General features: G+C 37.2%; 1 protein-coding gene, 4 long non-coding RNA genes and 1 other non-coding gene across 8 annotated transcripts; 3 read left to right on the top strand and 3 right to left on the bottom strand.

Moving 5' to 3' along the window:
- Positions 1-1,972: 1,972 nt before the first annotated feature.
- On the bottom strand, positions 1,973-2,080 carry LOC121253781. The gene has a single exon (XR_005938499.1). It is a non-coding gene; the product is annotated as a small nucleolar RNA R71 (small nucleolar RNA).
- A 7,134-nt stretch (positions 2,081-9,214) lies between these two features.
- Positions 9,215-24,188, bottom strand: LOC121252844. The gene is made up of 4 exons (XR_005938287.1): positions 24,179-24,188; positions 22,587-22,589; positions 20,925-20,931; positions 9,215-9,446 (listed from the first exon to the last, which is right to left on the bottom strand). It is a non-coding gene; the product is annotated as an uncharacterized LOC121252844 (long non-coding RNA).
- LOC121252848 lies at positions 12,011-34,713 on the top strand. Its single transcript, XR_005938290.1, has 3 exons — positions 12,011-12,142; positions 31,592-31,594; positions 34,702-34,713. It is a non-coding gene; the product is annotated as an uncharacterized LOC121252848 (long non-coding RNA).
- LOC121252845 lies at positions 31,248-51,529 on the bottom strand. The gene is made up of 3 exons (XR_005938288.1): positions 51,380-51,529; positions 47,644-47,667; positions 31,248-31,257 (listed from the first exon to the last, which is right to left on the bottom strand). It is a non-coding gene; the product is annotated as an uncharacterized LOC121252845 (long non-coding RNA).
- Positions 35,543-59,549, top strand: LOC121252843 (ribose-phosphate pyrophosphokinase 4-like). 3 transcript variants are annotated; one of them, XM_041152673.1, is made up of 7 exons: positions 35,543-35,879; positions 38,649-38,964; positions 57,778-57,873; positions 57,982-58,050; positions 58,140-58,268; positions 58,985-59,118; positions 59,153-59,549. In XM_041152673.1, exons 1-7 carry the CDS (start codon positions 35,752-35,754, stop codon positions 59,328-59,330), a joined length of 1,050 nt encoding a protein of 349 aa, XP_041008607.1. In that variant the 5' UTR covers positions 35,543-35,751; the 3' UTR covers positions 59,331-59,549. The 3 variants fall into 3 exon arrangements, with proteins under 3 accessions (XP_041008607.1, XP_041008608.1, XP_041008609.1); XM_041152674.1 differs by having other exon boundaries at positions 58,985-59,081; positions 59,197-59,549; XM_041152675.1 differs by having other exon boundaries at positions 58,985-59,081; positions 59,200-59,549.
- Positions 53,402-57,771, top strand: LOC121252847. The gene is made up of 3 exons (XR_005938289.1): positions 53,402-55,105; positions 55,214-55,216; positions 56,789-57,771. It is a non-coding gene; the product is annotated as an uncharacterized LOC121252847 (long non-coding RNA).
- Positions 59,550-72,089: the final 12,540 nt, after the last annotated feature.

The following is a 72,089-nucleotide window of genomic DNA, read 5'->3' on the forward strand; positions in this document are numbered from 1 at the left end:
AATGTTGATGAATGTACAAAAGTGCACTCTAAATATCCTATTATTGGACTAAAATGCTACAATGTGAATAGAAATCATAGGAATTCATGTGTATTCTTGAATTGAGTTTCTATTTACTTTGGGATACTCCTGAGTAAAATTTTATGTTTAATTTCAGAGTCTATAAAAGAGCAAGTTAAAACCTAGTCAAATTCAAAAGACTTTCAAGTGGATAAGACATTGGAACAACCTAAGAACATTCAACGGTGTAGGACTCTTCAAATAAGGATAATGATGGGTTTTGAGAGTAATTCGAATTAAGAGAAAAAGTCAGTCCGAAATTTGCTAGAAGATAGTTTGTACATACTTTAGTATTTTAATCATAACATTCCACTCAAATATCAGATTGATGCGATTCTTGATGCATTAGAAAGCTATCTTAAAGGGCTACAAAGTTGTCTCTAGTAAGGATTTCAAAATTTGAACGCTTGAAGTGCGTACGTAGCTACCAAGATGAGTCCTAAAATTTAGGCTATTTTGTATACGGGAATATGAAAGATATTAAGGTTTCTATATAAGCATTTCATTAGCATGAAATTGGGAGTTTTTAGAGAGGAGGCACAGTTCTAGAGAAGAAAAAAATTCCATTTTTATTATTTAGTTCTTCTATGGAGAACTAAATCTTCGGTAAAGCCTAGGGTGGGAATTGATTGGGGAAAATACTTTGATTTTATTTCAATTCATATGTTAAGCTTTATTGTTTAAGATTCTAAGATTCAATTCTCCATTTGTTTTGGATATTATAAGTTTGAGACAATTATATTAAATTTTGCTATGGTTTGATTTTGTTGAGTTATAGGATTTTGAATATATGGTTGTGACTTAAACAAGCTTTTCATACCATTGATGTGATCTTCTGTGACACTATTGTTTATGAACACAGCATCGTCTTTAGATCGGATATTCATTTTTATATATGAAAACCATGGTTTGTAAAGGGAGAATAGTTTCTAGAACTAAATTTAAGAAAGTAGATGAATATAATGTCATATCTTTCGATTAGGAATTTGGTGCTATAATTCTTAATTGTGTATATCGTTTGAATTGAAAATGTCATAGTATTGGATCCGGTTGGTAGAAGCCCAAAGCTTTACTTGCCTTTTTATTCATGCCCTAATCTCATTTTAATTACGTGTTTTAGGTAGAATTTGCATATTCTTGTCATATTATAATTTGATATTTTCTTTTAAGCTTGCGTCTTGTTGTCCTTCTTCCAACTCCCTGTGGTTCGACATCCTGAACTATACTATAACACCGCGTACTAGTTTGAGCATAGTCAAATTTTGGCGTCATTGCCAGGGAGATGGTGGAAGAATTGCTAGATAGTTTTTCTTTTCAGCAGTTTGTAAAGGTGGTAACTTCGTTCATTCTTTTAGCTTGCTGCATTATTTTTTTTCTTCTTTCTCTTTATAGTATTTTTATTTTTTTAGTATTTTGTTACCTTGCATGCACAGATATAGAGACACTTTAAGTAGATTTGCTTGTAAGTCTGTGCTAGAGTCAGAATCAAAATTTTTAAATCCTTTTTTGACAATTCATCTAGTCCCAAAGAAATGAGTAAACACAAAGATCAACCCACTAGAACTCTTCAAGATTACCTCCACCCTACATGCATAGCCACACCATCATGCATCATGTTTCCAGCTAATACTCACCAACTAGATTTTAAAACAGGGATGATACAGTTACTTCCTACTTTTCATGGCGTAGAAAATGAAAATCCATATATGCACATTAGGGAGTTTGAGGAAGCAGTTGCAACTTTTCATAGTCAAAATGCAATTGATGACGTTGTGAGACTTAAGTTCTTTCATTTTTCTTTGAAGGATAGAGCTAAGAGTTGGCTATACTCGCTGACACCACGACCTATTAGGTCATGGAATGAGATGACTCAGGTCTTCTTCAATAAATACTTTCCCCAACATAAGACCAGCGCTTTGAAAAGGTAAATCTCTACCTTTGCACAAAAGGACAATGAGACTTTGTATTAGTCTTGGGAGAGGTTTAAGGAGTTGTTGAGTATGTGTCCTCACCATGGGTATGAGAATTGGCACTTAGTGAGCTATTTTTATGAGGGACTTACACCTAGAGAGCTCCAATTTGTGGAGATGATGTGTAATGGTGAGTTCTTACAGAAAAATCCTAATGAGGCCATAGAATACCTCAATGAGCTTGCTGAAAAATCTCACACTTGGACTAGACCTAGTACTACTAAGAGCAAAAATAGGTCATGACTAGCAGGAAACACAAATGGTGGTAGAATTTACCATCTCAGGGAAGAGGATAACCTAAAAGCTAAGAACTTAAAGCCAACACACGTGGCTAATCATGCAGAGTCTTTTGGACCATGTTTTGTGTGTGGCAAGGTAGATCACCTCGCCCAAGAGTGTCCCACACTTGCTGAGATGAAAGAGATGTATGAGGAACAATGTAATGCCTTAGATATGTACAAGAAGCCTTTTACACCTTACTTTGATATCTATAATCCGAGGTGGCGCAATCACCCCAATTTTAGCTAGAGGTCTGAAAACCAACCACCTGCACAACCACCTAGAGCTTATCATACACCGTATCATGCATCATCTTCTTCTAGGAACCTCTTAGAAGATAATTTACATGCTGTTATTGAGGCACAGAGTAAAACTATTCAAAATTTTGAATATTTGATTATGCAAGTTATTGAAGAAAATAAGGAGATAAAAAGTCATTTATCCAAGTTAATGAGCTCTTTGAGTGTGAATGAGCGTGGCAAGTTCCCTTCCCAAACTCAATCCACACCCCAAGGTCAACATATGGCTCAAGGAAATTTGAAGGAGGTCAATGCCATTGTGACATGAAGTTGTAAGTCCTTATACATCCCAACAACTGATAAGCCAAAGGATGTTGAAGAGGAACAAAGCAATGATAGTGTCGAGTTGCCCAAGAAAGTTGAGGTAACAAAGAGTCCTGTTAAGGTACCATTCCTTCAAGTTTTAAAATCAAGCAAGTGAACTCTGGATCCTAACAATGAAATCTTGGAGAACCTCAAGCAAGTAAAGATCAATTTTCCTCTTTTGCATGTTATTAAACAAGTTCCTACTTATGCAAAAGTTCTCAAAGATTTGTGTATAGTTAAGAGGAAGCACCATGTTAAGAAGACAACATTCCTGACAGAGCAAGTTAGTACTCTAATTGAGCAGCGAATTCCTCCTAAGTACAAGGATCCTAGTTATCCAACCATTGCATGTAATATTGAGAATCATGAATTTGAGCAAGCGTTGCTAGATTTAGGAGCTAGTGTAAATTTGATGCCTTATTCCATTTATTTGCAGCTTGGTTTAGGTGAAATTAAGCCCACTTCTGTTGTGCTTCAATTGGCTAACCATTCAGTTAAGAAACCGAGAGGAATAGTTGAGGATGTTTTGATCCAAATTGACAAGTTATACTACCCTATTGATTTCTTAATCCATGATACTCTATAGTTTTGTTGTTGAATCTAATTCTAAAATCCCCTTAATTTTAGGTAGACCTTTCCTCGCCACTGCTAATGCTCTTATTAATTACAGGAATGGTCTAATGAAGCTCTCTTTTGGGAATATGACTCTTGAGGTGAATATTTTCCATATTGAAAAATAGCCAATAGAGGATGATGAGTGTCACCAAACGTACATGATTGACACACTCATAAACAAGGGAGTTCACACGACTCATGATTCTGATTCTATTAAATATTTTCTTGTTAATTCTGAGTTTGATACTATGAATGATTCATTCGATGTTGTTTATGTTTGTGCTATTTTTTATGAACCTCAGGATTATGACCCACATATTTGGGAACCGAAATTTGAGGAGCTGTTTAAGAAAAGTGAAAAGCAGATTCCTTCAAGCATGGAAAGTCCCAAATTAGAATTGAAACCACTTCCCTCATGTCTTAAGCATGCATTTCTCGACCAAGGTGACACTTTTCATATCTTTGAAATTGAATGCTAGTAAGCTTAAGAAATCTCAGTTGACCAAGTCTGAGGAGTTGAGAAATGATGCTTATGAGAACTCTAAAATCTATAAGGTTAAAACAAAAGCATTTCATGATAAAAATAATAGTAGGAAGAAGTTTAAGCCTAATGACCTAGTGTACTTATATGATTCTAGACTTCACAAGCACCCAGGAAAATTTCGGTCTAGGTAGACCGGCCCTTTTATAGTGAAGAATGTTTTTGCAAATGGGGCGGTAGAAATAGAGGATCTTAAGGATGGCCGGATTTTTAAAATAAATGGTCAATGCCTTAAAGTATTAATTGATAGGCAAGTTCCGCAAGTGGAAGACATTTCACTTGTGGATTCTGTTTATCAACCTTGACCACACCACGCAGGTATATTTTTCTTTATTTGTTTTGTTTGTTTTGTTTTATTTTTGTTTTCTCTTATTTTCTTTCTTTTCCTTTTTGTTTGAAGTTGTTTTCTTTGTTTTTGTTTACAGTTTAGTTTCATTTTTTCATTTCAAGTTACCATTTTTGGTGCTTAGTGAGCTACCCATGTCACTCATCAGGTGTATTCTACCCTTCTTGGTTACTCCCCATTCAAATTTGATTCTTAAACATTGAGGACAATGTTTCATTTAAGTTGGGGGTGGTGGAGTAAATCCAGTATTTAAAATACTTGTTGGAACTCTATGGCATATTTTCATGTATCAAATTTTTTTTAATTTGCATCACACGTGCATCTTTTTCACATGTGTACTCATTCTCATTCATAGCCATCTTCGTGAATTCACCAAACCCACCATAATCATTTTTTGCTGAAGTATTCACAGAACCCCTAATACACTCATCCATGCTTTGTGGTAAGATGGTGGTTTGATACATGTAGCTAGAGAACTCTTTTGCTTAAGTATTCATGTGAGTTTTGGAGAGGACTGAGAGCCTACAAATGCAGTAAATTGTGATAAACGTTCATTGATCTGTTGAATTGGGCATTTCTTTTAAGAATATCATTACATGGTTTGTGGTAAGATGGTGGATATACTTGTGATATGACAAAAGTCAACTTAGGATCAACATTTGAGCCTTTCAAGCTAGCCCTTTTCATCAAAGGCTCCTAGTAGCTAACTTTGAGCTAATAAATACATGCAACTTTTTCTTCATATACCTACATTATCCATACCTCTTCACATTGGAGTATAATATATACACTGACTTTCCCTACCCTTGTTATTTCCAAGTGTCTACTAGATGTGGAATTCTTCTTTTTTTGTAAGGAATAAAAAAATAAAAAAAAAGTAAAAAAGAGAAAAAAATGGAGGAACATAAGTTACAAGGTGCTCAAGTGAGTGAGCTTCAAAGGTAAAAATATCAAGACTGGGTAGAAATAGCAAAATACCAAGGTGACATATAATTGTTCACCAAATTATAAAAAAAATGATGAAAAAAAAGAAAAAGACAAAAGAAAAAGAGGCATTATTCGATAATTTGAAAGGCTGAAGAATACATCAAGTGATAGATTAGGTTTATTGAGATGTTCAATAAGATTCTTAAGGTATGTACTTGAAAGTTTTTTAATCCTTTTTCTTTTGTTATCATATAGCCTAACATAAGCCACATTACAACATTTTGTTTTGATCCCAAGTGGGCTTGTGGAAAGAATGGTTTAATTCTCATTTGATAGTGTTCCTATCATAAGATCAATGTTTGTTTGTTGCTTGTTCATAATTACCTAAATCCCCATGAGAGTGTGTGTACACCTATTGTTAACTCCATAGAGATAATTCTCACACGAAACACTTTTATACCCTTGAGTTATGGAGTTGAACCTTTCGCTTGAGATGTACTTGATGTTGCATGTGTCAGGGCATTTGGTTAGATAGATATAGTTTGGAACACACACTCTGTGGATTGCTATAGGTGGATTTCTTGTGATAGAGTTATTGAATTCTTAAGATTGCTTTGATATGTGAATTTGGAAAGTGTGACTTGGTGGCCATTGTGTGTGATTTTCTTTGGTCTCTTTTATTGTTTTGGCATGAAAATTGCTAGGGACTAGCAATAAGCAAGTCGGGGATGTGATAAGTGTACGAAAGTGCACTCTAAATACTCTATTATTGGACTAAAATGCTAAAATATGAATAGAAATCATTAGAATTAATGTGTATTCTTGAATTGAGTTTCTATTTACTTTGAAATACTCCTGAGCATAATTTTATGTTTAATTTTAGAGTCTATAAAAGAGTAAGTTCAAACCCAATCAAATTCAAATGAATTTTAAGTGGGCAAGATATTGAAACAACTTAAAAACTTTCAACGAGTGTAGGACTCTTCAAATAAGGATAATGATGTGGTTTGAGAGTAATTCGAATCAAGAAAAAAAGTCAATCCGAAATTTGCTAGAAGATAGTCTATACATACTTTAGTATTTAGATCATAACATTTCGCTCAAATATCAGATTGATGAGATTCTTGATGTGTTGTGAATCTATCTTAAAGGGCTACAACGTTGTCTCTAATAAGAATTTCTAAATTCAAATGCCTGAAGTGCGTACCTGGCTGCCAAAATGAGTCTTAAAATTTAGGTGATTTTGTATACGGGAATATGAAAGACATTATAGTTTCTTTCTTACCCTATATAAGCATTTCATTAGCACGAAATTTGAAGTTTTTACTGAGGAGGCACAGTTCTGGAAAAGAGAAAGTTTTCATTTTTATTATTTAGTTCTTCTATGGAGAACTAAATCTTGGGTAAAACCTAGGGTGGAAATTGATTGGTGAAAATATTTTGATTTTATTTCAATTCATATGTTAAGCTTTATTATTTAAGATTCTAGGATTCAATTCTCCATTTATTTTGGATTTTATAAGTTTGAGACAATTATATTAAATCTTGCTATGGTTTGATTTTGTTGAGCTATAGGATTATGAATATATGATTGTAATTTAAACAAGATTTTCATACCATTGATGTGATCTTTTGATGCACCATTGTTTATGAACATAAGGTGGTCATCTTTAGATCTGATATTCATTTTTATATATGAAAACCATGGTTTGTAAAGGGAGAATAGATTCTAGAATTAAATTTGAGAAAGTAGATGAATATAATGTCATATATTCCAATAAGGAATTTGGTGCTATAATTCTTAATTGTATATATCGTTTGCATTGAAAAAGTTATAGTATTGGATCCGGTTGATAGAAGCCAAAAGTTTTACTTGCCTTCTTATCCGTGCCCTAATCTTATTTTAATTACGTGCTTTTGGTAGAATTTTCAGATTCTTGTCATATTATAATTTGATTTTTTCTTTTAACCTTGCGTCTTGTTGTCATTCTTCCGACTCCCTGTGGATCGACACCATGAACTATACTATAACACCGCGTACTAGTTTGGGCGTCATCAAATGTCATAAAAATCATTTCCTTAAAATATACAAAATCAAAAACCTCAATTTTTGTGAGACACATTCCATAGGTCTACAAGTGCTAAAACCTTACGTATCATAAAAAATCGCAGGAAATACCATGCATAAAACCACTTTGCTTCCAAAGTGGGTGCACCAGAAACTAAAAAGTTGGTACCAACGCAAACAGAGGCCACAATTTTACACTCATGGTAAGGTAAAAAAGGAAAAGAAACAAAAACAGAATGTCATGCCAAAGGTTTTCAGAAATTACATCATATCATATCAAAGTATAGAACATCTTCAGAACAGAACGAAATCAGATCACAAAAATATAATTTTATGCACAAAATTTCATATTCGCTCTCATTTGCACAATTCAAAAATAAAATGCAAAAATAGCTCATGTCTGCATCGGTCATGCCGAAAAATACTTTATTCTTATATAGAATTTCATGAGTAATACAGAACAAATAACTTAGCTTATTTCAAATTTCTTTTCATAACAAAGCATACATGTTTTTCATAAAATCAACTGCAAATCATTTTATTTTATGTGAAGTCTAGCATAAGAACTCTACTTACCCAAACTTCTTAGCTTATTAAAATTTCTCCACAGCAATAATAAACGAAAACCAATTGTCAACTATAAAATTGTCAATGAACTCCCATAAATTTCAATCGAACACTTACTTCGATTCTTAAACCTAAAATACTAAGTAACTTATTTTTGTGTAAATCTAAATTCCTCTAAACCCTAAAATATCATCAAATCTCTAATACATCAATTTTCACTCAATTTTTCCCGACCAAGACATAAACTCTAAATTCTATAGACCTTAATACCAACAGTAATTTAAAAGCCTTAACTATTTTCTGTCAAACCACTTCTTAGACTAATTTAAAAATGAGCCAAAGTACACATAAAAAAATCCAAGAGAGGGCTAGATGGCTCAGACAACGTATGAGACTGGCTCTCTCAGTAGGTTTAGACCAGCCATAGTCGAGCAGGACAGTAGAGCAGCGACAGTACGAGCAGGAGTCACTCATTCCTGACCCTACTCCCCTTGACACATCATATACATCTGACTCTTCTTCTAGTCGCACTCGCTTTCGAGAGGAGGGAGACCCCTGGCATGAGGACGAGGTGTTTAGGCAGTGGAGACAACACCAACAAAGGGTTAATGCCTTTTATGATACAGGGGAAGATGAATACTACTACTACACCCAGGACGAGATGTCTGAGGATAGCGATGGGAGACCCCCATCGAGCCCCAAGCTATAGTGCGATTGGTGAGTCAACACTCAAACCCTTACCCATTGCATGTTTTATTTGACCCCGATTTCGAGGATGAAATCTTGATTTAAGGGGGGAGGATGTAACACCCCGCTTAATTAACTCTTGATTAACCCATAAGTACTCTAGATTAGACTTTTATTTTTGGGTTAATCACTTTCATTAAGGTTGATAGTGGGATTAGCATTAATGTTGGTACTTAGTGTTAATGAGCTAAGGATTACAGAGGCAAGCTCATTAGTAATTTTGGTGAGGCTTTTTAGGACCCAAGCGCATTCATGGGCTTAGCCCAAGAAAATCTTGAACCAAACCCTTAGGAAATCAAGGCTAGTCTTGGCCCAAGTATAGGAAGGCATAAGGCTTTTGGTGTAGATTGCACCATTGGCCCTTTTCAAGCCCATATTGTCACAACCCCGTCCCAAGAAGGTCGAGATCGTGACTTACATGCCTGTTCTTTTCTTTCTTTCTTTTTCATCATTTTCTTTTCTTTCTTTTTCTAATAACATGCGATCGGCATGGACATGACACACGTGCACTCTAAATTTTTCATTTAAAAAAAGGGAACACCTGATGGACATTCTATTCAAACATTCATCCATAAAAGACTCTCAGAGTCCATCCAAAATAAAATATCTATACATAACATAACCCATCATTCGTAACATAACTCTCCTCGTTAGGGAATGTCCTATGCGTCTGCCTCTCCCTCTACAGTAATGCCTTACTCCCCAGCCTTTTCATCATTACCTGGACGTTTAAAATATTTAACACAAAATGAGTCGAATACTCAGTAAGTAGTACACCATGCAGTGAACATATTAGGCATCTATTTTTTTCTTTTGAAACATGCATACATAAACATTTTTGCTAATTCTTGACAATGCTTTCGTGTATAACAGTTTAAGAAATAAGTCATACTTTCATGCATAAACATTTCTTAGCCTTCATGCATAAACATTTCTCTGCTTTCATGCATAAACATTTCTTAGAAATAACTTTACTTTACGTTTCACTTTCTTTGGCCGGTACACACTATTATGCCCCGTGTGTTGGGGTTAGCGGTCTTCCTTTAGACCTGGATTCCGCCGATGGCCACAGGTTGGGAATCCCTTTTCAGTTAGGGGGCAGCACTGGGTGCACTACCAATACTACTTACCCAGCATTATAATCTACCCATTCCTTTGGTACCCTTTTCATTCATATGGCCGTTACATAGTTTCATACATTAAAGCATTCATTCATTCAGTTCTTTCTTTTATTCATTCATGTCAATCCTTTCAGTCCTTTCTTTTAAACAATTCATTCATGGAAAACGTCATTTAAAAGCATGAACTTAACATCATCTTTTCATTTAACGGTGCATTCATGAAGAAACATCATTTTTAAAGCATGAGCTTAAACATCATTTTTCATGGCATCCATAAAGCGTCAGTTCATAGGGACAATTTAACATCAGTTCATAGGGACATCTTAAAACGCTTTTTCCGCATTATTTAAAACATGAGTTCATAGGGGCATTTTAAAACGTTTTCTTTGCGTCATTTAGAGCATCTCATAAAGCATAAGGCATGAGACGTTCATCTCCTTCCCTTTTTGAAATCAAAACTTTTTCATTATCTTTCTTACTCCAATGCACATTCATTTTTATGAAAAAGATACATTTTCATACTATATACATATAGGAATAATCAATAAGTTTATTGAGAGCATGTATGGAAATCCCATGACTTAGAACTTACGTGCATGCATTACCTTATACATACACATAATTATAATCGATAGGGTGCTTAACAGGGGCTTATCAAGGAAGGGCTTGTACATACTATATTCATTTACTCTTTTCTTTAGAAGAACATTTGCAATAAGAGAGAGAGACATTCTTTCATAAACAGAACTTGGTGTAAGAAACATGGTCATAGCTACTTACCTCTATACTCCTCGATACTTCTATCATCAATATAGGTCCTATTCCAATAAATACCATAAACGTGTTAATACTCATACAATATTCTTTAGTCCTCCATTTAAAAAGAGAAAGCCACGATATTACAATCTAACGTCCCTCCTATGCTTAACATTAACTCAAATGACTACTCCTCACCTCGACTTACAAAAGAAATAACTTAAATATTAAGACATGCTAGTTGTCCATGGAAAGACTATTTAAAAGGCTTACATGAAGAGTAGTTAAGAATTCATGGGCTTCAAGTAAGGTTTCTTTGGTTCAAGCTCACTTGGGGTATAGACATTTGGAGATAAAAATCTGGAATTCTCGACAATGGTCTTTAAAATAGATTTAGGCATCTCAAGTAGGCTAAACAAGCTTAGGGAACATGCCCTTTAATCAACTTGTAGTCCCTCACTATGAGAAGGTTAGCTTAATAATATTTTGGATTCTTGGGTTAGCTTAATAACAGTAGGCTATTTTTACATCAAGACATGGCATGACATGGGCTTAGGGATACTTGGACAGCTTTGCATATCATAATATACCAAGCACAATAAATCTCTTATATCTAAACTAACTAAGCTATAACTTATTCACATAAGCAATATATTAATTAGTTTAGATAAAACCTCCAATTAAAATTAAAGTAGCATAAAGTATGGCAAGTCACCCATTAAGAAACTTTAAAACCTTTAAATACTTAAACTTATAATTTACTCACTTAATACCTTTCAAAAGCAAGATATAAAATTATAGGACCAAGTAAAACCTTTAAACCCTCTAGCGTCCTAAAAATAGATTACCAACCAATTTCAATACAAGGCACATAATACCAACACGTATAATTTAAAATCACTTTAATCATCACCCATGATTAAACCAAGTTTAATAATAACATAGTAATTTCGAATATAGGAAAATATATAGTAAAACAACTATAATACCATTCGGTTTGGGCCAAAAACAGGACATACATATTTTTTTGCAATATAGAAAATTAACTACATCAAAACACAAGCTAAAACAACATAGTAAGCTTCCAAAATCACACTAAAATCAAATGAATCAAATTAGGATTTTTAACTTAAGTTCTTAGCTCCTTTCAAAACACAAGTGGAAGACCAAATAGAGGTATAGCCGTGTGGATGAAAAGCAACATGATATCACTATTTTAAACCCCAAAACCGAAACATCAATGGGTAAGGAAATGGTGAAATTCGAAATCCATATGAAAATCATGCTAGGAAGTGAACCAAGAGTTTATTACCTTCAATATTTCATCTTTTGGAAGATAAAATCAAGCTTTGGTTCCAAGCTTTGAAGAAAATATTTTTCTTCTTCCATTGCTATAGAGTCACAAGCTTGAGGAAGATAAAAGAGCTTGTTTTCTTGAAGATGAAAAGAAAAGAGAAGAAGAAAAGAGAAAGGTGTGCATCGGTTAGCTCTTGGAAAGGAAGATGAAATTTTATTTATTTTTCTTGGGTGAGGGTCGATGGTTTAAGGGAACTAAGGGGAAATTTGTTTTAATTCTTACCTTTTGTGTTGCTTTGGACAATGGGTGGAAGGAAGTAAAGTCAATGGCTTCCTTAGGAAGCTTGTGGGTCAAATGGCTTGATGGCTTGCTTTAGAAGCCTATGGATGCAAAGCTCATTTGCTTGTCTTCGGAATCCTACGGGTGAAAGAAATAAAAGTGTTTTAGTTGACTTGGTCAAGACTTTTCACATAAGATTGGGAGGAGAAGATGAAGACTTTTCTTTTGTCTTTCTTGGTTGCTTCCTACGAGTGAAATGGGATAAATAATCTAGTTTTGTCTTTTTCTTCTCCTTTCTATAGCTTTCACCGTAAGTTTAAGGAGGGACAAGGACTTTTGGTCTTGTTTCCTCCTTCCATCACAAGGAAACAAGTGGATGGTAGAGATCTATCCGCCTCAAGGATCATCTCAATGATGCTTTTCACTTACCAATCCAATGGTAGAGAATAATTGGGTCATTTCTTAAAATAAAATAAAGGACTTAAGGGAAAATATTTCAGAGTCTTAAAAATAATATCCTTGATTTATTTTAATAAACCATATTTTAAAATAAAACATACTCATCTTAAAATAAAATAATTGGAAGTAATAAAAATATCTTTATCTCAAAATATTTAATTTAAAAACTTAATAAAAATGATGTAAGGACATAGTAGGACTCAGGTATTACACATATGGCCCAAAGCCATGTTTGGACTCATTTTACCATTCAAATAATAAAGGCCCAATACACCATACCATTGGTTTCCTTAAGCCCAAATCACACTCAAACTACCCAAATTAAGTTTTGAAAATTGGCTAAAGCCATTAACCATCATACTTGAGGTTAGTGCACTTTAAGCTATGCTTTGAAGCTTAATCATTCTTAATCTCTTCTTAAACTTTTTAATTCAAATTTTCTTGAATTAATACTCCCTTAAACCATGATTAGACCATGTTAATACCCTAGCTAAACCATTCCGTATGTCATTAAGAAAAATAACATAACAAGCCCAAACCATGCTTCAATCGGTTTTGTGCAATGCCCTTTATAATGCTTGGACTGTGTTGCCCTTGGACCCAACATTTTTGTGGTTTATTCTCAAGGGTAATATGGTCCTTAAACACCTTATGAGACCCTCTCAAACTCATTTTGAGCCTTGGATGAAATTGGTTGAATCAACCAACTCAAACAACCAAACCGGGTGCTACTTGGTCTAGTTTGTGTAGGAACCATTTGGATTGAATTTGAACCAGCCTCCTGCCATGGTTTGCACCACCACCCCATGCCACGTCCTTCTCCACCCAATCACCAAGAAGTCTCATGACCATCATAAAGGATTTTGACTCATTTTTCCTGCCCAAAAAGTTCCAAAACTGAACTGATTTTCTGCCACCACAAAACCACCTTCATCCACCTGTTTTCAAGGATGGTTTGAGGGATCTTCTGCCATCCAAATGATTCCTCATGACCTGGAGTCATCTACAGGACCCATGCAGCTACTATGCAGAGAAAATGATGGTAGTTTAGGGTACTATTTCATTCTGCACAAGTGACCTAAGCTCATGCATGCAAATCTAGAAATTTTCCAGATTTGAGCACTTCCCACTTCACACAATCACCAAGCACCCAAGCCAACGTTCCTCACCCATTGGCCACCTATAAATACTTCCCTCCCCTTCTAATTTCACCCACAACACAGCTCCAAGCATCATCTTGAGTCTTGAGAGCATTTTCACCCTTTTAGAGATCAAAAGAGTGCAAACTGAGTGAGTTTTGGTAATTTTTTAGTGTTCTTATGTAAAGCAGTCTAGAGTGCTTGGCGGGCCACGAGATTTGTAAATTTTCTTCCTTTTGATCTTAGCTAGCATTTCAACCTTTGTTTCCAAGTGTTGGTACGAAATTTGATTGAGTTTTGAGAATGTTATGATGCTTAATGCAAAACCGGGTCAATTAAAGGAAGGTTTGAATGATTGAATGTTTTTAATTGGAAATTTAGCTATGGCATGTCCTAAGCATTATTTGATATGATCTATCATTATCCTAACATGATTAAGGTTGGTTAAAGTTGTGATTAGAAGCATGTCATGATAGGTTTTAAATCAATCTTGTTTTGATCATCAAGCACGAATCAGTTTTAAGCATATTGGTGATTAATGATTTCTTAGCTTTGATTAAGTGTTGGGATGAAATTGATTACTCGAGGATTAGACGTCATAATGTCCCTAAATATGCTAGTGATCATTAATGATTAAATAAAATCTCATATGCATGTATTCATAGGGATCAATAGTTGAAATACACATAGGCATCAACTAGGATGCATGCCACGGGTTGGAACTAATTGGACAAGTTCCACTTTGAATTTTGAAAATCTAAGGTCATAGATGGTTTTATAATACCAAAAATATTAAGTCCATGAAATTTGGTTAAATTTGTAATTCGTTTGCAATTAGTGAAAATTTAGGGCCTCAATGGTAATTTTTGAAAGTTTAGGGGTATTTTTGTAAATACCCTTTTTTCTGAAGCCTTTGATTTTGAGCCTATCCATAAGAGTATTAGTCCTAACTTGGTATACACATTATTTACGCAGCTACAATGCTAATTTCAAATTTTTCCGAAAGTTTGTAAGTTAGCATCTAACTTACACCTTGATAAATTTCTTATGAATTATTGATAAATGCTTCATTTATTCTTCAATTATCATTTTGGGCATAATTTATCATGTTATATGACACATTGAGCACATACTTATATAACATATGACATTTTTACCATTTTTGCATATTACATTTATAAAAGTCATTTTTTTTGCATGAAATTTACTACATTTGCACATGTCATGAAAAATATTTTCTAAAATATTGCATGAAAATCATTTTATCACAACCCCAAAGGCTAAGATGGGGAGTTATCCTAGTGGAACTCCTATGTCCAATCTAGAGTGTTTAATAATGGAGTGGTAACTCTCCTAGGTTGATAAAGAATAGTCAACAGACTTCGAATGGGTTTTCTTTAAAGAACACCAGAGCGAAGTCAACATGTTATGACACCTAACGCTAGTGGGTGTACATGTTATGATTTTTATGATGTTATATTATTTACCAATGCATTGAGAACGAGTCTATAGACAACGTAGTTTCAACGTAAGTTATACTACAGTCACTGGCCGGTACTCTCAGTGCATATGGGGAACTGTGACATTACCACACATTATGTTATTAATTAAGATAATGATGTAAGTCTATGATGAAGAAAATCGATGATGAAACTTTTATGAAGAAGTTATGTCTTTTCAAAAATGATGACGAAATTATTTACCGAGTAAAAATCCGTCTTCAATTTTTTTAAAAGATATTGCATCTCATGCATTGCATATTTATCATTTTTCATGATTGATTTATCTTTATGTCAGTTAGTTGTTTAACTTACTGAGATTTAGAGTAAATCTCACCTTTTAACAATAGAAGTTGTATCAGGAATCGACCAGGACGAGATTGATGGAGCATTGGATTCGCATGATTAAGGAGAAGTCGGATTTGGAGAGGAAGCTGGACTTAATTTTGATGGTCATAGCCCAAGTCCTTTAAACTTTAGATCGCATTAAGAGAATGATATGACTTTGTATATAAGTCTATGCTACTTTAGTATTTCGAACATGATGATTATCTAATGAAGTTGGAACGTTTTAGTTATTTTGACATATTTTTTCACCTTAACCTTTTATTTTCTCTGCGATTATTGCATACTGCTAGTTGCATACTAGGATGTATTACATATTAACTATCATGAACGGGGGTATGTAACCTTGTATTGCATGTCCCGATGCTCTAAGTCTCTGTTTCATCCCAAGTGGAGATTGGGGGCGTCACAGCAGTGGTATCAGAGCAGCTCGTCTCTGGGTAAACCCACATGTCCTTAGGAACCTTATGCCAAAATATAGGTTTGAATCATTAGTCTTGCATAGGCTTGAATCCTATAGTTAGAGCTTGGTCTGATACGCATATATCACAGGAGTCAGAAGGATTAAGACGAGATGACACGTGGTAGACAAGATAGGAACACTGATGGATCTAGCATCCACAGAGATCAAGATAGTTGTTTCGATGGAGGGCGTGATTTGGCGGACGTGATTCATCAAATGACGGAGACCATGAAGCAGTAGCAGGAAGTAATCATGAGGCAGAACCAGCAAAGCCCGCTGATTGAGAACCAAAGGTGCTCCTACAAGAAGTTCCTAATATATAGATACCCCAGTTTCATGGGAACTGAGGGACCCATGAAAGCTAACAAGTGGCTATTAGATTTCGACATGACCTTCGAGATCAGCTGTTGTACTGAGGAACATAAGGTACAGTACACGGGGCACCTACCGTAAGGTGAAGCTGGAATTTGGTGTGGGACACCGAGAGGCAACTTTTGATTAGAGAATTAATATCACCATTTTGACCTGGGAGAGGTCTAAGGAGGAATTTGACAATTGTTTCTTCTCAGAATCAATGAAGACCTAAAAGGCCCAGGAGTTTGCCACGTTGGTACAAGGCAATCTCACTGTTGAGCAGTACGCTGTGAAGTTTATGGAGCTAGGAAGGTTTGCCCCACACTTGATTGCTACTGAGAAAATGCAAGCCCAAAAGTTTCAAGCAGGACTGAATCCTAGAATTCACAGTTATATGGCTGGATTCCACATCCACAACTTCCAAGAGTTGGTTAATGTGGCTGATATAACGGAGGCAGAACAGCGAAATGTGACAGCTCAGATCAATCTCAAGAGAAAGAGGGTTTCTACCTTCACTGCTGGCGGGAATAATGGTAAGAGGAGGATTATTCAAGGAGCTAACAAGGGAAAAGGCATTATAATAGCTCCACCTATCACCTACAAGAAATGTGGAAAGAACCACAGTGGTGAATGTCGTGTGGGTCTAGTGTGCTACCGATGCGGACAGTCGGGGCATATGATCCGGGACCACAGAATGTTCAAGGAGGAAAGATCATTCCTAACAAACGACCCAATCAGAGGCCACCTGCTCAAGCCCACGTTTATGCCATCACCCCTGGTGATATCAGTGAGGAAATCCCCGAGGACAAGGAAACAGATGTTATCACTGGTATTTTCCTTCAATACCCTTCTTTAGAAATTAGCTTTTTAAATAGTTGCTTAGTACTCAGTAGTCGATTACACCTTAGGAAAAATCGCATTATACAAATATACGGCTTGCGCTTTATTTGACTCTGGCACCACGAAATCGTTTGTATCCGCGACGTTTGCACGTAAGTGTAACCTACCGACTCAGACACTACCTCAAGTAGTAGTAGTGTCGATTCCTGACGGAAGCACAATCACCTACACCCGTGTGTTTAAGAAATGTCCTCTGACCCTAAAAGGAAGATTGATGGAAGCTGACCTGATCGTCTTTGATCAACTAGGGTTCAACGTTATACTTGGGATGGAATGATTGTCCAAACACTGTGCTAGGATAGATTTTCAAAATAAGGAAATAGTCTTCGATTTGCCAAAGGGTAGACACTAGACATATTCATCATTCATGAGGGATGGTGAAGGCTGCCTCGTCTCTGATTTCAGCTTTGCAGGTAAGGAAGTGCATCGCTAATGGTGCCACGGCCTACTTAACCCTCATAACGGAAAGTTATGGTGATGATAAGGAGATAGGAGGAATACCTATAGTTGAGGAATACACTGAGGTTTTCACTGACGATCTACCCAGACTCGATAGAGAAATCGAGTTCACCATAGAACTAGAACCTACAGAGACCCTTGTCCATAAAACCCCTTACCGTATGGCCCCTCTAGAATTGAAGTAGCTAAAAGAACAAATAGAAGAGCTACTGAAGAAGGGCTTCATTCGACCTAGTTCATCACCTTGGGGAGCGCTAGTTCTATTTGTTAAGAAGAAGGATTGATCGTTGAGGATGTGCATTAACTATAGGGAATTGAACAAAGTAACGGTGAAGAACAAGTACCCGTTACCACGTATCGATGACCTACTAGATCAATTGCAAAGAGCATCGGTGTTCTCTAAGATAGACTTAAGGTCTGGTTATCATCAGCTTAAGATTAGGGAGAAGGATATCCCCAAGACGACGTTTCGAACCAGATACGGACATTACGAATTCTTAGTAATGTCCTTTGGTCTAACCAATGCCCCTGCCGCCTTCATGGATATGATGAACAGAGCATTCAGACCCTATTTAGATAGCCTTGTTATTGTATTCATCGATGAAATATTGATTTATTCAAGCAGCGAAGAAGATCACAAGCAGCATCTCCGTTTAGCATTGGAAAAGTTGAAGGAAAACCATCTGTATGCCAAATTCAGTAAGTGCGAGTTTTGGCTTAAGGAGGTAAAATTTTTAGCGCATGTGATTTCAAGTCAAGGAGTATCAGTCGAATCCAGCAAAATTGAAGCTATAGTAAGCTGGAAGCGATTGACGAATGTGCACGAAATTTGAAGTTTTTTGGGATCAGCTGGTTACTATCGGTGATTCGTGGAGGGATTCTCTAAGTTGTCAGGGCCCCTCACTACCCTAACTAAGAAGAATGCTAGGTATGTCTGGACAGAGAAGTGTGAGCAGAGTTTTGTGGAACTTAAGGAAAGGCTCACATTTGCACCGGTACTAGCCCTACCTGAACCTCATAAACCCTATGCAGTATTTAGTGACGCATCCAAATTGGGACTTGTATGTGTGCTCATGCAAGAAGAACGAGTTGTCACCTACGCTTCGCGACAACTGAAGAACCATGAGCAGAACTACCCCGCCCATGACCTGGAGTTAGCTGCCGTAGTTTTCGTCTTAAAGATATGGAGGCATTATTTATATGGCGCAAGGTGTAAAATCTACACCAATCACCAAAGCCTCAAGTACTTGTTTAGTCAGCAGAATTTGAATATGAGGTAGAGAAGGTGATTAGAAACTATTAGCGACTACTAGTGTGAGATTAAGTATCACCCTGGCAAGGCTAATATAGTGGCAGATGCTCTAAGTCGAAAGACGTGAAGGGATAATTCCATAGGTCTTGCCTAGGAAGTAGAGTCATTTCTGCATAGTATGAGAAGGTTGTTGATCAAGGATCTTCCTGTCGAAGTATCGCTAACCGCAGTACAAGAAATTGTACCAATGGAATGGGAAGAAGTGAAGAAGCGTAAGATGGAGGATCCCAAATGGGTAGAAATTCGATGGAAGATAGAGAAGAAGGAAGGACCCGAAGGTGTCACCCTAAAAAATGATGGGTTGTTATACTACAAAGATCGGAAAGCTATCCCAGTTGATCAAGAGATCAGGGATAAGATATTGAGGGAAGCACATCAGACTCCATACACAACCCACCTAGGGAGCACCAAAATGTATCAAGATTTAAAGCAACACTTTTGGTGGGAAGGATTAAAAAAGGACATAGCGGATTATGTTAATATATGCTCGATTTGTAGAATGGTCAAGGTAAAGCATCAAAGACCCGCTGGAGATTTACAGCCACTCCCAATCCCAGAATGGAAATGGGAGGACATATCCATGGATTTTGTAATTGGATTACCAAGGACCTCAAAGGGAAACAACTCTATTTGGGTCGTGGTCGATAGTTTGACAAAACGTGCCCACTTTTTGGCAGTTAAGAATACCGACCCCATGGAGAAGTTGACTCGGCTGTTTGTTACTGAAATAGTGCGGTTACATGGAGTCCCAAGGATGATTGTATCTGATAGGGATACACGTTTCACTTCTCATTTTTGGCAAAGTGTTCAAGATGCTCTAGGCACAAAGTTGAAGTTTAATAGTGCCTATCACCCTCAAATTGATAGACAGACTGAACGGACTATTCAAACCCTAGAGGACATGCTAAGAGCTTGTGTTTTGCAAGAGAAGGACAAATGGGAGAAGCTCTTACCATTAATAGAATTTGCCTACAATAATAGCTTCCAAGCCACCATCCAAATGGCACCCTACGAAGCGTTTTATGGAAGGAAGTCTTGATCTCCCTTATACTAGGACAAAGTTGGAGGAGGAAGGATCTATGGTATGGAGATTCTTCAAGAGATGAACGATTAGATCCGCCAAATAAGGCAAAGGATGAAGGCTGCCCAGGATAAGCAAAAGAGCTATGCTGATCGTCGATGAAGGGCCCTCGAGTTTGAAGTTGGCGACTGGGTCTATCCTAAAGTATCGCCCATGAAAGGAGTCTTTCGGTTTGGAAAGAAATGGGAGAGTTAAGTCCAAGATACGTGGAACCATATAAGATTCTAGAGAAAGTAGGAGCAGTCGCTTATAGGCTGGATCTTCCCACTGAATTGCAAGGAATCCATAATATTTTCCATGTATCTTCTCTCAAGAAGAGTTTTGAAAAGCAAATTCCAACCGTTGTTGACACAAGGGATATTTCACTTCAGCCCAACATAACTTAAGAGGAAGTTCCAATTCAGATCACTAATTGGAAGGATAAGGAACTACGGAATCGTAAAATCCAAGGTTTTGTGGTGAAATCATGATGTTGAAGAGGCCACATGGGAAAAAGAAGCTGACATGAGAAGCAAATACCCTTATTTGTTTGGCATGTGAGTTGTTTAGCATCGCATCATGGCATTCGCATTCATGCATGGCATCCTCTGGCATTTCACCTATATGATCCACATTCTTTCAAGTCATTTTTAGTTTGGACATGGCCGATGATGACAGGACCACCCGTCAGATGTATATGACTCGCAGCCGACTTCTGAGGCTAAGAGTGGAGCAAAGAGACGGAGACGCTTAGACCGCATGGCTGACACATTCTGGGCTCAGCATGAGAGGTTAAAGCATCACAGGACTCATATCCTTGACTATGATAGGCGAGGATGCATACATCTGAGGAGAGCACGGCTACACGAGGAGCGTCAGCCTTATGACCCCATTCGTTGGATGGGAGGGACTAGGGCTAGATGGCTTAGACGATGCATGAGATTGGCTCTCTCAGTAGGTTTAGACCAACCAGAGTCAAGCAGGGCGGCATAGCAGCGACAGTACAAGTAGGAGTCACTCATTCCTGACCCTACTCCCCTTGACACATCAAATACATCTGACTCTTCTCCGAGTCGCACTCACTTCCGAAAGGGAGGAGACCCCTGGCTTGAGGACGAGGAGTTTAGGCCGTGGAGACAACACCAACAGAGGGTTAACGCCTTTTATGATTCAGGGGAGGATGAATACTACTACCACAACCAGGACAAGGTGTCCGAGGATAGCGATGAGAGACCCTTATCGAGCCCCGAGCAATAGCGCAATTGGTGAGTCAACACTCAAACCCTTACCCATTGCATGTTTTATTTGACCTCGATTTCGAGGACGAAATCTTGATTTAAGGAGGGGAGGATGTAACACCCCGCTTAATTAACTCTTGATTAACTCTTAAGTACTCTAGATTAGGCTTTTATTTTTGGGTTAATCACATTCATTAAGGTTGATAGTGGGATTAGCATTAATGTTTGTATTAGTGTTACTGAGCTAATGATTAGAGAGGCAAACCCATTAGTAATTGTGGTGAGGCTTTTTAGGACTCAAGTGTATTCATGGGCCTAGCCTAAGAAAACCTTGAACCAAGCCCTTAGGAAATCAAGGCTAGTCTTGGCCCAAGTATGGGAAGGCATAAGGCTTTTGGTGTAAATTGCACCCTTGGCCATTTTCAAGCCCATATGGCCTAAAATCATGTTTGAACTCATTTTACCATTCAAAGACCAAAGGAACAATACACCATACCATTGGATTCCTTAAGCCCAAATCACACTCAAACAACCCAAATTAAGTTTTGAAAATTGGCTAAGGCCATTAACCATTATACTTGAGGTTAGTGCACTTTAAGCTATGCTTTGAAGCTTAATCATGCTTAATCTCTTCTTAAACTTTTGAATTCAAATTTTTTTGAATTAATACTCCCTTAAACTATGATTAGACCATGTTAATATCCTAGCTAAACCATTCCATATGTCATTAAGAAAAATGACATAACAAGCCCAAACCATGCTTCAATCTGTTTTGTGGATTGCCCTTTGTAATGCTTGGACTGTCTTGCCCTTGGGCCCATCATTTTTGTGGTATATCGTCAAAGTTAATATGGTCCTTAAACACCTTATGAGACCCTCCCAAACTCAGTTTGAGCCTTGGATGAAATTGGTTGCATCAACCAACTCAATGAACCAAACCGGGTGCACCTTGGTCTAGTTTGTGTAGGAACCATTTGGATTGAATTTGAACCAGCCTCCTACCAAGGTATGTACCACCACCCAGGCCATCTCCTTCTCCACCCAATCACCAAGAAGTCCCATGAATATCATGAAGGATTTTGACTCATTTTTGTTGCCCAAAAAGATCCAAAACCGAACTGATTTTTTGCCACCACAAAACCACCTTCATCTACTTGTTTTCAAGGGTGGTTTGAGGGACCTTCTGCCATCCAAATGATGCCCCACGACTGGGAGTCATCTACTAGACCCCTGCAGCTACTGTGGAGGGAAAATGATGGTGGTTTAGTGTACTATTTCATTCTACACAAGTGACCTAAGCTCATGCAAGCAAATCTGGAAATTTTCCAGATTTGAGCATCTCCCACTTCACCCAATCACCAAGCACTCAAGCCAACGTCCCTCACCCCTTGGCCACCTATAAATACTTCTCTCCCCTTCTCATTTCACCCGCACCATAGCTCCAATGTAACACCCCGATCCTTCCTTCTTACGCACGCTCCTTCTTTCTTACGTAAGCAAATTCCAAGGACGGAAATTATGCAATAACCTGCCCTTCCCTCTAGCGACTTTGAGCCTCGTTATGTATGCCGAACCCCAATAGTGTGTTTTCAAAGATATTTTGTGACTTCTAAGGCACGGCCAGTGTTTTAAATGTACTGAAAATATTTAAAAGAAGTATTTCCAGTGTTATTGAATTAAGCTTGATTTTAAATAAGACAATTATAATATTTTTGAAGAGCTCCAAAAATATTATAATTGTTGAAAATCATTTTCATATCATTTATTAAAATGATTCCAGTTATTTAAAATATTATGTGATTTAAAATTATGTTTAAAACTCCAATTAAATTAAATGATTTTATTTTTTAAAGATATTAAATAAGACTTTATCATTTTATTAATGATGAAGGAATATTATTTTATAAACTAAAGTTTAGTTTAAATAATATTCTACCTTAATTCCTCTTAGTGCTTTTAATTAAGTTAATGTTTACGCATTTTCAAATCAGTATTTAAAGCCCATCGTTAGATCCTGTTGTAGATCCCAAGACGAATGGATCAGGATTAAAACCCAAACCCTCTCTCTTTCTCCCTCACTTTTCGCTCCCCTTTCTCTCTCTTCCCTCTCCCTCACGCGTACGACGTACGCCTCTCCCCTTCTCACCGATTTTTCCATAGTCCAGCCCAGCGTCGCCGTGCACCACCCAATCTCACCTCCACCACCGGCAACTTCCCCTCATGCCGGAAACCTCCCACTGTCGAAGCCAGCCTCCACCGCACAGCCACTCTCTCCCACGCACGCACACAACCTCTCATGCACAGTTTCACCGTGCACAGCCCGTTCCACCGCCGTACCACCACCAACGGCCTCCCCTCCCACCAGTGAACCTCTTCCATGGAACCCAAGCCACAACAACCTTCCTCTCCCCCTCCGTCGCATGCACGCACGAAATCCATAAATGGGTTTCGCACAGCTTCAAGGCCACTGACAGCCTAGTGCTGCAGTGCGTCGGTTCTAGCCCACCAAGCACCACTACGAGCTTCCCCTTCCCTTCCCCTTCCTCCTCCCCTTGGCCTAAGCCCATAGCCCCTTCCTCAGCCGCACAGAACTCCTTCAACGCACGGGTTCTCCATACCCAGGCGGAGCTCTGCCTCCCACGGCCATTGCACCACTACCAAGAGTTTCCCCTTCCATCGGGGACCTCCCCTAGCCACCCCAGGTCCACTTCACGGCTTAGATCAGCCACCATAGACCACTGTGGCGCCACCCCAGCGCCACCCCAGTGCCACTACAAGTTCCACCGCACCTCCCTCAACTCCTCCATGGCCTGTCATGACCAGCCAAGCTTCCCTTCGAATTCCCATGTCGAGACCCACGGCCTTAGCTCCTCCACGAGCTGTCGTGTCTCCGACGTGTGCCACCTCGGCACCACCACTCCAGAACCACGACCCGACCCTCGTACACTTAGACCCACACCTCTAGCCACCTCCAATGGCCAAGACAGCCACTGTACGTGGCTAACTGCCATTGTACACGGCTAGACACGCTATGTACCGCCCCCTCACCACCACCACGAGGCCACCATGAGCCCTTCCAAGACCACACTTAGCTATCCAAATGCCCAAATAGCCACCGTATATAGTCGCCATGTACGACACTTCGGACGTCATCAACTGTGATGATCAGCGAGCAACGCACAAGTTATCCCGTTGATGGTATAACCCTTTATCCCTTGTTATTTATGTTATTAGTTGATTGATTAGGTTGTGGACTGTGTTGTTAGTATTGTAGAGTTGCTGTGTAGTATGGAGATGTGATGTTCTATGTAATGAAGTGTTGGGCATTCTATATAGTGAAGTGTTGGGCGTAGTTGGGAAGTGTGCTGTGTAGTGTGGTTATGGAGTATGTGTTGTAATGGTGATGTAGCATTGTGTGGATTGGGAGAAGTACACACGGAGTGTACTCTGTGTGGCATAGCGTGTATGAAAGGAGTAACGCCGAGTGTACTCCATGTGATGGAGTAATGCACCATATGGCTTGTACGCCATAGTGGTGATGTGGCGTAACGTGTGAAAAGGAATACATGTGGAGTGTACTCCAAGAGGTGCAGCGAGACACCGTGTGGCGTGTCGTAGAGAAAAGGATGATTGTGTGGTTGATAGGCATAAAGCGTGATGAGTAGTGTCGAGAATTGTGGAACACTATCCCAAAGTAGTTATGGTGTAGCCTGTAGTCTGAGGTGACAGGTGTCACCATGTAGTTGACTTATGGCTAGAAGGATGGGTGAAGTAGCAGAACAAGTGTAAGAGTGCGCAACGGAAGCATGATTGGGGAATGTCATGAATTGACTTGGTTACCAGCAGTCGTGCTTATGATAAATGAGGAGTTAGCATAAGAATAACGCAGTGGGATCATGACGAGATGTCACGATGTGATAGGAGTACGTGAGAAACCGTACTCATAATGAGTTAGGAGTTGTGGTAGAAATGGCGTAGCAAGATGTCAGGTGACTTGACAAGGTCACGGTGTAGCTTGAGAGTAATCTCGAGCTATATGACGTGACGTAAGGCATGGTTGTGAACGGAATCTTATCATGTTAAATGTTGGGATGAACTGTCAAAAGGGATGGGTAGCATGAAGAGTCATGCTAGCCGGGTTAAGAGAATTTTGGTATCGGAGTATGGTGCTTGTTTACACAAGCAGGTGATCAACGTGTTATATGTTGGTCTTAAGTGATATGGGGGTAAGGTACGTGTGTAATCTAGTTAGACACACATGCCAGACGGATTCACCATATATAATGGGTAATCTGTCCTAAACATAGTTATACGGTGCTTAAGCCTCAGAGTTGGCTTAGAGCCGTGTGGCTTGTATGGATGGGAATGAAGATTTAGTGTGGGCTAAGGTGCATGAAGATAGTAACTGGTGTATTGTGTAGGATTGGGATGCGTGATTCCATTGGTCGAAATCATGCATCGGAATGTAGTCAGGAAGAAGAGTACAAAGGCCTTAGTGTCTTAATCCTAAGGTGAATCGTGAGTTCACCTTAGGGGATGAGCACTCAAAGTAGAACATCGAGTTTGGAAGAGGTAGTGACCGTGAATAGATCCCGAAAGTTTTAACATAGTAAAAGACACATAAGAGCACGGGATAGAAGGAGAGTGTTCCAATTGAATTGTAGTTATATCTTTTAAGTCTAGTTGCTTATGCATTAGATAAAGAATGACGTCAAGTTTATGTGTATACATGTAGGTTGCCATCTGACACACACATGAGTGGACTGCATGATATGAAAGTAGCGTGGAGTCCAGGTAAGTATTGCATTCATACTCTTCTAGAGTTTTTCTAATATACAAAAAAGAAAACGAAACATTTTTCCTTTACGATGCCTTACGAGACAATGTTTTTACGAAAGCATGTTAAGTGTTCAAAGGTATAAGTATGTACAACCCCTCATTGGCAGCCCATTGTTATGCACCCAAAAGTATTAATTGTACGCATGTGAATGGATAACTATATGCAGTATATATTGTATGTATTTTCTAAGAAAAGAAGTGAGACTGATGTCTAATGCTTTAACTGATGCTTTAAACGATGCGAAAAAAGAAGATAATATTTAAGCTCATGCTTTTAAATGACGTTTTTCCATGAATTGAAATGAACTAAAAAATGACTGAACTGAAAGAAAGGACTGAAAGAACTAAACTGAATGAAAGGACTAAACGTTTAATATATTAAAATACATAACGGCCTTATGAATGAATGAAAAGGGTACCAATGAATGAGTAGATTGCAATGCCGGGTAAGTAGTACTGGTAATGCACCCAGTGCTGCCCCTGACTGAAAATGGATTCCTAACCCTTGGCCATGGAAGGAGTCCGGGTCCAAAAGAAGATCGCTAACCCCAACACACATGGCATAACAGTGTGTACCGGCCAATGAAAATGATAAGAAAGAATGTATAAATGTATGAATGCATTGCATTCTTTAAGAAATGAAGGCATTGACGGGAGACACGTTTCAAGAAAAGAAGGTCCCCTTTTAAAGAAAAACCTCGTCCAGCAATATTTTCAAACGAACGCACGTATGCATGTACCTATAGTATGTATGAATGATGAATGCATGAATGAAAACCTATATTGTTATATTTTAACTGTATGAAGTAATACTTAGGAGTCATCAACTCATTTTAGTTTTTATGTATGCCCCTCCCCCCACTGGAACTGAATGAGAAGTACGCGTCAGGATGGACACGACCCATGGGGAAGAGCACGGAAGCATAGGCATGAGTGTTTAATTGTATGAGAGGCCTTTTATTGTTAAAATTGATGTTTTCCACTGTAAACCTCTTTTATTCTCAAAGCACATTTTATTTTATAAAGTAGAGTCTTGCACCCTGGGTAAGGACGCAAAAAGTTTTAAATCGAATGATAATTCCCGTTATTATTTCTAAAATCATTTTATAAAAATTCCCACCACAAGGATGGGCATTACATCCAAGCATCATCTTGAGCCTTGAGAGCATTTTCCCTCTCTTAGCGATCAAAAGAGTGCAAATCAAATGAGTTTTGGTGAGTTTTTGAGTGTTCTTGTGTAAGGCAGTCTAGAGTGCTTGGAAGGCCACGAAATTTGTAACTTTTCTTCCTTTTGATCTTTGCTACATGTCAAGCTTTATTTCCAAGTGTTGGTATGAAATTTGGTTGAGTTTTGAGAATGTTATGATGCTTAATGCAAAACCGGGTCAATTAAAGGAAGGTTTGAATGATTGAATATTTTTAATTGAAAATTTAGCTATATCATGTCCTAAGCATGATTTGATATGATCTATAATTATCCTAACATGATTATGGAAGGTTAAATCTGTAATTAGAAGCATGTCAAGATAGGTTTTAAATCTATCTTGTTGTGATCATCAAGCATGAATCGGCTTTAAGCATATTGGTGATTAAGGATTTCTTAGCTTTGATTAAGTGTTGGGATGAACTTGATTACTCAAGGATTAGACTTCATAATGTCCCTAAAGATGTTAGTGATCATTAATGATTAAATAAAATCTCATATGCATGCATTTATAGGTATCAATAGTTGAAATACACATAGGCATCAACTAGGATGCATGCCACGGGTTAGGACTAATTGGACAAGTTTCACTTTAAATTTTAAAAATCTAAGGGTATAGATGGTTTTATAATGCTAAAAATATGAAGTTCATGAAATTTGGTTAAATTTGGAATTCGTTTGCAATTAGTGAAAATTTAGGGTCTAAATGACAATTTTTGAAAGTCTAGGGGTATTTTTGTAAATACCCAATTTTTTTTAAGCCTTTGATTTTGAACCTATCCGTAAGAGTATTAACCCTAACTTAGTATACACACGATTTACACAGCTACAACGCTAATTTTGAATTCTTTGAAAGTTTGTAAGATGGCCTCTAACTTACACCTTGATAAATTTCTTATGAATTATTAATAAATGCTTCATTTATTCTTCAATTATCATTTTTTACATTATTTATCATGTTATATGATATATTGAGTGCATACTTATATTACATATGATATTTTCACCATTTTTGCATATTACATTTATAAAAGTCATTTTTTTGCATAAAATTTACTACATTTGCACATGTCATGAAAAATATGTTCTAAAATATTACATGAAAATCATTTTATCACGACCCCAAAGGCTAAGATGAGGAATTTTTCTAGTGGAACTCCTCTGTCCGCTCTGGAGTGTTTAATAATGGAGTGGTAATCCCTGAGTTGACAAAGAATAGTCAATAGGTTTCAAATGGGTTCTCTTTAAAGAACATCGGAGCGAAGTCAAAACATGTAATGATACCTAATGTTGGTGGGTGTATACGTTTTGATTTTTATGATGTTATGTTATTTACCAATGCATTGAGAACGAGTCTATGGACAACGTAGTTTCAACGTAAATTATACTACGGTCACTGGCAGGTACTCAAAGTGCATATGGGGAACTGTGACATTACCATACGTTATGTTATTAATTAAGATAATGATGTAAGTCTATGAAGAAGAAAATCTATGATGAAGAAAATTTATGATGAAATTTTTATGAAGAAGTTATGTCTTTTCAAAAATGATGACGAAATTACTTACTAAGTAAAAACTCATGTTTTCATTTTTTTTTAAAAGATGTTGAGGAATCTAGATGGGAGACATGTATACTATTTTCTGCATCTCATACATTGCATATTTATCATTTTTCATGATTGATTTATCTTTGTGTTAGTTAATTGTTTAACTTACTGAGATTTAGAGTAAATCTCAAACTTTTATGGGACTACTCGGAATGATAGAAGTTGTGTTAAGAATCGACCAGGACGAGATTGATGGAGCACTGGATTCGCATGATTGAGGAGGAGTCGGATTTGGAGAGGAAGCTGGACTTAATTTTGATGTTCATAACCCAAGTCCTTTATGCATTAGATTGCATTAAGAGAATGATATGACTTTGTATATAAGTCTATGTTACTTTAGTATTTCGAACATGATGATTATCTAATGAAGTTGTGATGTTTTAGTTATTCTGGCATATTTTTCACCTTAAACTTTTATTTCTACTGCGATTATTGCATACTAGGATATATTGCATATTAACTGTCATGAACGGGGGTACGTAACCTTGTGTTGCATGTCCCGACGCTCTAAGTCTCCGTTACATCCCAAGTGGGGATTGGGGGCGTCACACAGAGAGAGAGAGAAAGTGATAAGAGAGAAACCAAGTGAAGAGAGGAAGAGAGTCCGAAAGTGGTGAGAGATCGGAGAGGAGACTGTGGGCACAACGTGACCTTACCGAGCGAGAATGGTGGCTTGGGGTGGCGCAAGGTGTCGGGCGGCACTTTCTGTGCCGTGTGGTGATGACGGGGTGGGGCGTAGTGACGTGGCTCACGATGGAAACACTTCCCCTATTTCAGTGGTATAAAACAGAGGTAGCTTTCGTGGGTTTACCATCGGTTGTTCCCATGGTTGTTCACAGTTGAGGAGAGGCTGTTGGTGTGGGCGATATCGGCTTGAGTGCATGTTGGTTTGTGGATGGAGGGCTCAAAGTGTGGAGGAGTTTGACATTGCATGGTGGCTGAAAGGGACGTTGGTCTTCGTTGTTGTTTTTCCTTGCTTAAAATTGGGGCTCGGGTCATTCAAGGGTGGTTTAGGGGGTTCGCAACATGACGAGCTTGTTTATTGCGACTGTGTGACTGTGGAGGCCACAATCGTGGTTGGGTCAATGGTGGATTTATCTTGATCATTGCTGCATCTAGCTTGCTTGGTGGACGACAGTTCCTGAAACATGAATGCCACATAATGTTTGTACGTGGGAGAGATAAAGGGAGATTTTTGGTCCATAACAAAAAAATTGGGCCCATGACTGGTAGTGAATAAAGAAATAAATGAGTTCTTTCCTGAGTTTTGGGCCTAACTCATCTTAAAAGAAATATATTTGTTCCATAAATTCTTCGGCCCATAAAAAGAAAATAATTTTAAAAAACAGTTTGTTGCTGAGCCTGGGTGTTACATCCTTCCCCCTTTAAAACAATTCCGTCCTTAAAATTTGCTAGTACTACAAATAAAGCCTAAATATTTATCCACCCCCACCATTCCATGCCTATCCCAATCTTCGATCATTTTATCAAACCTAATATTCCAAAATTCTAACCCTCCAATATTGAAGCCGGATGCCTCTCATATTTCCCCTAGACATACACATTCATACTTTATTGTACACCTCAATGGTCTAAATCAAGTTTAAAATATAAACCTTAACAATGGAATTAAAAACCTAATAATAAATTTTGAATTCTCCACATAATATAATAACTTCATACCAACGGAAAATAAACTCTCAAACCATCATATTACCAAAAATCACGCTTCCGCTGCGCACTCTGACAACTTATAGTTGTAAACACATTGTATCTTACTCATGTACATCTGAAAATTAACTAAACCCCCCATTTAACCATTCCATAGAATTACGCATATCGAAACTAAAATCTCAAATGTTGATGAATGTATGAAAGTGCACTCTAAATATCCTATTATTGGACTAAAATGTTAAAATATGAATAGAAATTATAGCAATTCATGTATTCTTAAAGGAGTTTCTATTTACTTTGGGATACTCCTAAGTAGAATTTTATGTTTAATTTTAGAGTATATAAAAGAGCAAGTCTAAATCCAGTCAAATTCAAAGGACTTTCAAGTGGGCAAGATGTTGGAACAACCTGAGAACTTTTAACGAGTGTAGGACTCTTCAAATAAGGGTAATGATGGGATTTGAGAGTAATTCAAATCAAGAGAAAAAGTATGTCTGAAATTCGTTAAAAGATAGTCTGTACATACTTTAGTATTTTGATCATAACATTCCGTTCAAATATCAGATTGATACGATTCTTGATGCATTGGAAATCTATCTTAAAGGGCTACAAAATAATAAGGATTTATAAATTTGAATGCCTAAAGTAAGTATATGACTGCCAAGATGGGTCCTAAAATTTAGGCAATTTTGTATACGAGAATATGAAAGACATCAGAATTTCTTTCCTATCCTATATAAGCATTTCATTAGCACGAAATTGGGAGTTTAGAGATGAGGCACAGTTCTAGAGAAGATAAAAATTCCATTTTTATTATTTAGTTCTCCTATGGAGAGCTAAATCTTGGGTTAAAGCCTAGGGTGTAAATTGATTGGTAAAAATATTTTGATTTTATTTCAATTAATATGTTAAGCTTTATTGTTTAAGATTTTAGGATTCAATTCTCCATTTGTTTTGGATATTATAAGTTTGAGACAATTATATTAAATCTTGCTATGACTTGATTTTGTTGAGTTATAGGATTATGAATATATGATTGTGACTTAAACAAGCTTTTCATACAATTGATGTGATCTTCTGCTGCACTATTGTTTTTGAACATATGGTCGTCTTTAGATCTGATATTCATTTTTATATATGAAAACCGTGATTTGTAAAGGGAGAATAGATTCTAGAATTAAATTTAAGAAAGTAAATGAATATAATGTCATATCTTCCATTTATGAATTTAGTGTTATAATTCTTAATTGTGTATATCGTTTGCATTGAAAAAGTCATAGTATTGGATTCGGTTGATAGAAGCCTAAAGTTTTACTTGCCTTCTTATCTGTGCCCTAATCTAATTTTAATTATGTGCTTTGGCTAGAATTTTTAGATTCTTGTCATATTATAATTTGATTGTTTCTTTTAAGTTTGTGTCTTGCTGTCTTTCTTACAACTCCCTGTGGATCGACACCCTGAATTATACTATAATATCGCGTATTAGTTTGGTCGTAATCAAATATCATAAAAATCATTTCCTTAAAATATGCAAAATCAAAAACCTCAACTTTTGTAGGACACATTCCATAGGCCTACAAGTGCTAAAACCTTACGTATCATCAAAAATCATATCTTGGAGCCCGAAAAATTCTACAGCCTTTAATCTCATCCAAATCACTTTTTAAAATATGCAGCATCTCTAAACCCCAAATTTCTTCCAAAAACTTAATCTATAAAATCTGCAGGATTTGAAACCTTAAATTTCCACATATCATCTCTTAGTCCTCAAATTTCTATACCTCCAATCTGAATTAACTTCCTAGTCCACAAATATTCACACCTCATATATTAGAGTCTGCCGAACCTCAAACCTGACTTTCGATTAAACTTATGTATACCTTCAAAATCTAAATCTTAAATCTTATATAAATCATCTGCTAAAGTCTACGAAATAAGCTTATCGAATCTACAACCTCAAATTTTCGTAGGCCACCTACCATGAGTCTACAAATGTTTAAACCAAATATCTTCAAAATCATATCCTGGTGCCTACAAAATTCTAAAACCTAAAATTTCATTAAACACCTTCTCTACACAGTGCCTTTCCTTTTTCTCATATTCGTCGAGTGCTTTAGACTAACAGGTGGTGGGCTACTAGCAGGTAAGGAAGATACATCAGTTGTATTAGTGACCAACAGAGGATTTCCCTCAATCATAACCTTCAAAAATCTCGAAAGTGGTGGGTGAAAGATTGTTTACACTCAAATCCAACAACCTTAACAATTTCAATTAAGTAAAATTATTAGGGACAATGCCATTGAAGGCCTCATTTGTTTCAGAAAACATTTCATCTTATCTCATCTTATCTCACCTCATCATTACAACTTTTTTAAATTTCCACACAAAATAAAATAAATAATTCAAATTTTTCAAATCCGAAAACAAAAACAATATTAAAAAATATATTGTAATAATATTTTATTCAACTTTTTAACTTTAATTTCATCTTATCTCATCTCATCTCATCTCTGAAAACAAACGAGCCCTTAGCTGTTTTCTCCAAACCTGATTTCAGGAAACTTAGGACCCGTTTGTTTTCGGAGATGAGATGATATGAGATGAGATGAGATGAGATGAATTGAGATTAACGTTAAAAAGTAGAATACAATATTGTTAGAATATATTTTTTAATATTATTTTTGTTTTGAGATTTACAAAAGTTAAATTATTTATTTTATTTTATATTAAAAGTTAGGAAAGTTATAATGATTAGATGAAATAAAATGATATACTTTCTAGAAAACAAACGAGGCCTTCAACTTTGCAATTGAAGGACTCAAAGTGCCATTAAGAATGCGTCTCGACAAATTTATGACAGAAACTTGGGAGTTTGAATTGCAGCTCAGTCCCAACCATGGCTCTTCATAGATTTCATTACCAGACCATTCAGAAGTAAGGCTCAAGGGATAATTCACACCGCCGAGAAAATCCAAAAGAATCTCGTACGTGTTTTTTTCCTAATTTTCTGTTTGCAATTGACTAATGAGAGAGAAGATGGGGGGAAGGGAATTGGTTTTGGCCTACCGTCTAGAGAGAGAAGTGGGAAAAACGAAGAAAGAAAGAGAGACCGAACCGTGTGAATGCTTATTCTCTACATGCGATTCTATTCTTTATTTTGTTACAATTTCTACGTGTCAGCTCATTATTTGTAGGTGTAAAACAGGGAATGTCATCCATATGGCTGGTAGCCTCTCCCTTTTAGAAATGGAATATATGCATGTAGGCGCTATGCCCTTTCCAAAAACAAAGGGTCACGTGCAGAACGAATTTGTCGCAAGGGGTTGTGCAAGGTTAAAACTATAATAAAATATTTTTTATTTTATTTTTCAGTTAAAATAACCTATAAGATTAAAATAATTTTATAATAAAGAGTTAAAATAATTTTTTAGAAAGGTTTAACATAATATGAAATTAATATAATCTTATTAAATTATAAAAAATTAATATATTATTTTTTTTCCAAACTTTGTGAGGCCATGCCCCCCCCCCCCCCTCCCCATAGGTCCGCTGTTGGGTCACGTTTTGCGGTTCCCAAACGGATGACACCCATTAAATGCTTAAACAACACCGTTTATAAATTATAAGAATGCATCATTTGTCATTTGTATATATTAATCTTATTAATGTGCTAAAGCCTAATAAAAATTCGCAAGTAGTCTCGACATGGATGGCGTTGGCTCTTCCTCTACTGTTTTTATTTTTTAATAAGAAATAGATTTCATTTATTTACGAAAGCGAAGTTATAATTATTATCTGATACATACAGGAAAAATCACAGATTATAAGTTAACTACTCTCAGTTGGAGCTTTATCAGTACACAAATTTATTTGTGAATATTATGGTCTTAACTTCTATAACTATCTACAGATAAACTGTTTGAGAGACCACATTCTGCTTAAAACAGAGATTTTATATCCCACCTCCAGAGGAGGAGAGAACTTTCGCTCTACGGACAAAATATTTAAGAGACTATTTCTTTTTATTTTTACCTAAACAAAAGAAAATAACAATAAATATAAAGATAGATGTGAAAAAGTCGGATTACAACTGTAGATTCAAATTTTCAACGTGAAGGAAAACAAAATCCAATAAACAAAAAGGCTGTAGTGGCGCGTGAGGGATGCGCCACTCTAGGAGTGTGGCGGCTAGTTGAGTCTGAAGAAACTGAGGTCCCTGGTTTCAGAAATGGTGTGCGTGGCAACAGTAGAAGCTTCCTAGTGCGGTGGCACATGAATCTCACTACCAAATATTTTCAGAATACCTTACTAATATTTATTATTTTATTATTATTTTACAAAATATTTAAAAATACTTAACTATCCAAATGCAACTTAACTCACTCGAACGAAGGTTAAAGGAAGAATAGGCGTTAGTTTGCTATTAAAGTTTTATCCAGAATTACTAATGTGGTGGAATCCTGTCTATTCATTTCTTACAAGGTAAAGCTACTCTGCTGTCCAAATGCTTTTTTTTTCATATTTTTTTAATATATTTAAATATATTTAAAAAATAAAACACATTTAAAAATTTAAAATTATTTTTTTAATTATTAAGTAAAAAAAAAAATGACTAGCGGTCAAGTTGGGCGGTCAAACATAGAGGGCGTAAAATCTTTTCCCTTTTCCCACGTCAGGATTAGAAGAAGATAAATTATTTATATCAGTTATTGTAGCCGCAGCACATCGTGACGAGAAAGAAAAAAAAAATACATCACGTTGAATATACGGAGGTCGCGACTGATGCGTATCATTGCTCCTAGCAGAATGAAAGAATGGTACCCTCTGCGACTGCAATAACCTAGTCGACACGTTGGCGGTCCAGTCAAGTGCTAGTTCACTTTTCGGCATCATCTTCCAAGTCTCCATTCTCCATTCCTAATAACATTCTCCGACAACGTTAGGAGATATCCCTCTCTGAAAGTAAGCGTCCCCCTCCCCTCTCTGATAAGGCTCCGGTGGTGAGGGGTTTGGACCCGAATGGCTTTGTCTCAGTCTCAGACGAAGAGGAAGCAAGTGCACCTCTTCTACTACCCGGAGTGTGAGGACCTTGCCCGGAAAGTCGCCGCTCAGTCCAACAATATCACTCTCCAAACCATCAAATGGAGGTTATTCCTTTCCTTCTATCTTACTTTCTTATTTTCTTAATCTCAATCATATTAGATAGAGGAAATGACATTCCTGTTTTTCGTCTTTTCTTTTTCCTTGTTCCTGTTGTTTGTCTTTTTTTTTTTCCCGTTATAAACAGGATCTAGGTAGGTAGTTTGTTTCATACTAAATCTAGCTATACAATGGACTAGAAAAGTGAATAATAAAAACCAGAGGACAAATTAATAAAATGAAAACAGGGTTATTGTAAAAAGGGATACTGACAGTTGTGTGAAAAATGTTACTAGTAGCTTTAAGCAAAACAATAATAAAAAATGCATTTTTAACTTTTGAACTTGAATCGTTTCCCTGATTTACATTTTCCATCTATTTTTATCAATTTCCCTTGTTACTTTGCATTTCCATGTCATCTATTCGTATTGAGTTCCTTTGTTTCGATTTTCGTCGTGTTATGCCTTATGTACATGATTTCTGTAGTGACATGATGGCGCTATCATATTCATGTAAAATGCACTTATGTAGCATGCATGATAGAGTGTCCATTTTTTTTTTGGAGGGAGAGAAATGATAGAAGCTTGGAAGATCGCGAGAGGACAATGAATCAGCACAAAGTTTTCTTTTTTAAAACCTTATTCTTATGGGCTGGGATCATTGATTTTAATGGGCTAAATGTCCACAATTTTCTACTTTCGGTTGTAAACTTTAGTTATGTACCTCTCATGTATAAGTCCTATGTACTTGGGCTGTGCCTTCTTTTCTTATGAATAAAACTCCTTGATTACCTTAAAAAAAAAGTCTTATATCTGTGCCTGTCTGAAAGAAGAACACACATCTCATAGGCTTGCGTAGGATTTTAATTTTGAACTTCACTATTTGTATATGTATTTTTTCAGTACTTAATATTAGGTTTGACACAATGGTGCTGTATCTTTCATATTTTTATGGGGTAATCTAATATCACCATTTCAACTCTAATGCAAATGCTAAGCAAATTTAACCTCAAAACTTAAAAGAGGCTCTGTTGATCTTCAAGCAATTTTTTATTTTTTATTTTTTATTGGCACCGGGTGTCTGAGAACAAAGTCCCGACTAATCCCGGGGGTGCACAGATCTTCGAGCAAATTTGGGGCCATCATGATTTTTTGGCTTCACCTCTATTAACTACAGGGAACCTGAACCAGTTCATTAATCCAATTCATCTAGTCTCAGAATCTCAAATTGTTTTTTTAGAAAATTTTGTTAGCTAATTGCATCAATTCGTTGTATGTTCTTGGTATTGGCTAATAATGGTATGTGCTTTTTAACTGCTTATAGAAGTTGAAATTCATATAATCAACATCTTATAATTAATGTCGTCTTATTTCAGGAGTCTCAAAAATGTCTGTAAATGTGACTGGTTTACAATGCATATAGGTTCGTTTTAATCACTGAGAGTGGGAAAGCTAGGAAGAGCATTTCTAGGAAACCTTTTCTCAAAACATGGGACATTTCTTTGCTGTTCATCCCCTTTGTTGTGATTAGTCATTACATTTTTGCTACAGCTACTCAAATTCTGTTTGCACCCACCATGTAACCTTTGCACAAGTTGTTCCTTTTACTTAGGTTCATAATTTCTTTCCCTCAGCCGTAGTTTTCATGCACAGTTTTCTTGAAAGTTTAACTAGTTGCTTACCGCTTCTTTTCAAAATTTGTTATTAGACGATATACGTTAGGCTTTCCTCTATTTTGCACTTGTATCTCTATTTCCATATCTGTCTGTGGCAATTTGAGATATATGACCTGCAGCTATTATGGGGTTGGGTTTGCAACACACCTGGCACAAAACATTGTAAGTGGGTCTTGCAAGCATAGTTACAAATAATCATCATAACTTAAAGTTTTACTTCCTTGACCAAGAGTGAATACTTTGTGGTTGCTCCAAGGCTGTGTGGTTAATTGCAAGTGGACAATGGATGAGCTTAATTTTTTCTACTTCAAAACATTGTGAATAGTAGTAAGATATTTTGTGAATCGCAGTGAGATAGTTTGAGTTTAGTATTTTTTTGGTTTTGGGAAAGAAGAGAAAAAAAGTTGAATAAAAAATATTTTAAAGTTAAAATATTGTTAGAATATAGTTTTATAATATTATTTTTGTTTGGAATTTTGAAAATGTTGAATTGTTTTTTATTTTTTATTTGAAAGTTTGGGAAAGTTGTAATGATTAGTTTGAAAAAGTTGTAATGATTAGTTTGAAAATTTTGTATTTGAATTATGTTTGGGAATGAGATGAGATGAAATGAAAATTTTGAGATGAGATCTATTTTCTAACAAGTCCTAAGTGTCCACGATTTTCTTGTTTCGGTAGTAAATCCTAGTTAGGTGTTACTAATGTATAAAACATGTGTACTTGGGATATGCCTATTATCTTTAATAAAGCTTCCTGGTTACCTATCCGAAAAATAAGTTAAAAAATCTGCATAGAAAGAGTGCTTTCTACCTTACATATAGGTGTCGTTTGGATTCGAAGATGAGTTGAGATGGGTTGTGAATAGTAGTGAGATTTGTGAGTTAAAGTTGATGGATAGTAATTAATAGTAGTGAGATGAGTTGATATGAGTTGAAATGAGTTGAGATGGGTTGCGAATACAAACCTCTCCATAATCAGAGAATTCTCTTGCATAATTTTTGGTATTATTTGAAGCTTTTCTTTAGTTGAATTGTGGCAGGAATTAGAGCTAGTATTCCATAAGGATGCATTGGAAAACTGATTGAATTCTATGCATCTACAGGAGTTTTGAAGATGGATTTCCAAACATTTATATTAACAATGCACAAGATCTGCGAGGTCAACATGTTGCCTTTCTTGCATCCTTTAGCTCCACTGGAGTTATCTTTGAGCAGCTCTCGGTCATATATTTACTACCACGACTGTTTGTTGCTTCCTTCACATTGGTGTTGCCCTTCTTTCCAACTGGCTCCTTTGAGCGAATGGAAGATGAAGGGGATGTAGCAACCGCATTTACCTTATCAAGGATGCTGACAAATATACCCATTTCAAGAGGTGGCCCTACTAGTTTACTCATCTACGATATTCATGCTTTGCAGGTTTGTTCTTTTTATTCTAGAAGTGATTAGATTTGCTTATACTTTTTCCTTATGCTTTTTTTTTTTTTTTTATGAATAAAATAAAATTTTATTGAAACAAGTAAACAAGCGTTGCCCAAGTACACAGGGAGATTACAAAAGAGAAAACCTATCACAAGTTAGGTGCCAGAAAATGATACAAGAAAGTAATGCATATTAGATCCATTGAGTACAATGACAGAAGCCCAAAGAAATAAGGTATGAGAAAAGAAACTTCTAAGCTCATCAAAAGAATGCTCCCTAACATCAAAGCTCCTATTATTCCTTGAACAACCAAATGCACCACATGAGACACAAAGGAATCATTCTCCATATAGCAGCAAAATGTGGGTAGTCCTAAAGGCCTTTCCAACAAGCAAAAAGATCCACCACCCTTCTAGGTATCACCCATTCAAGTCTGATTCTGTTGAAAATCTCATCCCATAGCCCCTTGCCACCTCACAGTGAAGTAATAAATGATCCACTAATTCACCATTTATCTTACATATATAACATCAATTCCATTGATTCATCACTTTCCTTACATATATAACACCAATTCCATTGATTCACCACTTTCTTACATATATAAACACCAATCCATACCAATAAGTCCACGCTTTCTCAGGTCACCCATAGTCAAGATAATCCCAAGAGATTCTGGACAAGACCTTGGAAGGCACCTTACTCCAAATGCACTTCCAATGAAAAAGAATCTGACTTTGACAAGCCGCAACCTTGTACAATGAATGGACGGTGAACTTCTTATTCGTCATGTGTATCTATAGCAACCTATCCACCTCTACACCACCAAAGCTTGAAGCATATAACAAGCTGAAAAAGTTGGAAATAGCTCCAATTTCCAATTTTGGGAAGCTCTAATAAAATGAACATTCAATTGTGAGGAACCATTAGAGCTATCCAAAAGAGGCAACACCGAGGCCTCCTAATCAAAAGCAATTCGGAATTGGGAAGGGAACATGGTCTTGAGGGCAAAATTATCACTCCAAACATCATGCCAAAATCTAACCTTGGATCCCTCACCAACAACAAATCTAATAGGACCAACAAAGATATCCCACCCATACCTAATATTTTTCCACAAACCCACTCTACATGCACCCCACTTCATTAGAGCACGAACCCCTAGGCTATCCCATACTTGGAATTGATAACAACCCTCCTCAAAGACCCCTTGTTGCTGATACCGCCAAAACCATTTCTCGAGAAGAGCTTTATTAGAGATCCTTAGGTTACGAACCCCCAACCCTCCATTCAAAATTGGAGAGCAAACATTGTCCCAACTAACCTGGTGGAACTTGGCCTCCAACCCAATTCCTCATGAGAATGCTTGAAAAATCTTCTCAATCCAATTAGGCACCCCTGCAAGCAAGGGAAACAAATATAGTATGGGTGAAGGTTAGTTAGAGTGCTTGGTGTTACAAGTAGATTTTTCTGCAATTATTTTTTATTTTCTTGATTTTTTTTTTTATAAGTAAACGATTGTGTTAATAAGAATAGACATAGGTCAAGTATACAAGGGGTATACAAGAGATAACACCTATTTAGGAAGAAGAAAAAGAAATAAGAAAATCATGAAAATCTAGGCCATTGAAATCTACAGCTAACCCATAGGAATAAAGTTTTAACAAAGAGTAAACTAATCTCCTCCACTTATCGCTCATTGTCTTCAAAATTCCGATCATTTTGTTCCTGCCAAAGGCACCATAGAATACAAATAGGAATTATCTTCCACATAGCTGTGATTTGTGGAATACCACCCAGGTTCGTCCAACGGGCCAGAAGCTCAACCACAGTAGCAGGCATAACCTAGGCAAACTCTAACCTTCTGAAAACATCGTCCCATAACGCTCTAGCAACCTAACAATGCAGGAGAAGATGATCAATAATCTCACCACTTTTTTTGCACATACAACACCAGTCCACTATAATCACCTTGCTTTTTCGTAAATTATCCATCTTCAAAATTTTACCCGAAGATGATGTCCAAGCAAACAATGCCACATTGGGAGGCACCTTGTTCCTTGTTCCTCCAAAACCTTCTCCATGGAAAGTGATTGTTTTGCGGATGTGTGAGGGACTTGTGGAAGAAATGAATACCTTTTCTCGTGTGTACCCACCACAAACTGTCCAAATTCAGCCCATAAATTCCAGCGAAAGATCACAGAAAATCATCTTCCACATTCTTAAAGGAACATGCCACTGTGTACTCCCCAATGTATTCCTCCATTTTATCCACTACCTTCTATCCCACATAGCTAGTACTCCACCTGAGGGCCCTACAAATGCAAGATAAACTCAATCAACATATGAACATCTCCACAAGCTTCGAACAATACTTCTTGAAATAACTTCCATCTTGGTTTCCAGCAAGCAAACAATGTCCACCTTCCATTCTGTGATGCCCTATATAATAAGGGTAGGTGGTGTATGAGATCCTACATTGCTTAGGAAGGAGAAATTCTTGCTCTTTATAATGTTCCAATGAGACTCCAATTGTATCATTTAACTAGTCATTTTGGAGTATATAGGTCATGTGGATTGAGCTTTCAATTGGGGCATAAAAAATGGTATTAGAGCTTATTCTAACTAGAAATGTGAGATTTTAACCGTGCCACCTGTGACAAAAAGGCCCGATGAGGTCGTCAGAAATGTAAGTGGGGAGATTGTTATACCCCATATTGAACGATAAAGTAATAAGGGTAGTTGGTGTATGAGATCGCACATTACTTGGGAATGAGGAATTCTTGCACTTTATAATGTTCCAATGGAATCCAATTATATCATCGACTAGTTCTTTTGGAGTATAGGCCATGTGGTTTGGGCCTTTCATATGATAGAGTAGGTGGTGTATGGGATCCCACATTGCTTGGGATAGAGAAGTTCTTGCTCTTTATAATATTCCAATGGGGCTCCAATTGTATCATTTGACTAGTCCTTTTGGAGAATAAGTCATTTGGCTTGGGCCTTCCATTGGAGTTACACACTAATGGATCAAATGTTTTATCCAAAGACGCTTGTTAGCCTCATTAAGTCTATAGACATTCCATGATACAATCTTGGGCTTCATAAAGAAGATCCCACATAACGCTTATTTTCTCGAAAATCAGTATATTAGCCTCATTAAGCCCTCGGACTCCACGTGCAACCCTCACTTCATTAGAGCACGAACCCCCAGGCTCTCCCATACTTGGAATTGATAACAGCCCTCTACAAAGACTCCCCTTGTTGCTGATACCGCCATAACCATTTCCCGAGAAGAGTTTTATTAGAGATCCTTAGGTTACGAACCCCCAACCCTCCACTAAAAATTGGAGGGCAAACCTTGTCCCAACTAACCTGGTGGAACTTGGCCTCCAACCCAATTCCTCATAAGAGTGCTTGTAAAATCTTCTCAATCCAATTAGGCACACCAACAGGCAAGGGAAACAAAGTGTGGGTGAAGGTTAGTTAGAGTGCTTGGTGTTACAATTAGATTTGCTCACTATTATTTTTTATTTTCTTGAAAATCAGTATATTTTATAAAGCTTTATATTTAGAAGTGCCACTAATAAGAAGTTTTTTTCTGGTTATTTTGTGGCATTACTTGCTGACATTTTATATCTATTATTATCTAGTCTTTAGGGGTTTTTGGAGTCCAGTAAAAAGATTTCTTATTTTTCATTCAGCAGAAATATTATTTGTTTGGAAAAGGATAAACACACAATACTTTTCACAACACTTTACACAACTATGTTTTAAAATGAGGGGTGTTTTTGTAAAATATCTCGTGAAAGTAACATCACTTTACAAAAATACCCTTATTTTAAAACATAGTTGTGAAATGCATTGTGTGGGTATCATCACTCTGTTTGTTTTGCCTTTCCTAGTGTAAAGTTGTATACTTAGGCTGCAGTCCTATGTGGTTTAGTGATATATCTAGATTGGAATATTTTTTTTTTTATAAATATATTAGTGGTGAAATTTCATTTTTAAAAACTTTTTCCTGGAGGAGATCAATAATTTTCAGTGTTTTACTAATTCCATCTTCTTTGCTCACCGTGATTTGAACAATAGTGCTGTGTATCATGACAAATGTGAATGTGGTTTCATGTGTTTTTGGTCTTGATTAAGACACTTTGTTTTGGTTGAGAGTTAAGATGACTGTAAAACGGTCATAGGTTTATAGCTTTAGTGGTTAAAACCTAGAGAGAGTGCAAACATTAAGGTGGTGGTATGATGGTATCTATATCTGGATGCCCAGATATGCATGTTTGATCCTTTGCATTACTTTATTATGTATTTTAGAATTTGTATTTAACTTCTTACAAATAAGGAATTTGCACTTAACTTAGTATTTCTTAATGTATACTATGCATGTGTGGTATTTGTAAATTTAACTGAAGTTCGTTTAATATGGAAATGATTTAAAGATATACTATAGGTATATTCGACTGACATTGACTTCGAAATACTAGAAGCTGGCAGTTGTCTGTGGAATCTTCTGGTGATCTAAGTTTTCTGGTTACAATTTTGAGCTCCCATTTTCTTCTTTTCTTGCATGAATCCAGTTTGACACCCAACTAGCTACTATAACAGAGTCACAAGCATATGATCAATGCCTTTCCCCTAGCATCCTAACTATCACATGGAAGGTTCAATTTCTGATCCTTGGTCAAGATAATATGACCCTAACTTTTAAAGTATCTATTAGCTTTACAAGAAACAGTACATAGACTACGATTTTGTGATGACTTAAGAAATCTCTGAATGGTGTTGATTGAAACCAAGGGTAGTTAATGATCATTAATGCCAATTGAAGAGTTACACATATAATGGTATTGTCAGGCCAGCCTGACATCACCAGGTTGATGCTTATTTCTTTTTCTTTTTTTGATAATTATAAGAATTTTTACGAAGAATAGGCACATCCCAAGTACACAGAAAGTATATAAAGGAAATATCTACTGCACACTAGAAAGCAGGAAACTACAACAGAAATAGATTCAGTATATTATCATTATTCCGTACAAAGATCCTAGCCCACAAACTCAAAAGTAGAAAAGAAAAAATAACGCTCTCTGTCTTCAAAACATCTCCCATTCCTTTCCAGCCATAAACACCTAATTAAACACAGATGAATCATTCTCCATTTGGCAGCAACACATTTCCTCGCCTCAAAATCATGCCAACATGCAAGGAGATCCACAACTTCCTTAGGCGTCACCCAATATAAACCTGTCTGACCAGTAACCTCATTCCACAGAACTTTGCCACCTCACAATGTAAAAAAAGATGATTTACAGATTCACCATTCTTCTTGCACATGACACACCAATCAGCTATACACAAACTACGTTTTCTAAGGTTATTCGTGGTCAATACTTTCCCTAGAGCAGCTACCCAACTAAAGAATGCCACCTTAGTAGGTACCTTCACCCTCCAAATGCTTTTCCAGGGAAAAACATAGCCAGAATGATAATTAAGCACCGTATAAAAAGAACTGACTGAAAACCTGAAATTTCCAGCATGATCCAACAATAGCCTGTCCTCTCTTCCTTGCATCACTTTAGAGTTATAAATTTTTCCCAAAAAATCTGAAACAACATTCACTTCCCAGTCATTTACATCTCTAATAAAGTTAACATTCCATAGAATATTATTATCTGTACATTGAAGATAATTTGCCACAGCAACATTTTGATCCCTTGCAATCCTGTAAAGAGATGGAAAATCTTATTCAAGAGCTGATTCCCCACACCAAATGTCATGTCAGAAGAGAATCCCTCTTCCCTTCCCCCCACCTTAAATTTAATATGTTTAGAAAACTCCCCCCAACCTTTCCTAATGCCCTTCCATAAACTCAGCCCATACGCTTCTCTAACTTCATTAGAACACCAATCCCTCCACCCATTCCCATATTTAACAGCAACAACATTCTTCCATAAAGCATCTCTCTCTTCATGATATCTCCAAAGTCATTTTCCAAGGAGTGCTTTATTAAACAACCTCAAATTTCTCACCCCCAATCCTCCACAAGAAACCGGTTGACATACCTTATTCCAACTAACATGCCGGTTGACATACCTTATTCCAACTAACCAAATGAAACTTATTTTCCTCTCATATTCCTCCCCATAAGAAATTAGGATAAATTTTCTCAATTTTACTAGCAACCCTTGCCGGCAAAGGGAAAAGAGAAAGAAAATACGTAGAAAGATTAGACAACGTACTCTTTATCAATGTAATTCTTCCCCCTTTAGATAAATATAACTTTTTTCATCGTCAACCTTCTCTCAATTTTCTCAATAACCCCATCCCATATCAAAATAGATTTGAGAGGAGCCCCTAAGGAAAGACCAAGATACTTCAGCGGCAATGAAGCAATACACTCCAAAATATTAGCCAAAACTGAAATATTACCTACAACACCCACCGGAACAATTTCAGACTTATTTAGGTTAATCTTGAGATCGGAGACAGCTTCAAAACATAACAACAATGCTCTCAAAGATCGAATATGTTCTAGATAGGGCTCTCTGAAAATCAATGTATCATCGGAAAAAGAAGATGAGATAATTTCATACTATTCCATTCCTCATTGCCCCATCTCAAAACCCAACAAGTACCTATCTTCTACCACTGCTTCCAACATTCTACTCAAAGCATCCATGACAAGGATGAAAAGAAAAGGAGATAGTGGATCTCCTTGTCTCAAACCACGTGAACTATTAAAAAACCCAACTGGAGTGCCATTCACCGAAATGAAAAATCTCGATGTCGAAATGCAATGTTTGATCCACATACACCATTTCTTTCCAAAACCATATCTCCCAAGCAAATACAAGAGAAAATCCCAACTAACTTGGTCATACGCATTTTCCATGTCCAATTTAATCAAAATTCCAGATTCATTTGATTTAATTCTGCTCTCCACAAACTCATTAGCAACTAATACCGAGTCACGGATTTGTCTCCCTCTTACAAAGGCATTTTGAGATTTCGATATGATATTTCCCAACACCCCACTCATACGATTAGCTAACACCTTAGAGATTATCTTGTAAAACCATTTACCAAACTAATAGGCCGAAAATCACGCATCTCCACAACCCCTACTTTTTTGGGAATAAGTGAATATAGCATTGAAACTTTTCTCAAATTTCATAAAAGAATAAAATTCACGAAAAACCTTCATAATATCCTCCCACACTATATCCCAACAAGATTGAAAAAGGCCATTGAAAAACCATCCAAACCTGGAGTCTTATCCCTTGCCATTCCTCTAACCACATCGAGAACTTCATCCTCTTCAAAAGCTCTCTCCAACCTTTCTGCACTTGCCTGATGAATGAAGGCAAAAAACAGTCCATCAAGCTTTGGTCTCCATGAGTATTCTTCGCTGAACAACTTCTCATAAAAATTGAAAATGTGATCCTTAATGACCTCTTGATCTGTAATGATGTGTAACACCCCCTTCCCGTAGGATAGAGATGTTACTAACATTCATAACATAATGCCCGGTAAAGAGATTTATATCCTGAAATACCTCATTTATTGAAAAACATTAAAATGTTAAAACTGAATTGAACACAATTGTCTCGAAAACTGAAGGTAAAGTAAAAGAAATTAAACTAATCCTATGAATGACATAAAAGAGATCTAATTCTTGTGTGAATATCACTTATTCCTTCCTAATTCTTTGTACTAAATCTACTCCTGGCCATCTAGCTCTGCGTCATCATAATCACCATCTGTGAGAATTAAACATAAAAGAAAATAGGAAGACAAATAAAAATGAGTCGAATACTCAATAAGTAGCACATCATACTACTTATAAAAAAAAAGTAGCACATCATACCGTAAAATATAATTTAGCCTAGCATGAACTTAATTTCTGAGGACTCTTCACAACATACATACTGCTTCACAGATTCACAATCATACACGTAATATAACTTTCTGAAAACTTTACATTCATACATATTTTTTTTTATCAGTGCATTCATACATATATCGTCACATATTTACATAGCATATATATATTCATCGTTAACATGAGCGGAAACATACATAATCATGGCAAACATGTAATGTGAATGCATGATAACTTGTTTATCTTGTCTTAACATGGAGTGAAATACGCTGTTTAACTTGCATTACATGGAGTGAAACAAGTTTGGGTCCGTGTTTCACTTAACTTGCATAACATGGAGTAAAACACGATTGGGTCCGTGTTTCACTTAACTTGCATAACATGGAGTGAAACACGCTTAAGTCCATGTTTAACTTGCTTAACTTGTGGTTAACCATCCTTGAGTCCGTGGCACCGTAAAAATTCTTATCTTTTTTAATGCATGAGAATTTATTAGGCTTCATGAACAGTTCTAACATGTCATATTCTTGTACATGGCATAGCATAACATGACACATTCTTGTACATGACATAGCATAACATGACATATTCTTGTACATGGTATAGCATAACACGACATGACAAAACATGGCATATTTTTGTACATGGCATATTCTTATACATGGTATAACATAACACGACATGACAAAACATGACATATTCTTGTACATGACATAGCATAACATGGCATATTCTTGTACATGGTATAGCATAACATGACATAGCATTACATGACATAGCATAACATGACATTCCATGGCATACATGATCTAAGTACTACATGAACATGGCATACATAATCTAAGTATTACATGAACATGGCTTGTACAATCTGGTTATTCTATTACATGGCATACTTGACTTGAATTACTACATGAACATCTCATGGCTTTCATATAATTTTAGTAACATTCAATCAATCAAACAACAAATTCAATCATTCAAGCATAATCTCATATTTCATGAAAGATTGTGAAAGGATTCTAACCTTGACTTGTCTCTTAGCGTAGCATAGATAACCATCATAAGCACATCATATTTTCATACATAACAATAATATTCACAGTATGCATGCATTTATATGATCATACTATTTACCTCTTAGTGTCGCTTCCTGATTCCCACTTTGTAGCGTGCTACCTATAGGAGGCACTAATCGTCACTAACTTTCCTAGAAAGACGTGCGTAGCATTCTAAATGCTTAAAATCATATATAGAGATAATTTAATTATACTAAGAATAATACTTAATAGTTTACGAAAAAAGATACTTTAAGATTATGCTTTAAATTCCGTAAATATTTCTGATAAAAATAAGTCTCTGCCTCATATATATATTCAATTAAAAGCTAAGCCCATTAAAACGATGTACCAGAGTGTTTTATGAAAATAAACCCAGCCCAACCTACTATATCATATAAAACACGTCCAGCAAGACTCAACTTAATAGGAGGGCATTTTGGGAAAATAAGCATGTTGGGCAAGGGTATTTTGGGAAGGTTGAAGGTAAAGGAAGTAAAAGAAAACACAGGCTTACGGGGAAGACATCAGGTCGTGCAACTAGGACTCTCCGAGAGAGGGATTAGTTGCAATGAAGGGTCGTGGTGGCTGGCCGAGGTTAACAGTGGCTAGGAGTGGTCGGCATCGTAATGGGCTTCTCTAGGCAGTGGTGCGGCACAAGAGAGAGAATGAGTGAGAGGGTTTAGAAAGAAAACTGCTTAGTTGAGAATAACAGAGAGAGCAGGGAGAATGATTCCAGCGTGGACTTACCGGAAGGAGTGCGAGGCGGAGGGAGGTGCCTGGTTGGTAGGTTCTGTGTGAGGTGATCTGACTCTTCCAGTGGTCAACGGAGGGCTGAGTAGAAAACACCGTTGCTTCTATTATTCACGGTGGAGAGAAAACGATGGAAAATAAGCTTAGAGGCATCGACGCACGTCGTGGAGGAAGGAGAGCTTACCATCGGCGTGCTCTGTGGTAGTTTCCAGCCAGGTGGCTGATTTGGTATGAAGAGTAGTGCTATGGTGGCTGTTGGGAAGTGGTTTTCTCTGTCTGCCGAGGCTGCTATGGTGGCTAGTGTGTGAAAGTTTCATGGTTTTTGCTAAGGGTCTCATGGGTTTTATAGATGAGGGGTACGAAGCTATCGTGAGTGATTTGGAGGGGTTTGAGTTTGACTAAACTTTGGAAAACTACTCCCACAAGGAAAGGAACACTTGAGAGGATATTAGAGTTTTGAAGTGTTTGAGTTAGAGATAATTTCAAATCATGAAACTCTAGATCAAACAGAAAGATAAAAGAGGCGTATAGTTTAACAGTAGAGAAATCCTATTCAAAACAAATTACTACCTCAAAACATATAAAATAAAATAATAACAATAAAGATAACAATAAAATAATAATAATAAAATCACACTTTTGGGGTCGGGGTGTTACATGATGTTTTCAACATCATGAAGAACCTCAATTGCATTATTTCTTCGATGAAAGTTTGCCATACGGTGAAAAAATTTCATGCACTTATCACCTTCCTTGAGCCAATGGACCCGGATTTCTGTCTCTAAGAGATTTCCTCCATTAAAGTGATCTTCTCTAGATCATCCAAGAACACTTTTTTCCTCTCTAATTCCTCACCGGATAAGTCCCCCAACAGCTCCCTTTCCTCCAAACTTTGCAACTGCTGCATGAAAAGTTTCCTTTTATTTTCTGTGTTCCCAAACTCCTCAACATTCCACTTCTTCAAATCTGTTTTTAGTGCTTTAAGTTTACCTGTCAGTCCAAAGCTTGGAGTACCAGAAAAAGAGTACGAAGACCACCACATTCTCACCCTATCCACAAAACCCTATCCACAAAACCCTCAGACTCCAATCACATATCTGCCTCACATCAGGAAAATGAACCTCCCAAGAAGCTGAAACCAGAAATCTGTCCAGCCTAGACCATGCCCTTCCATTGGACAACGTAAAATCCCCAACCACCATCGGAAGATTGATCAAACCAATCTCAAAAATCATATTAGAAAAAGTATTCATGGCATGAGAGAAATAATTATCCCCCACTCACTTGCTAGAGAACCGAGTAATGTTAAAATTCCCTCCAAAACACCAAGGAACATCCCAACAACAGTAAACATGTAAGACCCCCTTCCCGTAGGATAGAGATATTACTAACATTCATAGCATAATGTTCAGTGAAGAGATTCGAATTCATGAAAAATACCTAATTTAAAAAAAAAGGTCAACTAAATATAACCTAACTGTCTTTGGATCATGAAACTGTAAGCATAAAGTAAAAACATAAACTAAACTAGTTATTGTGTAAATAACACTTATTCCTTTCTAATTTTTTACACTAGATCTATTCCTGGCCCTCCAGCTCTGTGTCCTCATACTCATCATTTGCGACAGTTAAACATAGAAGAAAATAGAGAAACAAACAAAAATGAGTCGAATACTCAGTAAATAGCACATCATACCATAAAATACATCTTAGCCTAGCATAGACTTAATTTTTGAAGGACTCTTCACAATATACACACATCATTACAGATTCACAATCATACTATACACATAACTTAATTTAACATAGGCTTAATTTTTGAAAAACTTTACATACATACATATATTGTCACAGATTTACATAGCATATCAATTCATCATTAACATGAGCGGAATCATACATAATCATGGCAAACATGTAATGTGAATGCAAAAATGACTGACTTCATGCATTTTCTAACAATCATACATGACTTGTTCATCTTATCTTTCACTTATCATATGGTGACACACACTTGAGTCCGCAGCACCGCATAACTTAATTGGTGGTGAACACGCTTAAGTCCATGTTTCCCTTAACATATGGTGAACCACGCTTAGATCCGTGGCACCGCTTATCATAACTGGTGGTGAACATGCTTAGGTTCATGTCACCCTTAACATAACTTGTGATGAACACGCTTAGATCCGTGTCACCCTTAACATAACTTGTGATGAACACGCTTAGGTTTATGTCACCCTTAATATATTTTTGAACACGCTTAGGTCCGTGTCATCCTTAACATAACTTGTGATGAAAACCCTTAGGTCCGTGTCATCCTTAAACATATCATGGAGTGAGCGTGTTTCACTCAGCATATGGTGAGTCATGCTCATGTCTGTGGCACCATCTTAACATAACTTGTATTGAACACGCTTAGGTTCGTGTCACCCTTTAACATATCATGGAGTGAAACACGCTTAGGTCTGTGTTTCACTTAACATATGTTGAATCACGCTTAAGTCCGTGGTACTGCTTATCATAACTTGTGGTGAACACGCTTAAGTCAGTGTCACCCTTAACATCTTATCTTTCTTAATGCATGAGAAATTTGTTGGACTTCATGAACTTTTCTAGCATGGCATATACATGTACATAGCATAACATAAAATGACATGGCATAATGTGATCTAAACATAACATTCCATTTCGTATATAATCTAAGAACTACATGAACATTACATGACTTATATGATCTAAATACTTCATGACATTACATTGCATGGCATACATGTGATTTTCATGACATATCATCCATCAAATCACAATCCATAATAGCATAATATACATAAGCTCACTCACATGCATATAATTATAATTCATCGAAAGATCATGAAAGGGATCTAACCTTGACTTAGCTCGTAGTAGCGTAGGCAAACATCATAATTTCATATACAATTAGAACATTTATAGTGCACGTGCAATTATATGATCATACTAATTATCTCCTAACGCTGCTTCCTGATTCCCACTTTGTGGCGTGTTACCTATATGAGGTTAGATGTTACTAATTTCCTAGAAAAGCATGTCGTAATACTCTATGTAATTAAATACGTATAATGGAACTAAACTAAAATAATAGGCTTCATAACATCTTTAAAATCCCTTAAATACTTTTTATAAAAATTGTGTCTATGGGCTCATAATTATTCATGTAAAACTTTGGGTTAGCTTAAATTCCCGTCCAGTTCCTATTAAAGAAAATAGCCGAATTAAAATCACTAAAACGGGTTTTTGTAAAGCACCACCAGCCCACTTTAAAACCATAACATAGTTTCTGTCAACCCAAAATTTACCCACTTAAATTATCGTAGTTTTTTAAATAAGCCCAACATGTTTATTTGAAACTAGGCCCAGTACCCCTTAAAGAAAACACTAGCCGGTTGGGCTTAAGGCCCAAGGAATAGAGACTCAGGAGGTTACACAATTAAGGGTCAAAAGGGCATATAAGTAATTACAGAATTAGTGGAGGGGCTTTTTGGGAAAGGCTGAAAACAAAACACAAAAAGAAACACATCTTACGGCAAGACTAGGTGGAGGGGTATTTGTGTAAAACTAATAGTAATGCATGGGTATTTTAGGAAGGCTGAAATAAAAGAAACAAAAAGTGCGAAGGCATGCTTACGGGAGAGTGGAAGAGAGTCGTGCAATAACTCACTGAGAGAGGGGCTGAGCGGCTCTGGGTAGTTGGGAGTGACTGGCGACGCAGCTGGTGTCTCTGGGCAGTGGTGCAACACAAGAGAGAGAAAAGGGTGAGAGAGTTAGAGAGAGGTTCTGTCCAGCTGATAAGCACTAGGGAGAAAAATGGTGGCTGACGGCAATGGGCTTATCGAGAAGTGGGCTTGATGGGGTTGGGCTGGTCGGCGATTTCTGGCACCGTGGGTGGTGCTCCGATGTCCCGGGGTGATCGGCGGTGGCTAGGCAAAAACACAGGGCTGTGCGAGTGAGTTTTCTGGATTTTCTTGTGTTTATTTCTGAGGGTCTTGTTTTTTTATAGATGAGGGGGAAGGATTAACGTGAGCCGTCATGAGATTGGATATAGTTTGGAGTTGGGAGTTAAACTTATTCAACTTAGGAGATAAACACCGAGGCTTACGAGTGAAGATGGTGGAAGAAACTCACCCACTCAAATAAAATCACTATTTTAAAACAGATCTTAAATTTAGTAATAGCAATAATAATTAAAATTACACTTTCGGGGTCTGGATGTTACAAAACACCCGCCATTTCATCTCAAAATATTCCTACTATTATCCACGTTAGGACCATAAATCCCCGCAAAAGCCCATTCAAATCCGTCATCTACACATTTGAACCGACAAGCAACCATAAACTCTCCCACATAATGAACTACAATCTCCACTAACTTCCTATCCCACATAACTAATAATACCACCCGAGGCCCCTTTCGAAACTAATTCAATCCATCCCACACATTGACATCTCCATAAACTATTCACAATTGTTTGATCAACCAACTTCAGCATGGTTTCTTGGAAACAAATAACATGAGCACTCCACTTTCGAATCATATTCTTTACCTGAAGACGTTTTCTATAATCATTTAGCTCCCTCACATTCCAAGAGATGATTGTTGGTTTCATTGATGACTATAAACAACCCTCTCCTTGCCTTTATTATATCTCTAAAGGCGCTTCCTCCCTTTGCATTATAATTAATAGAGCATGATAACCTCTTCAATTCCCTCTCCTTCTTAAGAGTGGATCTAGCCAATCAAGGTTGACCAGCTTCTATAGCTATTAGAAGTGCTCTAGATTGTTCCTCAAATCCGACACAAGAGAGTCTCATACAATCCTTAATTTCAACCACTTTCCGCATCACCCAATTAGATGAGGAATTAGGCTAATCAATTTCAAGAAGGATAGCACACAACCGATCAGGGTCCATTTCTTCATAAGACTCCTCAACTCTCCTAACTCACTTCCCTCTGCCTCCTCCTCCCCTCCAAGAATCATCTGCATCTCAAAGTTAAGCTCTGGGGGCAAGGGACCCCAAAAACAAACTCCTCAATGGACCCAATGACATTACCACTCAATTCCACATCTCCCTCTGCCACTTCCACCCCCTCTGAAACCCTTTCATTGCCTTCAAAACGTAGCTCAACAAGAACTAGTAACGATTGAGAAGAGAACCTCCCAACCCTGAGATGAGAATCTCCCTTCTAAATCTCGGGCTTGGAGGAAGACAGCATGCTCCCCTTCGCCGGAGCTGAACACACCACCTAAGTACCCTCAGAGGGGTCGACTACCACCGTCGTCCCCTTCTGTGAAGAAAGCTCAACCTCCTGTACCGTCAAGGGTATAATATGGACCACCTCAGAGTTCCGATTCTTAGATCTGAGGAATTGAACAGTTGCTGGTGGATGGACCCCTCTCGAAGAACCTGTCGGAGACTCGCCTGTCGCCGTTGACCCTTTCTGTGACGTCGTAGTGTCTGTCGGAGCCACGGAGCCCTTGGGCTGGGCCACCCCTCCTCTCGGGCTGTTTGAGCCCTGTATCTCACATGAAGGCTTTGTCCTCTTGAAACAAGGCCCATTCCGGCCCACATGCCCATCTGCTAACTTAACATTCAGACCCACAGGCCCATTCCGCTGCTCCCCCATCCTTTTTCCTTCTTCCTTATCCTCCAAATTTAGGCCCAAACCCATAAATAGACCCAACCCTTCATCTACCTTCTTCAACATTGACTCCAACCTCTCCTTCCAACCGAATAACTCTGCCCTTACGTGCCATAGAGACCCTTCAACTTCTCCAATTTTCTGCAACACCTCAGCAGGCCAACCATTCTTCCTTCCATCCATCTGCTTCCACCACAGAGCCCTATATTTCTTAATGTGCATTCCACCACCAGCATTGAACCATTCCCTGGATTGACTTGCTGGGACTAGAAAATTTTTGGTAGAGTTGCATATTATGTATCCTGTTGTAGCTTGATATTTCACTCATTATTGACCATATAAGTTAAGCTTTCTTTTGAGAATTGGGGAAGTATGCACCTGGTACAGGACTCTGTCTTGCATTTGACAGTTAAGACATTCTTCCCAATTGAAGTTGTTTTTGGCTGAGCAATTTGTTTTACTAAGCTCAACAAGAAGTTGCATCCAAGGAAAAAAAAAAAATTTGAAAGGCCGAAATGCACCAATAGCTCCTGTTCAAATTAAGTCCAATTATCCATATTTTGTGATACTCGATAACCAGATGAATATCACATATTATGAACCAATAAAATCCTGTCACATGTTAAAGTATTTGCACTTCATTTTTATTTCATTGGCAATATAATAAAATTATAATAAGGGAAAGAACCAAAGGGGAGAGGCAGCAGAGACAGCACTAAATGAATGGAAGAAAACCAACAGAAAAATATAAAGAAAACAGTAAGTATTAGTTGTGGAGCGAACCATAGTTAGATTCAATCGCTTCGAGCTCTGTTATTATCTTTCGAAGCAATATCGGCGCTTAAGGTGAATCTTGGTAAGTCCGAGATGGTTGTGGTGGGCGTGGCGCCTAACATCAATAGCTTGGCAAGCTTTTTGGATTGTAAGGTATCTTCGTTACCTCTGAAATATTTGGGCCTTCCGTTGGGAGCAACGTTTAAGGCTAGAACTATTTGGGATGGGATAGTGGAGAAGGTAGAGAAAAAGTTGACGGGTTGGAAAATGGTGTATCTATCGAAAGAGGGTTGTCTCACTTTAATTAAGAGCACTCTTCCTAATCTCCCCACCTATTTCTTATCTTTGTTTCCTTTGCCGATAGGGGTGGCGATTAGGATTGAGAAACTCTTTCAGGCGTTCTTCTGGGGGGCATGGGGGAGGAAAAGAAATTCCATCTTGTTAATTGGCCTACCGTATGTTCCCCAATTTTGAAGGGGGGTTTGGAAGTGTGCAATTTGAGAGCCTTGAATAAATCTTTATTGGGGAAATGGTTATGGAGATACCACTTGGAGGGGGAGTCGTTGTTGAAGGAGATTATTGATGCTAGACATGGAAGTGCTTTTTGGGGGTGGGGGGACGGGGGGCAGGTGTTGCTCCAATGAAGTGAGGTGGGGATATGGTGTGGGCTTATGGAAATTTATTAGGAAGGGATGGCCATGCTTTGAAAAACATATCCGTTTTGTGGCCGGAGAGGGTACTAGAATTAGTTTTTGGCGGGATGTGTGGAGATTGCGCTCTTGATAGAGTTTTTCCAGCTCTCTATCGTATTGCTACTATTAGGGATGCTTCAGTGGCAGATGTGCGGGTGTCTTCCCACAGCTCTTACCAGTGGAATATCCTTTTTAATAGGGACATTCATGATTGAGAATTGTCCACCGTCTCAGATTTTTTCAGATATATACTCTATGGGACCCCCATGACACAGAGGGATGGAATGCAATGGAGGTTTAATGACAGTAAGAAATGCACAGTCAGGGTGTATTACAAATTATTGACATCATAAGCTACCACTCATTTCCCTTGGAAAAATATTTGGAGGTCTCATGTGCCTTCTAAAGTAGTTTTTTTTTTTTTGTATGGACTACTGCCCTTGAGAAGATCTTAACCACGGACAACTTGAGGAAGAGGGGATGTGTTGTGTTGGATTGGTGTTATGTGTAAAAAGAATGGAGAATCAGTAGATCACCTCTTATTGTACTGTGAGGCGGCATGGGTGCTGTGGGATGAGATCTTTAGAAGGGCTGATATTGCTTGGGTCATGCCATCGAGGGTGGTGGATTTATTGTGCTGTTGGAAAATGATTCAAGGTTGTCCTCAAGTGGCGGCAGTGTGGAAGATGATCCCATCGTGCATCATGTGGTGCATTTGGTTGGAAAGGAATGAGCGTTGAAGACAAGGAGCGCACAATGGCGGAAATGCAGAATTTCTTTGTACATACTTTAATGCTTTGGTTTTCAGCTATTGTACTAGATGTGAATATTGTGCGTGACTTTTTGTCTTTAATTTATCGTTCATAGAATTTATTTAGGTGTTCTTTTGTATACCTCCTATGTACATGGGCTATGCCTATTTCATTCACATCTATAAAATTTATCTATTACTTGTAAAAAAAAAAAAAAAAAAAAGTATTAGTTGTGGATCTCAGATTTCAAACTTCCAAATATGTTTGTGAGGTTTCACCTATTTTAATGTCGTGGCTTCAAGTGGTATTTCTATTTGAAGTTTACTGGAAAAACGAAGGGGTCTTGTACTCGCGTTGTGTCAGTACTTCAAGCAATTATAGTCATTTTTTTTTTCTCATATATGTAGTTCATTGTTTGCTTGGATCTTACAATTCTTAGTCGACTGTGGAATAAAAATGAAAAACCAAAACAGAGAGATTTGCTAGCTTTTTGTCTGCTGATGTGACTATGCTTCTCTTAGGGGATCCAGTGATGGTTTAATTCAATATGAAGAAATACAAGATTTTGCTTCATTGTATTGCAAAGTACCTTTGCGGTGATGGATCTGAATTTTATAGTCTAATTTCCGTCTCTCTCTCTCTTTCTCTCTCTTCTGCTAAATTTCTTTTGCTTTTCCTATTTTGTTTCCAATAGTCTTTGCTTTGATGATATAGATTAAAGATTTATTTTGTCACATGGGGTGATCTTAATGGTCCATAAATCATGCAATGGGCATTTAAAAATAATTGAAAGTTCATCCTTGACAGAATACAATCAAATATGCAGTCTTGATGCATTTTTTGATGAATAATAAAAGAATTTATTAACATACACAAACAGCGTAGCCCGAGAACACAAGAAGTGTAAAAGAGAAATGTCTAACTAGTAATAGAAAAGAGATGAGAAAAGCATAAAAACTCTGACCATTAAAAGTGTAGATGCATTTCACCCAAATGAAGGTTTATTACTAGCTAGATCTTCGGTTTTCAATATGCAAAAGTGTTTTTCACCAATTGGAGAGTCCAAGATAGGTTTTCTATACCATGGTTGAACCAAAGTTTACTTGGGAATAAAACAACTCTTGTTCTATACCCTCCTGAATTGTCTTTGATATTAGCTCAACGTGAGAAAATAACGAGAAAAATTCATGTCTTCATATTGATTATTATGCAGGAAAGATTTTATTTTGGGGACCATGTTTTGCCTTTGTTTGAGACTGGTATTCCTCTCCTAAAGAAGCGTCTGCACCAGCTTCCAGATGCTGACAATGCGAGTGAAATTAGTTTTAGTTCTTGATTTCATACCACCTCTTGAAATACATTCTAGCCTGTTAAATTTGCTTTAGATCTTCCCATTCTAATCATTGTACTTGTCCAGATTGTTGTTGCATTTCCAGATGATGGGGCTTGGAAGCGATTCCACAAGCTTTTGGATCTTTTTCCCATGGTTAATTTTTTTTTCTCAAATAAATGTGACGTTTAAATTTATAATCGAATGTTTGTATTATGCTGTACTATTTTGTTGTTGAATGGCAGGTCGTGTGCACAAAGGTTCGTGAGGGTGATAAGAGGATAGTTCGGCTCAAGGAAGGAAATCCTGCTGGTTGTCATGTAGTCATTGTTGATGATTTAGTCCAATCAGGAGGCACCCTATATGAGTGCCAGGTATTTTTCATAAACTCCTAGGCATATAGGCTTTTTCTTTCCTTTTCTTCTCTATGACTTTCCGGTCTTCTGAGAGCATGATTCAGGATGTCAATAAGTTTAGGTTCATTTAAGATTTTCCCTCATTTTATTGTCTTTTCCAATATACAATTGTTGATTTGGACTTAAAAACCTCTTCATCACCAAACCTTAAATCTTCAATTTAACCTATGTAATTCCAAATATGTGGGTCTAATTGGGCATGATACAATAGAGATATGTGAATGCCCAATCACGGAAATATAGGATAACAAACAAAATTCAATTACGTGTGTTTGTATAAATTTATGAGCTCTGTTTTCATTTTTGCAAACAAAAAAAAAAAAATGTTTAAAATCTGTTGTTGTAACCTATTGAAATAGTCAGAGAAGAATCTTTAAAAACTTTACATTCAGAGTGTTTTACATTTGTCAAAATATTTTCATTTCTAACTATGTGATTAGAGATGTTTTACCATGACATTCAAGGTGCACTTTTGCCTTTATACAATTATCTTCGTCTTCCTGCAGAAGAATAATCATAGCTAGTTCTATTTCAAGTTCAATTTTATATTCTTTTCTTGTAAATTTAATTATTTCCCATGTGATGGCAATGGCCATTGCATATATGGATGTTTTAGCTATCCCAAAAAATAACATTCATCGTCCTTATTGTCTTTCCTTTCTTGGTTCTTCCAGAAAGTTTTGGCAGCTCATGGTGCAGTAAAGGTGAGTGCTTATGTGACCCATGGGGTGTTTCCTAATCGCTCATGGGAGCGATTCACTCACAAGAATGGTACGTACTTTTCGTGTTGCTACTCCAGCCCCGATCGTTTGTACTTCTATGATTTTTATTGCCTTTTAGTTTTTGTACTTCTATGATTTTTATTGCCTTTTAGTTTCAATTTCAGAACGCTCGGAGAAGGCATTCGCCTACTTTTGGATGACAGATTCTTGCCCGCGTACTGTTAAAGCCATAGCAAATAAAGCTCCTTTTGAAGTGTTGAGTCTTGCAGGATCAATTGCTGATGCTCTACAAATTTGAAAAGATATTTGTGGGGACTTCTGATATAATTCGAAGAAATGCATCTCTGACAATTTAATTCAGTTGATAATTGATACTTTTAGGCAAAACCGTATTCAAGAAGCTTGTTTTGTGAATTGTATTGGTTTGCTTCTTGATCATAGTGTTGTGTTGTGATTGTTTAGAGCTTTGTCATCTGAACTCACCTTGACTTTGAATATGCAGTAAATGTGACTTTTCCATACGTCCCTGAACTGTTAGAAACAGCAACGAGTCTACTAGAGAATCTACAATTGTAATTTGTTAAGTGACGAGATCAACACTATGAAATCAAAGGGAAAATATAAGGGGTAATGATGATGAAATGTGTGCCGTGTCTATAGAGTAATCGGGTAACATTTTTTTTTCTTGAAAAAAAACAAAAATTATAGATCAAGTCATTAGTTTTGAAGAAATATGATGATAGAGAAAGAACGAGAAAGGAATGGAAGAACAAGAAATGAAGATGGAAACAAGAATTGTACGGATTTTTTGGAGGCAAATCCAACCTCCCAATGAAATTATACAGATCAAAGACCCCTTCCCTCTTCTTCCCTCCTATTTATACTTCAGTTGAAATCAAAACGCAACAGAACGAACAGTTCGAATTATAAAAGTCATTTTACCAAATGCACGTTTTATTCTATCTAACGCACCCATGCTACAAGATTGAAACACATCGTTTCATTAAATCCTTTCCCAAAGCATTGCGTTGCACTCCTAGACTCCTTCCTACTGCTATTCTTCTCGCTCCCATGACAATCGCCCCTCCTTAAGAGCCTTCCACAAGGCTGCAATAGATGACTGACTTCCACTGACTGCCTTCTACCCGTCCTGATTCACAATGCTGCAGTAGATGGCTGACTTTTACTGACTGCCTACCACTCTCATTCCCACTCATTCATTCCTCCCACTTCAAAGAACCTTGCCCACAAGATGTGGATAAAGGTCCCTCAATTTCTATAAAGATTCGCATGAGCTATCATCTGGTAGTGCCCCCAGCCCACTTAACAAACACCTCAGTTACTGCTTTGATTGTCTTGCTTCTTCATTCTTCTATCCAGAATTGATTCTAGTTCAGGCTGAATAGTTCCTTCTCGGTCAACTGGTGGTAAGGTTGATAGTGGAGTAATCTGCTGCCCACTTTCTTTCTTTCTTTTTTTTTTTTAAAAAAAGCAAGACACAGAAAACAAGATGGGTTCAAGATGATGTTGGTAAATCCAACTTGTATGCTACATGGAGTTACTGTTGGCAACCCAGCAGGTTGTATATTTTCATATTTTGTGACTTGGCAAACATCACACTCCTTCACTAACTTCTTGATATCCCCTCTCATCCCTTCCCAATAGAAGTCCATCTTTGTCCTCTTCAAGGTTTTATGATAGCCCGTATGACCAGCCTGTAGGCTATGATGACTGTACTGTAAGATTTTAGCCTAAAAATAAGACCCCGGCACTACCTCCATCTTGCCTTTCCTTAATAAAAGGCCTTGCTGAATGGCATAGTATCTATCTATATTATCACCCTGCTGCAATCTCAAGTAAATCTCTTAAATTTTTGGTGACATTGAATAGCTATGCCTCAACTCTTCAATCCATGTTGGTGTAGGAAATGAAATTATTGCCAATGCCCCAACTTCTTCTTCCTGTTTCCTGGACAGTGCATCAACTACCTTATTCTCTTTTCCTTTCTTATATTCGGTTGATAAGTCATACCCCATGAGCTTAGTGATCCACTTCTGCTTTGCTTTAGTTCCCACTCTTTCCTCAAGCAAAAACTTCAATGCCATTGGTCAAATTTAACTTTGAATGTTTGCCAAGGAGGTATGGCCTCCACTTCTGAAATGTAGTTACTAATGCTAACAACTCATTCTCATAAGTTGATAGCAATAAGGCCTTACCTTTGAGTGCTTTGCTGTAGTAAGCAATTGGCAGCCCATCTTGCATCAAGACAGCTCTTAACCCAACGCCACTTGCATCCCATTCGACTGTAAAGCTTCTTCAAAAATCTGCTAACTTAAGAATAGGTGATTATGTCACAGCCTTTTTAAGCTCCATAAAGCTGTAGTGGCATCTTCATTCCAATCAAAAGAATTTTTCTTTAGCAATGCAGTTAATGGAGTTGCAATAGATCCACAACCTCTAATAAATTTCATGTAATACCCAGTGAGGCCTAAAAATCCCCTTAAGGACTTCAATGACACAAGAATTGGCCAATACTCTAACATTGATGAGATTTTTGCTAGATCTGCTTTCTCCCCATCCCTTGAAATCAGATGGCCTAAGTAATCTATCTTAGTAACACCCAACTTGCATTTGTGTGTACTTCTTGAGTCCACCAAAATCACTACTAGTTGCACCGAAATGACACCAAACACCCTCATAGTGTTAGCACTTGGTGACCCCGAGATGGCATGAATAGAAATTTGCAGGCTCTCTTATTGTGTTTCCACATCATGCTCCACTAGCACAGCTTCATCAACCCTACTATCTTGGCCCAATTCATTTCCCACTTCACTATCTTCCACTTGCAAGAGATAAACTCTTGAGTTCTTGCACACATGACTTGGTTTCCACTTCTCCTCACAGTGGTAAAATAAACCATTCTTTCTCTTCTCATCCATATGCAAAGAAGAGATCTTTGTTTTTGGCCCCACATTCTTCTGAAACCTTCTACCAACATCCACCACAACCCCAAACTGTTGTCGATCACTACTGCCCACCACTGCTCTCAAAGCCTTCCTTGAACTCCAAACATATTTCTCCTGAATTTTAATCAACCCAAAGGCTGCATTTAAATTAATTGGATTGAGCATCGTAATAGGGAGTCTGATCTCATCTTTGAGACCACTTAAAAAGAAACTCAACTTGTGTAACAGCCTGCTAGAAATTCACTGGTGGGATTTCTATTGACTTTAGAAACCTTGTGAAAATCTCATAAGTTTTTACAAATCGACCAATCGCACATGTTTTAGTCTGTCAACATAGTCAGTGTTATCACTCACTATGGTGCTAGAAATATGAGTTTAATTATTTGAGGTAGTTAGAAGTATCAGAATGTGTTTTAGTCTACGCCATTAGACTCAGTTGATTATTTAGGATTTTATGGCGCAATAGCCCATTTTCATAATTACGGACAAAACATCTGTTCGAAATTGTGAAATTATTTTTATGGCCACTTTGGAGTTCAATTTCGGTAAACGATTTTCACTATATGTTACTATGAATATTTATGATTTTTCAGTACTAAGTTTATTATGCATTTCTTTGGAGTGAATAGTAACTTCGATAAGCGCACCCAGTACAATGCTTTCAAAATTACTGTGTGGAATGTCCAAATTAGGTTAGAGAAGCTTTATTTGGACACTTGAAAAGATCTTAGCCACACATAGTGAAATAGTATTAGACACTTGGCATAGATAGATTTGTGAAGGAAATCAAGGTGTGAGATCATGCCACCTAAGCAAAACTTTGTTTCATCAGATCAACCAAATTGTGCTAGACCAAAGAGGATTTCAATCCTACCAAAACCCTAAATGGTTGGAATCCAATTGAAACCCCAAAAACTTGGTTGAAACCGAAACCCTAAACGGTTTCCCAAATCCTAAAGTTGGCCTCCAAACCCTTTCTAATTTGATTTCTAGCATTGTGTTTAATCACTTGATTAAATCACTTCCACATCCTTAATTAATCAAACCCTTGTTATGACATCATTATCTAACCTTTTAAATTTTGAAAATTTGATTGGGCCAAGAAAAATTAGATTTGAGCTTGATAGCATCTCAAACCGTAACCAAACCCCCTTTAAACCCCAAATTGAAGCCCACTTGGTTGGGGCCCATGAATTTGGCCACCTTGGCAAAACTTCTTGAAGAAATTTCCTCCCCCACATGGCAGACTATCCACTGCCATTGGCTGCACCCATTAGTGCCTTGATGTGAAGGAGAAGTCCACTCCATCAACCTCCATCTCTCACAGCTGCTACAGGCAGTCCTTTGCCCTCATTACTCTCCACTTTATGTCACATAGCCAACACCAATCAAGAGTCTTTCAAGCCCATAACTTCCCCCTCCTGGAGTCTAAAGTCGTGCAAGACACACTTCTCTCCATTTTATCACTTATTTCAACCTTTCTTAGAGAGAAACCCAGAAGAGCTCTCTCGGGCAGATTTCGGAGTCTTTTTCCATGGCCATTTTTGACACTTTGTAAGTATTTTTTCATGATGAGTCCTTCATAAAAGTTGTTTATATTTGAGTTTAATTTCGGTGGATATCTTATTAGTCTCATTCAATGCTCATTTGATCTATCAAAAGTATTTTTAACCATGGAAAGGTCACTCTAGGCGTGAAACTGGAGAGTATGATATGTTTTGAAATTTTTGACCAAGCTAATTGGCATATCTTGGTCCAAAAATTTTATGGAGTGTTGCTAGCACGTGTTTATGAATGTTCATTGAGATTTTGTTGCATGAATAAAGCTTTTAATGATAGATTTCCTTACCTTTCGAAACTTGAAAACTAGAAGTGGAAAAACAGTTTTTGTTTTGTGAAAGTTTGAATATTTCATGGTTTAATCTTATTCCAAAGGTTTTGATATTTTTATATGATGATTTTAAGCCTCTTTTATACACGTTAGGATGTTATTTTGAAGATATTTAGTATTATTTTTAAAGATATGATTTTCTATGCAAGATGATTTCGGTTTGGCCTAAGATTTGATGTTTTTGGGTTAGATTCATGTTTTGTTGAATTTTAGCCATGTGATTTTAAGTTTGATGGTTGGATCTTCTTTAGGACACATTTTTTAAGCCATGAGATATTTTATTTTGAAGATCACTTGTATTTAAGCCATGGATCAAGAGATTGATTAAAGTTAGTGGAGAGAAAAGTTTCTGTTTTGGACTAAGTTTGAAACCAAAAACTCCAAGTGTTGTTTTTTGATTTTTGGTGACTTTTGTTAGATTATTTAAAACATAGTTGATCTTAGGATGATATTATGAATGTTTTAGAAGTAAGATTTGATTTTTTGAAATTATTTGAGATGTGTTTATTAAGGTCAAAACTTGTGATTCAAGGGTTTACTTTTTATTAAAAAGTTTGGGTCTTTTTACAAAAAAAAGTTTAGTATTGATGATTAGATCTTTCTTAATGGATATTTTAAGTGTGTTTTTAAAATTAGGATAGGAAGATCTTTGTTACAAAATTTTGGTTTAATCATGGGATTTGAAGATGGAAGAAATTGCAACAAAAAATCAACGAAAAAAGTCCTATGGTGAGTTTTTCATAGTTGTGAATGGTTTTAAATTTTTTTTGATTTGATATTTGAGTTTAGGACAAAATTTACAAGAGGAATGTAAATTTTGGTAATTTTTAGAGTTAGGATGTGAAATCCTTAAGTTAGGGGTAAAATGGTCATTTTCTCACATGTAGAGGAATTTTACTCTAAGTTGTCTCTTTCACATTTTTAATTGTTAGTAAATTAATTTCTAAGTTTTAGAATACCCTCCTACAGTTCCTCGTGTTTCGCGCTTTATTCTCACAGAACGCGACTATTGAGGTAAGTTAACTCTTAACTTACTATCAGTTTACGGTGTATGTGTGATGGGTAAGAGAACTACAATTTATGTTCGTATGTTGTTATATATGTCATGTCATGCCATGTCATTACGTGTTTATCTATTACATGAATTATTTTATCACAAAAATCTTATCTGTTACACAATATATTCTGTCATATGTTACTATCTGTTGCAAGTATGTCACATTACTTACGCCATCTATCACATGTTATGCCATGTTACGAAATACTATCTATTACATGTTATGCCATGCTACAAAATATTGTTTATTATATGTATGTCATGTTATTAAATATTTTCTGTTACATTTTTGTCTCAAAGTATGTCATGTCTACGTTCAAGTCACGTTACATTACGTTAAGACTTCTGTTCTTTAGTATTCATGTCATCTCGTCTCGAATATAGTTTGTGTATCTCGAGAACAGTCTTGTTAAGTTATTCATGTCAATCACGACGCTAAGCACTAGGATGTGGTAATATCCTAGTGGAATTCCTTTGTTCACGTTGGAGTGTCTAAATAGGTGTGAAATTTCCTAAGTTGGCGAAGTACAATCAACAGGTTACGAATGAGGCCTAACTAGCTGGTCACTGGAACGCACCAGACACTAACGCCGATGGAGCCACACTTTATTTTACGTGTGTCCACAACAAATATGGCACAAACAATTAATGGGGCCATAACAATTTGTGGAGCATGAAGTATGGGGCTACAACAACTGTGGAGCATACATTACGTGAGACACAATAATTGTGACACATAGAATACATGGGGCCACAGTAACTGTAGCGTACGTATTAATGCACTCACAGCTGGTATAGACACTTGTGTTGTGACGCGGTAATCGGCAGAGACACACGGCTCAAGGGGACCCGTGTAGCATCCGTATGGTCATTTTATGATTAAGCCTACTGAATAAGATTCCAAGTTCATATATTTCATGTTCAAGTCATGTTTCACGTTATGTTATATTCAAGTTTACGTCCATGTCAAGTTTCAAGTTTATGTCACGTCAAGCTAAGTTTCAATTTCAGTTCCAGTTATGTCAGCTCATACCTTGTTATGTCAAATCACGATATGTGTATTATTTCATGCCTTGTTATGTCAAGTCACGTTATGCTTATTATTTAGTACCATGTTATGTCAGGTTATGTTATGTTCACTATTGACTTTGATTGTGCATTCATACCTTTATTGCCATGCATACATCATTAACCTATGTGAAGGTTTTTGTTAACTTGCTGACATTTGTAATCAAATCTCACTGTGGTAGTCCCAATTACCATTCTCCTCGAATGGTAGATCTTATTACAGGATTTGAAGGAGAACCGAGAATCGGCCAACTGGAAACAGTCAACTAAGCAACGATGCGACGTAGATATAGTTGTCTTAGATTACTACTTGTATTTTGTGGAGTTCAATCTCCAGCACTCTTTTGTTCATAGCCATTTTGGACTAGTGTTGTGATCTCAGTTGTTTAGTATATCTTTATGTATGAAGTATGTTTTAAGTATTTAGGATATTATAAGTTTGGTGCATAGTATTGCTAAAAAAAAAAAAAACAAATTATCTGCTTCGAATATTGCATAATGCTAGATGTATGTGATGGTCACTACATCTTATATGTCATGAACGAGGGCAGGTAACCTTGTGTTGCATGTCCTGACGCTTCAGATGTCCGTATGATCCCAAACAGAATTTGTGGGCGTCACACGACACGCATAACGAGACTCACAGTCGCTAGAGAGAAAGGTAGAGTGTTACATAATTTCCGTCTTCGGAACTTGCTTATGTCAGAAGGAGGGAGCGGGGTGTTACAATTTATGTCTCAAAGTATGTCATATATGTCGTCTTACGTTCATGTCACGTTACACTATGTCAGGACTTCTGTCTTTTATGTCATGTTTACGTCACGTCACGTTACGAAATGTCATGTATGCCAGTTAAGTTATTCATGTTAATCACGATCCTAAGCGCTAGGATAGGGTAATATCCTAGTGGAACTCCTTTATTTACGTTGAAGTGTGTAAATAGATATAAAATTCCCTGTGTTGACGTACAGTCAATAGGTTACGAATGGGGCCTAACTAGCTGGTCATCGGACCGCGCTAGGCACTAACGCCGATGGAGCCAGACTTTATGTTACGTATGTCCACAACAAGTGTGGCACAAACAATTTATAGGGCCACAACAATTGTGGAGTATGAAGTCTGGGGCCACAACAATGTGAGACACAACGATTGTGACACGTAGAATATGTGGGGCCATAGCAACTGTGGAGTACGTATTAACGCACTCACAGCTGGTATAGACACCTGTGTTGTGATGCTGTAATCGACAGGGACACACAGTTTAAGGGGACCTGTGTAGCATCCGTATGGTCACTTTTATTAATTAAGTTTATTTAAGAAGATTCCAAGTTCATGTATTTTACATTCAAGTCATGTTTCATGTTATGTTATCTTCTGCACTCACAGCTGGTATAGACACTTGTGTTGTGCTGCTATAATTGGTAGGGACACACGGCTTAAGGGGATTTGTATAGCACCCGTATGGTCACTTTTATTAATTAAATCTATTGAATAAGATTTCAAGTTCATATATTTCACGTTCAAGTCATGTTTCACGTTATGTTATGTTCAAGTTTACGTTCATGTTATGTATGCTCATGTTCATGCTATGTTTCAAGTTCATATCATGTTTCAAGTTCACGTTCATGTCAGGTTATGTTCACGTTCATGTTATGTCATATTCACGTTCACGTTATGTTTCAAGTTCACGTTTATGTTATGTTATACTCAAGTTCAAGTTATGTTCAAGTTCATGTTCAAATTATATATGTTCACGTTCATGCTATTTCAAGTCCATTTTATGTTTCAAGTTCACGTTTATGCTATGTTGCTAGTCCATGCTATATTTTAAGTTCACGTACATGCCATGTCACGTCAAGCTAATTTTAGTTTCAGTTCAAGTTATGTCATTTATGCCATACTATATGTCAAGTTATGCTATGCTTACTTATGATTTTGATTATGCATTTATGCTTTTACTATCATGCATGCATCATTAACTTGTGTAGAAGTTTCTTGTTAGCTTGCTAAGATTTGTAATCAAATCTCATCGTGGTAGTCCCAACTACCAGTCCACCCGAATTGTAGGCAATGTGTTAGGATCAGAGCAAGGAGCAGGCACTGGCAAACTGTAGGAGGTTGACTAGATGTCGTAGACTCAACACAGAGCTTGCAGCCTCCATATTACTCAACGAACTAGCCCAATAGTGTATTTTTGCATTGTAATTATGGAGCCAAGTCTCCGTTGGTTGAAATTACAGCCTTTTGAGACCCGTGCTGTAATCGTGGATGTTTTAAGTATGCATGGATTATGTTTTAACTATTTGGGATATTATAATTTGGTGCATAGTATTGCTAAAAAAAATTATCCGCTGTGAATATTTCATAATGCTAAATGTATGTTAGGAATATTGCATCTTATATGTTATGAATGGGGGCAGGTAACCTTGTGTTACATGTCCCAACGCTTCAGATGTCCATTTGATTCCAAGCAGAATCTGGTGGCGTCACAGGGTGGTATCAGAGCAATACGTCTCTGGGTTTAAATCCACATGTCCTTAGGAAATGCACCAAATATTAGGCTGAAAATTTTAGTCTTCATTAGGCTTGAATTTTTTGAAGTATGAGAGATAGTACGTGGTTGTAATACGTGTACTCGGGTGTTTCTAATAGTGACACATGACTCACGGTAGGATACCTCGAAACCCTGAGGGAGCCACAAACTAGGAGAATCAGAATTCCCCGATGGATGTAGGATTAGTTGAAGCTGTACGTCTGCTGACTAGCATGCTTAGACAACAACAACAACATTAACAAGTGCATGTACCCCGACCCGAAGTTAGGGGTTGTACATATGAGAAGTTCTTGATCCACCATAACCTGAACTTTTCTGGTAATGAAGAGTCACTGAAAGCCAAGAAATGGATTATGGATCTCGAAAGGACATACGAGATCTGTGGATGTACTAAGGACCAGAAGGTTTTATATGCTAGATACCTATTCCAATGAGAAGCTGGAATATGGTGGGATACGCGAAGGCAGCTTCTAGTTAGAGAACTAAGAAGTTTGGCTACACTATCTTGGGAGAGATTTAAGGAAGAGTTCGACAATAGGATATTCCCAGATTCTGTCAAACAGCTGAAGGCGTAGAAGTTTGTGACTTTAACTCAAGGCAGTTTGACCATAGAGCAGTATGCCACTAAGTTTATGGCGTTAGGAAGGTTTGCACCACACTTGATGTCTACTCAAAGGATGTAGGCACAAAAGTTTCAAGCTGGACTTTAGCCAAGGATCCGTAGCCAAGTAGTTTACCTAAGAATAGAGAATTACCAAGAGTTGGTAAACGTGGCTGTGATAGCAGAAACAGAGTAGAAGGGTTTGACTGCCTTCATCATTTCGGAAAGAAAGAGGACTTCATCATATGCTGTTGAAGAAAGTTCAGAAAGGAAGAAGATATTTACTGGATTAGATAAAGGAAAAGGCATTGAGACTGGGAGCTCAATGTCGATCACATTTCCACCTTGTGGAGAGTACGGTAAACACTATGGAGGCAAGTGCAGAATCGTGTTGGAAACTTGTTTTAGGTGTGGCCAACTGGGTCATATGATCAAAGATTGCCCCAGTGTTGCTTTGTGGAATGAAAGAAAGGGGGTTTCTCTTAACAGCGGCTACAAACCAAAGCTGAGGCAGCACGTGCCCATGAGAGTGTATGTTGTCACTCAGGGAGACGCATATATTGACGCCCCAGGAACTGAAGAAGCTGGCACCGTCACTTGTATTTTTTTCTAAGACCTAGGTATTGTTATGCTTATGTAAAGTTGATTTGATTGCAATTGATTGTATTGTTGCAATATTGTTATTTGGGGAATGTCAAGTCATTGAAGTTTGTACCTTGTACGCTATTGATTCAAGTGAGTGCCTGTCTTTAGTGATTGTGGTATTACACAAGATTTTAGTTCGGAAGCCTTGTTGTTATCCAGGTGGTAAGAGTAACAATTCTTATTTAGTGTATTATTGTTTATATTAGTGTAGATATAGAATACCCTTTAGCAGTTGGATGAAGGATATTGAAGGTTGATAAATTAGTATTCCGCATAATTGGAGTTGTATTGATGTTGAGAATCCAAAGGAATTTGTGTTCGGAAGAGTAAAGTATTTAGGAGAGGCTTTGGTCGTAGTAGGATTCACTGATGATGGTAGTTTTATCCAGCTGCCATTAAGTGTTTTTGGCAAAACATTGTGTCTGTGAAAAACATAGATTGCCATTATATTGGAGACTTTTATATGCGTAGTAAATCTTGGTCTTGAGGATTTAAGTGAACAGTAGGAACATATTCTTTTGATTAGAGTAAAAAAAAAAAGACATCTTATGATAGATGGAAGAGCTAGGCCAATCATAAGAGAGTAAGTCTTGAGTTGAGGTTATTAGCTAATCGTTTATCGAAGTACCACCTAGGAGGAGGAACAATTCGTTGTAATTATGAAGGAGTAAGCTAGTCCTAGGCAGATAGAATTCCTTGAGGAAATAGAGAAAGTGAATTCAGTTATGTATGGATTAAATTCTTTCAAATTGAACTGCGTGAATACTTGAAGTTTTAGATTTAAAGAGTATGCTGGTACGACTTGACCTATTTTGAGGAAGGATTCCAGTACAATTGATATGATTTGAGAGAGAGAGAGTTAAGAATGGTAGATATATATACGTTATGGATAATTCTTTGAGTAGTAAGGAGAATAGTGATTTCGTTTAAGCAAGGATTCAGTATCCTAGAAGGTCAGCCTAGAAGTTATTAAGTTTAGGCAATAACATTTGGGAGTATTATACCCTTATGTTGTAGTGGTAGTTATTTTGTGTAACCATATGATGGTTATAGGTAAGAATAGTGTAGACTACGAGAGGAAAGCGTTACCTCAAGAAGAACGTTACCTGCCCCATGAGCATGATGAGGCATTCGGTGATGGACAATAGGTTGGTATGCAACTTCTTCTTTTGAGCGTGTTTTATGTTTTTACTTGCGTTAATTTCGAGGATGAAATCTTCTTTTTAGGAGGGGAGGATATAACAGCTCGCTAGAAATTCACTAGTGGAATTTCTATTGACTTTAGGAATTTCTTGAAAACCCCATAAGTTTTTACAAATCGACAAATCGCATAGATTTTAGTCTGTCAACATAGTCAGTGTTATCACTCATTATGGTGCTAGAAATATGAGTTTAATTATTTGAGATAGTTAGAAGTGTCAGAATGTGTTTTGGTCTACGCCATTAGACTCAGTTGATTATTTAGAATTTTATGGCGCAATAGCCCATTTTTATAATTACGGACGAAATGTCTGCTCGAAATTGTGAAATTATTTTGAGGGGCACTTCAGAGTTGAATTTCGGTAAACGATTTTCACTATAGGTTACTATGAATATTTAAGATTTTTCAATACTAAATTTATTATGCATTTCTTTGGAGTGAATAGTAACCTCGATAAGAGCACCTAGTGCAGTGTTTTCAAAATCACAGTAAGGAATATCCAAATTAGGTTAGAGAAGTTTTATTTGGAAACTTGACAAGATTTTAGCCACACATAGTGAATAGTATTAGACACTTGGCACCATGAGGAACCATTAGATAGATTTATGAAGAAAATCAAAGTGTGAGATCATGCCACCTAAGGAAAACTTTGTTTCATCTGACCAACCAAATTGTGCCAGACCAAAGAGGGTTTCTGTCCTAGTGAAACCCTAAATGGTTGGAATCCAATTGAAACCCCAAAAGCTTGGTTGTTTCCCAAACCCTAAAGTTGGTCTCCAAACCCTTTTTAATCCGATTTCTAGTATTGTGTTTAATCACTTGATTAAATCACTTTCACATGCTATTAATTAATCAAACCCTTGTTATGATATCATTATCCAACCTTTTAAACCTTTGAAATTTGATTGGGTCAAGAAAAATTAGATTTGGGCTTGATAGCATCTTAAACCCTAACCAAACCCCCTTTAAACCCCAAATTGAAGCCCACTTGGTTGGGGCCCACCAAGGCCCATGAATTTGGCCACCTTGGCCAAGCTTCTTGAACATGTTTCCTCCCCCACATGGCATACCATC

Source organism: Juglans microcarpa x Juglans regia, chromosome 2S (genome assembly GCF_004785595.1).
Source record: "Juglans microcarpa x Juglans regia isolate MS1-56 chromosome 2S, Jm3101_v1.0, whole genome shotgun sequence".
Classification (NCBI taxonomy): domain Eukaryota; kingdom Viridiplantae; phylum Streptophyta; class Magnoliopsida; order Fagales; family Juglandaceae; genus Juglans; species Juglans microcarpa x Juglans regia.

Coding starts and splice junctions, on each gene's coding strand:
- LOC121252843 (XM_041152673.1), top strand. CDS start 35,752: ATGGCTTTGTCTCAGTCTCAGACGAAGAGGAAGCAAGTGCACCTCTTC. Junction 58,051..58,139: donor TTTTGGATCTTTTTCCCATG/GTTAATTTTTTT, acceptor GTTGAATGGCAG/GTCGTGTGCACAAAGGTTCG. Junction 58,269..58,984: donor GCACCCTATATGAGTGCCAG/GTATTTTTCATA, acceptor TGGTTCTTCCAG/AAAGTTTTGGCAGCTCATGG.